The sequence below is a fragment of the Rhinatrema bivittatum genome, chromosome 12, assembly GCF_901001135.1.
Source record: "Rhinatrema bivittatum chromosome 12, aRhiBiv1.1, whole genome shotgun sequence".
In the NCBI taxonomy this organism is placed as follows: Eukaryota; Metazoa; Chordata; class Amphibia; order Gymnophiona; family Rhinatrematidae; genus Rhinatrema; species Rhinatrema bivittatum.
This window is the reverse complement of record NC_042626.1, coordinates 56,346,838-56,407,785: the sequence shown is the minus strand read 5'-3', so window position 1 is coordinate 56,407,785 and position 60,948 is coordinate 56,346,838. Positions and strand designations below refer to the sequence as shown.

At 48.0% G+C, this 60,948-nt stretch overlaps 1 protein-coding gene and 1 long non-coding RNA gene across 5 annotated transcripts; one reads left to right on the top strand and one right to left on the bottom strand.

Annotated features, from left to right (window-relative positions):
- Positions 1–368: 368 nt before the first annotated feature.
- Positions 369–15,140, bottom strand: LOC115074391. Its single transcript, XR_003852234.1, has 2 exons — positions 14,937–15,140; positions 369–751 (listed from the first exon to the last, which is right to left on the bottom strand). It is a non-coding gene; the product is annotated as an uncharacterized LOC115074391 (long non-coding RNA).
- Positions 15,141–16,409: 1,269 nt separating this feature from the next.
- On the top strand, positions 16,410–54,654 carry UBTF (upstream binding transcription factor). 4 transcript variants are annotated; one of them, XM_029572585.1, is made up of 21 exons: positions 16,410–16,915; positions 19,142–19,228; positions 20,201–20,376; positions 20,725–20,808; positions 21,590–21,745; positions 22,514–22,578; positions 30,483–30,603; positions 31,158–31,268; positions 32,528–32,661; positions 32,775–32,916; positions 33,209–33,250; positions 35,586–35,696; positions 36,022–36,177; positions 44,125–44,280; positions 44,811–44,921; positions 45,360–45,448; positions 46,930–47,119; positions 47,342–47,389; positions 47,776–47,844; positions 53,957–54,115; positions 54,251–54,654. In XM_029572585.1, exons 2-21 carry the CDS (start codon positions 19,183–19,185, stop codon positions 54,332–54,334), a joined length of 2,250 nt encoding a protein of 749 aa, XP_029428445.1. In that variant the 5' UTR covers positions 16,410–16,915; positions 19,142–19,182; the 3' UTR covers positions 54,335–54,654. The 4 variants fall into 4 exon arrangements, with proteins under 4 accessions (XP_029428445.1, XP_029428448.1, XP_029428446.1 ...); XM_029572586.1 differs by lacking the exon at positions 16,410–16,915 and adding an exon at positions 17,082–17,243; XM_029572587.1 differs by lacking the exon at positions 16,410–16,915 and adding an exon at positions 18,042–18,062.
- The last annotated feature ends 6,294 nt before the right edge of the window (positions 54,655–60,948 follow it).

Here is a 60,948-nt window from a genome sequence, read left to right as displayed (position 1 = left end):
CTTTGAGGGCCTGCCTCTATTCCAGCTTCTGTGTCACCTACCGGGAGAAACCGCTGTGTGAGCAACTTTACCAATGAGGCTCTATACCAGAACTCCACTGTACTCACTATTTCAGTTTTCTCCACTACAGCACAGCCATAGAGGGAATCGCTGTTCCAGTATCCTGAGGAACCCTAAGCCCAGCCGGGCTTCATCTCTGCTCACTACTGCCACCTCTGGTGGCTTCTCAACTCTGTTTAATAAAAGATATAACTCTGTGTTGTGTGTCCCAAAGCTGAGCCTGACCTGTGGCCCTCACGGGTCTTCCCCCCCGTGGGCATGGTCAGCTGCCACAGTGTCTAAGGGTCCACCCAAAACCTTACAAACAATAACAATAAGAAGGTACTTTAATTAAGTTTGTGTCTTCTTACAGTCTATCTTACTCCAATTGTTTTAGTTCGTTTAATTACTTGATATCTTCTCTCCCACTGGATTCTGGGCAAAGCGACTGGGCTTCCCTCCCATGGTAGTCGAAGTATCAAAGGTGTACTTTAAAGTGTTTAGTCTTATCTTCTACCTCCTCTTGTAGTATCAAAGATGATGCTTTCTCTCCTCATCTCCAAAACCTTCAGTAGATCTTCATGGGCCCAATTGGGGACCATCTCCTCGCCTCCTTTCCCCTTTTTCCTTCCTCCTCCACGGGATTGGAAGTCATCCTAGCCTTGGATCTTGGTGATCTCAGGTTCCTCTTGCTGGAAGGGAATTTCTCTCACTGATAGAAAAGAAAACTTCAGTTTAATTGAGTTCAAAAGGATTTGGCACTCCAAACTCAAATAATGCTGCCCTGAAGCTATACCAGCCAACATGAGCTTTAAGATCTTCTTCACAGCATTTATTGATTTATTTAGAACTTTTCTATACTGACGTTCAAGTGAATATCACATTGGTTTACAATAACTTTAGGAAATAAGAAATTAAATGTAAAGGAAGGGAGCTAAGAAAGGGAGCTAGAACTGAGGAGAGAAAGGGCTGGAGTAGCAAAGTCAGGTGCATGCGAAGTATGGTAACAAAATCGAGTGTTAACACTTGTTTACGCTGAAAATAACCATAATTTACAATATATACAATATGTACAGTCTGCAGGGGAGGAGGTAGCTCAATGTTCCATCATTCAGACATATCAGACTTGACAAATCCTGAGACCATTTATTTTGTGTCCAGGGACCTCTACTTTGGAACTCTGTGCTGTCGTAAATTTTAGGAAATCCAGCTTGAAATTCCTTTGTAGGTGTGGCTGTTATAAGATCTGAGACTGCACTGTAGCATTAGACAAGATGGCAATAACTACTAAAGGCAAAAAAAGAACCAAAGATGATGTATAGCTGGTGCATGCTAGGCAATATAAATAAATAATCATTAGAGGCTAAAAGTATTATCTTATACCTCACTTGACGATCAGGTATTTACTTGGAATCATGAGATTTCCCCTGCTCTAGACTCAGTCACTCCAGTTAAGACAATCAAGTCTAAATCAAATGTTAAATCTTCATGGTATCATCAAGGACTCAAAATCCTTAAATGTCAAATACGTCAACTCGAGAGGAAATGGAAAGAGCACAAAAGAGTAGGATAATGACCTTATACTAAAAAGTAAAATAAAATATTATCTTCATGCCATCAAAATGGCCAAATGAAAACATTACAAAAATCTGTTTCAAAAGGCTAGGAGCAGACCCATAAAACTGTTCAATTTGGTATCTAACATTACTGGCCTCGGGGATAATATCCATCTGCCATCTAATAATTTAACAGCCAATGACTTCGCAAACACATTTGAGACTATTTGATTAGAACTGGTTAAGAATATGCCTTCCTCTTCGGACATTAGGTTAGCCCCTCTAACTACTCCCCATCACTCAGGGATTCTTACTAGCAAACGATCAGCATTCAATAAAGTCACACAAGCAGGTCTGCAGCTAATTTATAAACAAATGCAAACATCATCTGCCGTCTTTGACCCCGTACAACTGTGCAAATTCTTTAGCCCAATTCTCAATCTTCTCCCACCTTTACTTAGCATTATCAACTCTCGCTTGGAATCTGGCTTTCTTCCTCCACAGCTCAAAACTGCCAAAATACATCCCGTGCTCAGAAACAGCCTTTCCAACAGACCCATTTCCAACCTTTCTTAGCCCCTCAGCCCTAAAACCCCCCCCCTGACCTTTATTGAAGAAGTTACGCCTGCCTCTGGGCAGACGTAACTTGCGCGCGCCGGCTCTCCATCCCCGGCCTGCTGGCTGTTCTGGAGGCCTCGGTCCCGCCCCCGGGTCGGCTCCCCGCCCACAACCCCGCCCCCGGAACGTCCATTTTTTCAAGCCCCGGGACTTGCACGTGTCCCGGGGCTTGCGCGCGCCGCCGAGCCTATGCAAGATAGGCTCGGAGCGAGCAGGGGGAGGCAGGGGTGAGTGCTAGTGGTATGGGAGAGCCCTTTTTGCAGGGTTTTCTGGGTGGCACCACAGCAGTGCATCATTCTGGTACCTCAGAATGTCCTTTTTCATGTAAAATCTGTTCTTTTTTTTTTTTTTTTTTTTGAATTTGAAAGTTTTATTGCTTAATATTGCAACATTACAAATGTCAATTCTGCATGTAAATGCATAACTTGTTATGTACTCGCATAAGAGTAATGAACAGCACAATAAAGACTTAACGTATAACAACAAACGCCGTGTCAAATGTCAATGAACTCACGTATGCAAGGTATCCAAACGGAACTTAGTAATACCTCAACAAGTACCTATAGTGCATAGATACAAGATTCAATTCCCTCTTCCCTCCCCCCCTCCCTCTCTGTTTAACATGAGTGTTATAGAGCATGTAAAAATGAAAGCGTGTAATATTAAAGAAAAATGTCCTGTCCCATCCTGTACAATCTCCTGGGCCTGTCTGTCCGTGTAGGACTCTTCCCTCGCTTAGGGCGCCGAGGCACCCGCTGATGAAACCTGGCTTCTCTTCCAAATAGAAAACAATCTCCAGGTACTCCTGAAGGGGATCTCAGTGTGCCGAAGATAAGCTGTGATTTCAGCCAGTCTATAAATTTGCTCCACTTTTCGTTGAATATCCAACAACGAGGGAAGTCGTGGTGATCTCCATTGCCTTGCTATTTCAATCCTGGCTGCTGTAAAAATAAAGTTAACCATGGTATTAGTGTGTTCTTGTCCTTGATGTAAAGGGAAGCCCAGCAATGCTTGTTGCGGAAGTAGTGATATGGGAAAATGATATAATTGGGTTAACCAAGCTTCCAGTTGTACCCATAGAGGGTGAATTTGGTTACACTCCCACCACATGTGAAAGAAACTACCCTTCGTCTGACAACCCCTCCAACAACTACCGGAAAATGAAGGATACATGTGATGTAGCCTCTCCGGCGAATAGTACCAACGAAATACCATTTTCCAACAATTTTCAATAATATGTGAGGCTATAAGGCCCTTTCCCATTCTAGAAAAAAGATCTTCCCAAGCACCCTGGGAAAAGGTTCTATGTAGATCGGTTTCCCATGCCCGTATATAGGTGGGTATTTGGTACTGTTCCTTCCCCAAGAATACATAAACATTGGAAAGTAATTTTGTGGTTTGGTGAGAATTTAAACATAAACGTTCAAAATCAGATGGCCCTTGTGCGAAGTGTATAGGTAAATGGTGGGAATGAGCAAAATGGCGCAGCTGTAAATACAAATACACATCAGACTGTCCTAAGCCAAATTTCTGCTGCAGTTCCGGAAAACCTATCATATGTTGTGCCCCCCAAAGCTGTCCCCAATTACAAATACCCTTCTTTTCCCAAGCCCTGAACGCCGGGTTTTCAAAGCCCGGAGTAAATAAGGAGTTGGCATATAAATAAGTGCTAGAATAATATTCTTGGGTCCCCACCAACCGGGATTTCCTGGTATCCCACAGCTGCAGAGATAACAGCATAGAGGGTGGCAAAACCTTCCAAGGTTGTGCAGTCCAGGTCTTTTTAGGTTGCCATAATAAACTAGATAGTGGAACATGGGCCAACAGCTGTTGGCTAAACACTATCCACGGTTTCTGCAAAGCAGGTCTATGCCACTCTATTAAGGTCTTTAACCTGGCCGCCAGATAATATTGCTCTAAATGAGGGACACTCAGGCCCCCCTGTATTTTGGATCGGTACAAAGTCGTGCAAGCAATTCTGGATCTCCGGCCTCCCCATACATAAGATAACAAGCGTTTCTGCCATTTAACAAGACTGGGTTTTGGAATGGCTAGTGGAAGCGTCTGGAAGAGATACAGAAATTTAGGTAAAATTGACATTTTTACAGCAGCTATTCTTCCAAACCAGGATATTCTATAGCGGTTCCATTCCTCTAAGTCTCTCGTAATCTGAGCCCACAATCTATCGTAGTTAAGATGAACCATATCTTGCGTGACGCTTAGATATACCCCTAAATATTTAATAGATGATTTCGCCCAACGAAATCGGTATTTCTCCCTTAAAGAGTTTTCCAAAGCAGTAGAAATATTGACATTGAGTAGTTCGGATTTTTCCCAATTTATGCGGAAACCCGAGACTTTACCAAAGGCCTCCAAGTCTTGGGAGACCAGTGGCAAAGATCGCTCCGGTTCTGTGACCAGCAGCAAAATATCATCTGCAAAGAGAGATAATTTTGTCTCAAAGGCCCCCACTCTTATTCCCTTAATTTCTGGATTATTCCGGATTTTATTTGCTAGAGGTTCAATAAAAATAGCAAATAACAAGGGCGATAGGGGACAGCCCTGTCTAGTACCCCTTTGTACTGCAAAAGTGGACGAGTAGCCCCCATTTACCTTTATACACGCTAAAGGATGTTGATATAGCTGGTGTAGCCATTGAAGAAAGTTAGCACCAAAATTTAAGCGTTGTAGTAAAGCAAATAAATAAGGCCAATGAACTACATCAAAAGCCTTTTCAGCGTCTACCGAGAGAGCCACCGCTGGCAGCTTATTTTGCTGGACCCACCAAATCATATCCATTATTTTATGCACGTTGTCACTAGCTTGTCTACCTGGTATGAACCCAGCTTGGTCTGGATGAATAATTTGTGCCAAAAACCCATTCAGCCTGTTGGCCAAAATCTTTGCCAAAATCTTCAGATCAATATTAATAAGGGAGATTGGCCTATAAGAGCCACACGCGGTAGGGTCCCTTCCGGGTTTGGCCAAAATCGTAATACCAGCCGTATTAGCTGTAGAAGAGAGCGAATTACCTTCCCTTAAGGATTTAAAGAACTTTGCCAAGACAGGAGCCAACAAAGGAGCAAATTGTTTATAAAATCTCCCTGTATAGCCATCGATGCCTGGAGATTTACCTGGTTTTAATTCTTGAATAACTTTCCGTATTTCTAATTCTGAAATATCTTTATCCAAAATAAGCCTCTGGGAGGGATCTAAAATTTGTAAATTGGAATTATCCAGATAACTATCTATCCCCTCCTGGGAAATCGTTGCATTAGCAGAATATAATTCAGCAAAATATTGCTGAAAGCGCTGTCTAATTTCTTTACCATCCACAAGCATAGACCCATCTGGACTTTTAATTTTTACAATAGACGCTTGATCCTGTTTACGCTTCAATTTGTGTGCCAGCAGCTTCCCTGCTTTGTTGCCCCCTTCAAAGTATTTTTGTTGAATCCGCTCTAACTGATATGCTATGGTTACGTTGTCAATAGCGGATATTTTAGACCGCACCTCCTCAATAGATCGAAGTAAACCCCTCCGAGTGGGACATAATTCATGTAAAATCTGTTCTAAATGCAGAATTTTAAACTGTGTGTGGTGAGGCCGAGGGGGGTGCCAGGCTGTAAGGTTCACATAGGGCGCCTCATACTCTTGCACTGGCCTTGCATGAGGCCATTATGGTGCAAAGCCTAATATTTTACTTTATGGTGTGTTGCAGCGTCTAAATGATTTAATGTTCTATTTTTTTAATATGTTTGTTTTATCATTATTGTTATATGATTCATTTCATAATCGGTCTGTTGCGTAACTACCTATTTTTATGAATGTACTGCTGTGAACCACCCAGAAATTTTGATAGGTGGCCTATACGAGGTTTTAAATAAATAAATAAATGGAACGAGAGGGTGAAAAGCAAATTCTCATCCGAAAGAAAGAACTCCCTGGAGGTTTAAGTCAGAGCTCAGCACCAGATATGCTGACTCCTCAAAAACAAAAGGAGGGTAAAATGGTGATCGGTAAACCCTGGGGCACTTTCATTGCTAGCTTCCACATGGGGGAGCTGCAAACCTAGCTCTCTCCCCGCACCAACTGGTATATTCTCTCACCTAACTCTAGTAGAGGACTAACAGGATCCCTACAGCAATAAGAACATAAGAAATGCCGTACTGGGTCAGACCAAGGGTCCATCAAACCCAACATCCTGTCTCCAATAATGGCCAATCCATGCTACAACTACCTGGCATGTACTCAGACATTAAACAGATCAAGCTACTAGGGCTTATTAATTAATAACAGTTTATGGATTTTTCCTTTAGGAACTTATCCAAACCTTTTTAAACCCAGTTACACTAACTGCTGTAACCACATCCTCTGGCAATTAATTCCAGAGCTTAACTATGCGCTGAGTGAAACAGAATTTTCTTCGATTTGTTTTAAATGAGCTACTTGCTAACTTCATGGAGTGCCCCCCTGGTCCTTCTGTTATCTGAGAGAGAAAATAATTAACTTACATTAACCTATTCAAGTCCTTTCATGATTTTGTAGACCTGAAGTGATGGATGTCACATAAGTTGCGTCTTAAGAAGACCGAAATTGTTTTGCAGAGGTCCATTACCACCTCTGTGCCTTCTTCTTTTTGTTTTGACGGTTTGGAGTTACCAGTAGTAGCTCTTTCCAAAAATATGGGGGTGATCCTTGATATGCATCTTAGCATGTGCCATTATTGGGCCTTTCAGAATTTTGGTGTGCGGTACAAGTCATTGCAACTCTGTTTCCTTCAGTCTTTACAAAACTCTACTGCTTGATGACATCAGGGTGGGAGATAACAGCTCATATTAGCCTTGTTCTGCAAGAGTTGAGCTGGTTTCCAACAGAATGGCGCACTGTCTACAATTGCCATGCTAGTTCAGAAAATGCTGAGCGAGAATTTATTGCCCCAGGTGAACTCAAGGCTGGGCATGTCAAATCCAAGAGGTGCACTCAGCTCCTCGCAGAAGGGGGCCACTGGACATCCCTGTGGTTTGACATGCATATCTGACTGAAGCACATGAAAGGACCTTCTTGGTAGCTGGGCCAACTTTTTGGAACCTCTGTGACTGGCTACATGTTCCGAAACATTTATGAAGATGCTCGACTGGTGTTCATTTCACTAGGCGCTGGCTCAGTGATGGCGGAGTCTACAGGTCAACACTTGCCGGCAGCATTGTTATTGGAAGTCAGGTTTTGATTTGCATGAACGTACGCTGAGTATTATTTACGCTGATTATTATTTTATTATGAATATTTTTTTTTACTCTGTGTCCCGCCCAGAGCTGTGGATTTAGGTGGCACACAAAGCCGACAAATAAATGTTTATACTCTGCCTTTCATGACTGGAGAACCACTTTAAAGCAGATTACTTGCAGGTACTGTAGGTATGTCCCTGTCCCGGAGAGCTTACACTCTAAGAGCCTCATTTACATTTTTTCCCATAGACACAGAATGGGAGAAAAGCCTTAGTAAATCAGGCCCCTCCGTTTGTACCGGAGCCCATGGAGGGTGACGTGACTTGCCCGGGGTCACAAGGAACAGCAGCGGCATCTGAAGCCAGGTTTTCGGTCTGCTGCTCCAGCTACGGGCCTACTCCTGCACTCCATGTTCTAGGCAGGGTCATCAGACGAGGCAGCGTGAGAGGCATCATTCTGCCCAGGGCACCACATTGCCCTGCGAAAGGCCTGACTGCAGGTGAAATAACTGGCACCAGATGGGCAAGAGTGCTTCCCTTAGGTTAACTCTGTGCCCTGCAGTACTTAGTAAATGTATTTTGTAATTTTTTAGCCTGGTGGAAGAGGTTGTGTACATACACTGCAACTTTTGCTTCTCTTCCCCAACTCATCCCTGCCCCCCCCCCCTCCCTGAAATTCACAATCCAAGCTCGGGACCGCTTGTAACAAGGCAGCCACTCCTTAAAGCTCCCCTGGGGCCAAGTCGCTCTGAACCGCTCCCCCTTCCTCCCTGGCGGGGAGAGGGGGTGCCTACCTCCTGCCGTCTTGCCCATCGCTGTCAAAATGGTGCCAGCTCATTGCTGCTTCACGCTATGACCTGTGTGTGGACAAAGTGTGATGTGGCAGGGAGCTGGCATCATTTTGATAGCACTGGGCAAGACAGCAGGAGGTAAGCACCCCTCCTTCTGCCTGCAGAAGGGAATGGGGGAACAGGGAGTCCTTGGGAGGAGGTGTCTTCCAGGAGCTGTGGACGGCCTTGTAGTTGTGTTGGGGGGAACAGCTGGAGTTAGGGACTGTGCAGGCAGGTTGTGTCATGAAGGCAAGGGCGCGATGAGCATCTAGATGGCCTTATATGTGTCAGAGGGGTTGCCAAAAAGGTTAATGGTGTGACCCTGTGATACAGGGTTGGCAAGGTAGCCATTCCCCACCCCCCCATCACTACCTCAATCTCAGTGCAATTAATTTTCTCACAGCCTCATGGCCATGAGAACATTAATGCACATTAGTGCATAGGGTATGAGCTTAGATGCTATTTATCCCTCTTATTGAAATAATTAGCATATGCTTAATTTGTTCTCGAGTCCCATGGCAGCAGCAAATTTTCTGGTGCACATAGGGAAAAATAACCCTAATTTGATATATATGTGATCTTCTTTTGGAACGACGGTACATAAAACGCCTACATAAAATATAAAATGGATTCCGCATTAGGAGTAGCCTTGCAGGAAGAGGATCTCGGAGTCATTGTGGACAGTGCAGTGACATCCTCGGCTCAGCATGCAGCAGAGGTCAAAAAAAGCAAAAAGAAAGCTAGGAATCATTCAGAAAGGAATGGAGAATTAAACAGAGAGCAGCGTAAAGCCTCTGGTCTAGATCAATGGTGCCACCTCGCCTTCAGTACTATGTGCGATTTTTTTTATAGTCCACATTTCAGACACTTCAAAGCAGAATACATTCAGGTACTGTAGGGATTTCCCAGAGGGCTCACAATTTAAATTTGTACTTGAGGCAATGGAGGGCGACGTGACCCTGCCCTAGGCCCCATGGAGTGGCAGTGAGACTTGAATGCTGGCTTCCTTGGTTCACAGGCTGCGGCTCTAACCCCCAGGGCTGCTCCTCCACTCCATATTCTGGTTACCCCATCTCAAAAAATGATACTGGGGAGTTACAAAAGATACAGAGAAGGCCATAAAAAATGATTAAGGGGTTGGAACAGCTTCCTTATGGGGAAAGGCTAAATAGGTTAGGGCTCTTCAGCTTGGAGAAGAGACGACAGAGAGGGGGATATGACTGAGGTCTACAAAATCATGCGTAGAGTAGAACAGGTAAACAGGGAACATCTATTTACCCTTTGAAATAACACTAGGCCTGGGGGACACTCCTTTCAGCAAACAAATTGGAGAAAGTAATTTGTTTCACTGAATGCACAGTCAAGCTGTGGAATTTGTTGCCGGAGGTTGTGGTCAAAGCAGCTAGCAAAGCTGGGTTTAAAAAGGGTTTGGACAAGTTCCTGGTAGAAAAGTCCGTAAATAGCTATTAACCTGGAAACCACTACTTGTCATAGGGAGTGAACAGCAAGAAACAGGACCTACTTTCAGGGATTGGCCACTGTGGAAGACAGGATGCTGGGCTCGTTGGACCTTTGGTCTGACCCAGCATGGCTCTTCTTATAGTAACATAGCAATGTCCTAAGTGACGGCAGATAAAGACCAAATGGTCCATCAAGCCTGCCTAGCCAGTTGGTTCTGATAGTAATTGCCACTTTGTGCATGCTAAGCAGCCACCCTACGCCACTGTGTCTGAAGGCCTTTAGACATAAAAGCACAATAAGGTAACGCAGCACATCCACTAGAAACCATGTGAATGCTAGCAGTATCGGAAAAGCACTGGGAACAGAGAGGGGGGCCGGGAGAGCCTTTCTCCTTGGCAGGGGTGTTGATAGCCTCAGGCACACGGGGTCCGTGCCCCAAGTCTCAGCCTTAGCTCTCGCTAAGAAGGAGGCTACAGTGTGGCTGTGTCAGAGGGGCCCACACAGCCCGAGGAAGAGGGGCTGTAGCTGTGTTGGTAGGGTGGCATGGCCCGAAAAAGAGGCGGTGTCAGCTGGGCCTCATGGTCCAAGGAGGAAGAGCCGCAGCTGTGTCGGTGGGGCCACGTAGCTCAATATGGAAGAAGAAGCTGCATAGCCTCAGGAAGAGGAGCTGCAGCTGTGTTGACCGGGCTGCTTAGCCCGAGGAGGAGGATTCAGCTGCTGTGTCAGCTGGGCCTGCACGGCCCGGGCGGAGACTGCTGTGTCGGCTGCCCTGTGGGCTGAAGAAGGAAGTCTCTCCTGCCTGTTCCCTAAACACTCCTGGGAAAGAGAGCATTTATGGGTGTGTGTGTGAGAGAGATGGAGAGCATGTGTGCCTGTGAGTGAGACAGCATGAGTATGTATGTGTGTGAGGGACAAAGAGCATGAGTGTGCATGTATGCGTGTCAGAGAACGTATGTATGTGTGAGTGTGCATGTTTGTGTGACAGCATGAGTGTGTGTGAGAATGAGTATGTGTATGCGAGAGTAACGCACCCTCAATTTACTCTCAGACATTACCATAACATTGTAAACAATAACATTGTAAATACCATAACATTGTAAATAATTGCTCTTTCTGCTAAATTCCTATCGCCTTTTTTTCTGCTCCCAGTTGTGTACATCCCTGTTTTTATTGTAATTGCAACGTTTCTCTTCGCACCTGTTAAAGTTTTATTGTATCTTCATTTTACACCCCCCTTGTTACATGTAAACCAGCATGATGTGATACCTATCGCGAATGCCGGTATAGAAAAACACTAAATAAATAAATGTGTGTATGTGAGAGACGCTGCTTGAGTCCAAGGAGGAGGCTGCTGTTGCCTGTATGCTCCATAGCATATAGTAGAACGAGAGGATGAGTGTGTGTAAGTGTGTGCGTGTTGGAGAGTGTGTGTATCTGAGAGAGAGAGAAGAAAATGTGTGTGCCCCCCTTCCCCCACTAATCTATGACAATCTCAGGGTGACTTGAAATCAAAAGTTCTCATGTACGGAGAGCAAGGGATTTTTCTTTATCCTTATTTGTTTTCATTATTGGGTGTTATTTGTTGTCTGTTGTTTGAAATATTTTATTGGTGCTTGGGAAATTTTTTTTAATTTTTATACAAAGTTTTAATTTTTCCATATTCTTTTTGCCAGCAGTTTTGAAATGTTTATTCTTTATCTGAGTATGGTTTTATTGTTATGATGTTTCATATTTCTTGGTTTTATTTTTTATGTTGAATTATGATATTTGTGGTTTTCCATTGTTGTACTGCATATAGAGTCTGGCTTGTTGCAGTTTTAAATTGAGTTTGCATGTTTCTATTTATATTTTACGGCTTCTTTAGACTGTGGAACTCTCTCTGAAGAGAGAGCGGTTTTAAGCAGTGTACCACAAGGATCGGTGTTGGGACCGGTCCTGTTCAATATCTTTGTGAGCGACATTGCGGACGGGAAAGAAGGTAAGGTTTGTCTTTTTGCGGATGACACTAAGTGGATACGCCAGAAGGAGTGGAGAGAATGAGACGGGATTTAAGGAAGCTGGAAGAGTGGTCGAAGATATGGCAGCTGAGATTCAATGCCAAGAAGTACAGAGTCATGCATATGGGGAGTGGAAATCCGAATGAATTGTATTCGATGGGGGGAGAAGGGCTGATGTGCACGGAGCAGGAGAGAGACTTTGGAGTGATAGTGTCTAATGATCTGAAGTCGGCGAAACAATGTGACAAGGCGATAGTTAAAGCCAGAAGAATGCTGGGCTGCATAGAGAGAGGAATATCGAGTAAGAAAAGGGAAGTGATTATCCCCTAGTACAGGTCCTTGGTGAGGCCTCACCTGGAATACTGTGTTCAGTTCTGGAGACCGTATCTTCAAAGAGACAGAGACAAGATGGAGGCGGTCCAGAGAAGGGCGACCAGAAAGGTGGAAGGCCTTCATCGAATGACTTATGAGGAGAGATTGAAGAATCTAAATATGTACACCCTGGAGGAAAGGAGGAGCAGAAGTGATATGATACAGACTTTCAGACACTTGAAAGGTTTTAATGATCCAACGAAAACAACAAACCTTTTCTGTCGGAAAAAAATCAGCAGAACCAGGGGTCACGATTTGAAGCTCCAGGGAGGAAGACTCAGAACCAATGTCAGGAAGTAATTCTTCACGGACAGGGTGGTGGATGCCTGGAATGCCCTTCAGAAGGAAGTGGTGAAGACCAGAAGTGTGAAAGACTTCAAAGGGGCGTGGGATAAACACTGTGGATCCATAAAGTCTAGAGGACGTGAATGAATGTGGAAAAAAAGATTTGCATTCACAAAAAAGCGGGGAGTAGCTTGCTTTTTACGGCAGTTACTACCCCAAATCAAATAAACCTGATACTTCACTTTCAATGCATATCCAGCATAGCTCTCTGCTTCAACGGCAGGGGAGAAAGACTGATACTTCACGCATATCCAGCATAGCTGTCTGCTTCAACGGCAGGGGAGAAAGACTGATACTTCATGCATATCCATCATAACTCTCTGCTTCAACAGCAGGGGAGAACGACTGATACGTCACGCATATCCAGCCTAGCTCTCTGCTTCAACGGCAGGGGAGAAAGACTGATACTTCACGCATATCCAGCATAGCTGTCTGCTTCAACGGCAGGGGAGAAAGACTGATACTTCATAAATATCCATCATAACTCTCTGCTTCAACGGCAGGGGAGAACGACTGATACGTCACGCATATCCAGCCTAGCTCTCTGCTTCAACGGCAGGGGAGAAAGACTGATACTTCACGCATATCCAGCATAGCTCTCTGCTTCAACGGCAGGGGAGAAAGTCTGATACTTCACTTTCAATGCATATCCAGCATAACTCTCTGCCTCAACGGCAAGGGGAATGAAGAAAAGTGGATCTATATACAGACAACCAACAAGGACTGAATTACATAGTCTGGGTAAACAAATAAGCATGGGTGTAGCTTGCTTATTGCAGCGGTTACTACCCCTAACTAATTAAGCTAGATATTTCACTTAGATGCAGCTCCAACACTGCTCTCTGCATTAATGGTGGGGGTGGAAGGGAAATAGAACCAAAAGGTTACTAAGAGCCAAGAGTAACAGATAAGTATGAGAAAAAAAAAGTTCAGAACTTGCTGGGCAGACTGGATGGGCCATTTGGTCTTCTTCTGCCGTCATTTCTATGTTTCTATGTGTTTGAGGAAGATTTGTCTCTGTTCTGCATGTATGACTAAGACAAGGTATTTTGCTAACATGTAGTTTCTGTGTAGAGATCTATAGAAGCTTGGCTTGTTTTGTTTTCCTGGTGGGAGGTTTACTGGTGTTGTAGGCCTAGTGTAATATTTTCTGTGTTGCCTTTTCATAGGCAGGGCTGCTACTATTTGAGTGCTAGCAGTTAGTGCTATATTGGTTTACTATATCATAATTTACTTTTTGCAGAGTATTCATTGCCAAATTGTTGTCAACATTCAGTTGAAGACAGCACAATTTTTAAATCTCCACAGTACTGTAACCCAAAGGCTGAATGTAAGTGGCTGCGGGCTGTGCTGTGCTGTATCTGGGTCCCTCAGCCAGCTGTGAGTCCACCTTGAGAAGAGCTCAGTGAAGGGTGTGGGTGACTGATACACTCATATTTCCATAACACTGGGAAAAATGCGCCTTGCGCCCAGAATACATGTGCATACACAATTAATGGAATGCGTGCATCTGTGCAGATTATGTTCCGTCATTCTTATGGTGCTTGCGATAGATTCATGAGTGCATCACGCATCACTGATAGCTCTGTTGGTTCTGTTGATTCATTGGTAGGCTGTCCATCGCCACTGTCCTGGGGATGAGAAAAAGCAGGCAGGTTCAGGGGCAGTGGTGGCACATTTATGCCTGAGGGAAGGGTCAGGGGTCTGTCCTCTCCCCAGTCCTCAAGTGTCCAGTCCTGAGCTGTGTAGATGTTGGCAGCAAGAGTGGGGAGAAGGAAAGGACCTGTGGGCCCGTGCCCTGCATCTTTGAAGTATCTAGCAACGCTCCTGCTCCTTGGCCTCAAGCTCATCATCATTTTTTGTAAATTAGGGGTAGGGGCCCTATAAAGCTGGAAATGGCCCAGGCCTCTGGACCTCCTCTGAGGGCCTGAATGAGATCTGACAGAATTGCAGAGAATGAAGAACGTGCACTGAGAATGTCCCAGGTGATCAGATCAACTGAGAACAAGCTCCGTATCAGAAAAGCGCACATAGTCGCAAATAACACAAAGTAGAAACTACAGCATTCCTGGTTAACCTCTATTCAAATGCCCATGCATTTCTTATAGCAAATCTTCCAAACTACCTCCCCCAAAACGATCACCAACTCTAAAAACCCTCCACACCAAATCTGGTAAACCTATGTCCAGCTGTTTCCGAGTTACAAGGGGAGGGAGGCATACAAACTGCATCACAGACATCCCACGCATACTAATAATCCTGTAACACACAATAACAGCTTTACTGATAGAAGTGTCAGCACCACGCGACTGGTCTGCGATACGGATGGAGACTCCAAGAAATGCAATCGAACACCAAGAAAATGTGGCAGAAAGGTACAGAAATAGTCCTTATTGCAGTGGGTGTCACCAGCCAGATGAAATGGAATTTCCAAGTGTGCCCTGGCATTAAGAAAGGCACTAGCAGTAAATCTGAGAGTCAGAGATCATACCCAGCACCTTGTGGATGGCAGGTCATTCCCGTCATGGAGAAGTTAAAGCAGTGCTCCCTGCTACAGTAATCAGCACCTTCCTCCCCATCTCACTGGCATCACACTCCGAGATCTTAGTTTTGTTTTTCCTTCCAGGAACAGACCCTCCCCACCCCCGGACTGCCTGTGCATTCCAATCCGTAGCCTAACGCTTGCCATCCCGAGCTGCCCTACAAGCCACCCTGTTCACCAGAAAACTATTTCAGCAAAATGGAAACCTGGAAAAAAAAAAAAAAACAACCCACCATCACTATGGGCGAAAACAGACTGAGAAACGTCAGCAGGGGGCCTGCCTGCACCACCAGTTTACCCAAAAGGACACAGTCACTCCTCCTATTACTGAGTTCTGCGTTATGCAAATGAGAGGCTAGTCCCTGCCCCTTCTGACTGAAGAGCTGACGTGTCCCCTTGCTCCTAAAAAAAAAAAAAAAAAACCCAACCCAAAACAGGAAGGCAGCAGTGAAAGGCAGGGCCACCCAGCCCAGGCTGGCGGAGCTAAAGCTGGATGTTTGTGAGCTGCAGAAGTATCTCTCTCCTTCCCTCCCACTCCCTTTCCCACTTAAAAGCTTCCTACTTTATTAGGGCTTTCCATGAATCTGACAGAGAGCTGGCAGCAGGCGGATTGGCTGTTAGGAGAGGACGCCCATAACAACAAAGGTGGAGTTGGAGAAATTATATATATATATATATATATATATATATATATATATATATATATAAATTTTTTTAAATAAACAAGAAGGGGAAAAAAAACACCCCTCTAACTCCTCCCAGGCTTTTAAGAGTCAGTTTCAGTGGAGTCATTAGCCAGCCCTGCACCAGGCAGAGAGAAACCATTAAAAATCTTTTTTTTTTTTTTTTTTTTTTTTTTTAATGTTTTGCTACCTTGAACTGATCTCAGCAAAAGCAGATCCCCGTCGGGTCTCCTGCTGAGGAGCAGCCGCACTTTCCACTAGGGCTTCCACATGTCCCCCCCCCCCCCCCCCCCCAAAAAAAACCAACTACGTTTTTTTGACGATTTGCAAAATAAGGCCGTTTGGGGGGGGGCGGGGGAGAAAAAAGTATACAGGAACTTTAGCAAAACTGCTGGGGCAACCTTCCTTCCCCCCCCCCCCCCAAATGTGGTTACGAATGCGAATGGGGCTTTAAAAAGAATCCGTCTCCTCTCGGCTGATACTTTCTAAGGGGGAGTTGGAATAAAAGAACAACACCAAAAATGGTTGGGAACATCAGAGCTGGGTGGTTTTTGTACAACGCAGGATTAAGGCTGGGGAAACATGGTGAAGCTGCAGTGCTGTTGTTTTTTTTTTCCCCTCCCTTCTTTCTTTAGCCACACTGTTGCAACACCAAGTGCCAAAAAAAATAAGAATTTATATATTTATATTTACACACGTGTAAATCTGTCCCTCCACCCCCACCCTATTTCAAAAAAAAAAAAATCCCTTACAAGCTTCAAGTGCCTGCAAGATGCGGGAGCGAGAAAGGAGGCGAGGGGGGCCTGCCTGACAGCTCCGCTTTAGAGAGAGCAGATGGGCGAGGGGAGGCTGGTGGCGGCTTGTGAGGTTGGCGGAGGATCCGGGAGGCGCAAAGAGCCCGGCTGATTGGAAGAAAGCAGCCAGCGAGGATGGAGGCGGGGGAAGTGCGAGCTCTCTGCGGGGACTGGAGCGAGTCCACGCCCGGGGCCAGCGCCGCAGAGCTGGCCAGCGTTCAACCGGCTGCTTCCCCCCGAGCAGGAAAGCCAGAAGCCGAAAACATAAGAAAATTTTAAAAAAACCCATATAGATTCAAATCAGATCGGAGGAAATAGATTTTAAACCAAAAAAAAAAATATTTTAAGAGGGGGGAGGAAAAAAAAAAGAAAGCGTCTATATAAAGTCGACTGCCCAGATCGAGGGGGGGAACGGGTCTGCAGGATTCCCCCGAAGCTCGGCGGCGGCAAGGTAAGGAGCACAACCCCGATCCGGGACTCCGGGCTCGAGGGGGGCGAAAAAAAAAAAAAAGGGAAGAGGGGAGGCGCCCGAGGGAGGGGAAGAAGGGACGCGGTGAAGCCCCGGAGCCGCTCGCCCGGGCGCTGGAGGAAGGAGGAGGAGGAGGGGGGAAAGAGGCGCATGTGGCGCACGCCATTGCCCGGCCGCCCTGGTTCGCCATCTCGGCAGCGGCTTTTGTTTCCGTCTCGGGACTGGTAGGGGTGGTGGGAAGGAGCGCCCGGTCCAGGAGCTTGATTTAAACAAGCAATCGGAGCCGCCGCCGCCTTATTTTTTCAGCACGGTAAAAGTATTTTTTCGATGCATTTTTATTTCTGATTAGCAAGAGGAAAAATTTTTTTTTTTTGTTGTTGTTGCATCGTGCACGGATCGCAGAGGGTGACCGAAGCTGGGGAGGGAGGCAGCGGGCGGACAGGCGGACGATTTTTTTTTATTTTATTTTATTTTAACCTCCTCTATCCCCGCCGGCCGTTGTCTAGCGTCGCCTCCCCGGCAGGAACCGGAGCATCGGGCCGCCGGAGGGCGCTTCTCAAGGTGATCTGCGGCGGGGAGAAGGGACAGGACGGCTAGCCGCGCACGCTGCGTCCCGGCCCCCGGTGCTCTCGGTCCCTGCAGCCGCTGCTGGACCCGGGGGCATGGAGGGGGGGGGGGGGGACTTTCCGGCCCATGCTTTACTTTTATTTATTTTGCATTCTCTATAATTTTTATTTTGGCAATCGCTTATTCTTTGCGATCGATTCTGTTCTCATCCATATATATATATATATATATATATATATGACTTTTTTTTTTTTTTTTTTTAAATCCTCCTCCCTTCCTCTCCAACCCCGGGCTGCTCCGGCCGCCCCTCCCCGGCTTGAGGCTCCATGGCTGCGTCTCGCCTCCCCGTCCCCCGCCGCGGGCGTCGCTGCTGGAGGATCTCGTGCTCCCGGGCCGGGTGGGATCGGCAGTTCCGCAGTCTTTTGGGGAGGGGGGAGGGGAGGGTGTTTTGTCTCCTCTGCCTTCCGGAACCGAGAAGATCCGCAGGTTCTAGCCGCCTCTACTTCGCTCTTGGCCGGACGCCCCCAAGCGGCCGTCTCGGTCGAGTCTCACTGAGAATCCGGTTCGGTTCTTTTCATGCATTTCTTTTTCTGGGCGGGGGAGGAGGAGGTTGTTGCTGTGGCAATGGAAGATTTTTCTTAATTTTATGATTCTTCGAGCGGGGTCAGGACCCGGCTACCCTTTCCCGGTTCCTCTTCCCAGGAAGGCTCCGGGCATGTGCCCAGCATTGAGCCTGGCCAGCGGCGGCTGCCGCCCCCTCCTGGGCTGCTCCGCTGGGGAAGGGAAGGGACAGGATCCAGTAAGGTCCCCGGGGCTGGGGTGTGAGGCGACCTCTGCCCCTGCAGGGGTGAAATCCATGGTGGGATAGGGGAGGGGGGGGGACACTTTTCGTGCCCCCCCCCCGGGTAATGTCCTGGAAGAAAGACAACCCCCCCCCTTCCCTTCCCCTCCCCGGAAAGGTAAAAATCCTGCAGAGTCCCCCGGGAGGCGACCCCATCCTGGGAGACGCGAGGGTAGGCTACTGCCTGGCCACCGGGGTACAAGCGCTGCCCCCACCCCCCCCGGACGTTTCCCTGCCCGTCCCTGCAACGCCTTATATAGCGGGTGGGCATGACAGGGTTAATGGCGAAACCAGCCCATGGTCACGTGGCTCTGGGTCGCTTTAAAGGGACCGCCGCTCTCAGCATAGTGCGGCCTCTAGTGGTCTTATTCCTACTTCTCCTTCCCATTTGTATTCCCCACTATTATTTTGCAAAAACTAAAGTTGTAGTTTATTCTACATTTTTGCACTTTGGCAGAAAAGCCTTCCCTGCTTTTAATAGTGAGAGGGTTTTGTTTTGTTAGCTGGTTCAGGCTGTAGTCTGGCGTTTTATCTGAGTACAATTTTTAAATGTGGTTTTAAAGTTATCCCTTTAAAAGTAAAAAAATTAAATGGTGAGTTCCAGATCTGCTTTTATTTAACTTCTTTCACCACAATCAAGGCATCTGCAGGTCCAAGATGACCTTCAGCAGATCTTCTAACCTGCCATGCACTCTTTAAGTTCTTGGAGTTAGGGACCTTGGTATCATAAGGGTTGATCAGTAATAGGAGGTTCTCTAGTGCTGATTTGTGCCTTGTTTTCTTGATTTGTGCTTTCACAGTTGAGTTGAGTCGACGTCATCCCGGGCCAGCCAGGTGGAGAATGAACGGAGAAGCAGATTTGGAAATGACAGCTCCTAAAAATCAAGGTGAAAGCAGTCCCCCCCCCCCCCCCCCCCCCATCCCCTATCAAACTAGGACACTTGCCATACTCCTCCACCCACCTCTTCTCCCTTCACCACCACCAGCACTGCCCAGCATGGCATACTTGTGCTGCTCCACTGGAATACATGTACCCCATTCCTGAAATAAAATTCCGATACCCTGCAACATGTCAGATGAACGTGTTGGGATTTTGACTCTTGCATGGTCTCTGTTACATTTCCAACACAGAGCAGACTTGAAGACCACCTTGGTCCTTCGAATGGAGAAGTGTGGGTAGGCTGCTGGGCTCTTGGGTTCTGCTTTGGGCCGTGATCCATATGCCCTTCGCTAGTCTGTTCGGGTAACACTAGCTGTTGGGCGGAGGAGGGGGAGGGGGGGGGCGTGACTGTATCTGCCTTGGCCTACGTGACTGCTTTCCTCTTTGATGGCTTCCTGCTGACGGGGAAGCCGCTGATACTTAATGCCTCCTAGAGCAGCACCGCGGCCTTAACCCTGACAGAGCGCTAAGCAGTGGGAGAAATTTTATTGCGATTGTATGCCAAAACTGAAGAAAAATGAGCGGCCACAAATCTTTTGCCTGTTTTTAAGTGGGCACGTTAGGGCTGCATTAAATATCTGGAACAGATATATTAAAGCAGAAACTGCTTTTGGGTTGCATCCTCTGCTATCTGCAGTTTTATTGTATGTGATTTGTAGACCAGCCCATGTTGTTAATAAAATGTGTTGTTAATTCAGGAAGCGTGGAGATCATTTACCTAATATGCCTGGCGGTGCGCTGTAACCCAGCAGCTGAGCCCTGGCGTGGGTGTATGGGACGAGAGAGCCCCACGTAGCTTTTTAGTTTTTTTTCCCCAGCATAAGTTGAAGATTGGCCTTCCTGCTTCTCACAACCTGCGGATGTCTCTTCCCTCCCCTGCGCCCTTTCTCCCCTTCCTTCTCCTTTTGATGTTCCTTAGGCCGCTGGTCCCAAGAGGATATGCTGGCCCTTCTGGAGTGCATGAAAAACAACCTTCCCGGCAGTGACAACTGCAAATTCAAGACCAGCGAATCTCACATGGACTGGGACAAAGTGGCTTTCAAGGACTATTCCGGGGCCATGTGCCGCCAGAAGTGGGTGGAGATCTCCAATGAGGTAACCAAGGGGTTTTTAATCTAATTATAGCCGCCTGGGGAAGGAAAAGGGCAGGGACGGTCTTGAAGCCCCTCCCCTGCTCTTTCCTCTGCCGTCACATTTTTAGGATGCCCGGTTTAGGAAACTAGAAACTGACGTTGGAGTATCTGAATCTGCTGGTGTCCTGATCCTCTTTTGGAGCATCTGCCCATTTCCAGCCGATCCCGCAGTCCCAACGCACCCCCTGGACCCCCAATAAAAAGAATAGTCATAGCCCTGCATGCATGGTGGGGAGGAGGCTCTGGGCTTTGGTTAGTTTCACTATTGCACCCAGAATGTGTAAATCTGTGGGCTTTGATACTCTTGCAGGTCAGGAAGTTCCGGACTCTGACGGAGCTGATCCTGGATGCCCAGGAGCATGTGAAGAATCCTTACAAGGGAAAGAAGCTGAAGGTAGGCATGAGGGTATGCTGGGCCCTGGGATGCCATGCTTTGCCTGCTGGAATGCTTTGCGAGAACATTTCTTTGGGTAGGGAAGGGCAGGGGCTAGAGATGCCAGTGTGTCTGCAGCGGACGGCTCGCTAGGCCCCTCTCGTGAATTGATTTAAAGTACTTGCTGGTGAGGGGGGGCCGCTTCAGATCTGAGACCGAAATAGAACGGCCGGCCAGTTGGTGTTAGCAGAATTCCCTAGCCCAGCAGCCAGAGGATCTGTAGCAGGGAGAATTGGACCAGGGAATTACCAAGTCAAGAGACAGGGCTGGCAGAAGGGGGAAGAGGGACGAGGGTCCTGGAATCTACCTGCACTCCGCAGCCTCCTCTGGAGATTATTGCCCCCCCCCCCCCCCCCCCCGAGCAATACCTTTTGATGAAAAGTAACACCTTGATTAATCGGCGGTTAATAGTGCGAGGAATCTTCCGGTGCACAGTTTAGGGCTTCACCAGTTCTGCCCATAAGTTTGTGTTTGGCAGTTTCAAATATAAAATAGAATCTGCAGTGGTGAATCTCGTGGACCCTGAAAGGATCTTGAACGCTGATGACGTCCTGGGGCCAGTTCTGGGTTGGATTACAGCGTGGCCCTGTATAACCTGCTTCCCCGGCGTCTCTGTGCTCGGGCCGCGAGCCCTAGTGCTTGCTGGTGGCAGGGGGAGTGAGGGCTGGGAGAAGGGACAGCGTGATTTGAGAGGAGGAGCTTCTTATATTGTGTCTGAGGATTTCCAACCTCTCCCCACCAGAAACATCCCGAATTCCCAAAGAAGCCGCTGACCCCTTATTTCCGCTTCTTCATGGAAAAGCGGGCAAAGTATGCCAAACTGCACCCAGAAATGAGCAACTTGGATCTGACCAAGATCCTGTCCAAGAAGTACAAGGAGCTTCCAGAAAAGAAAAAGGTAAGGGGGATGGGGGAAGAGAGACTATTACCTGCATGGCACCTCCTACAGAGGCGGAGCGCTAGCCGCTGGGCAGATATATATCACAGCAGAGCAGCGCCCTCTAAGGACTGCCGCCTCGGGGGAGAATCCAGGTAAGGATGGCATTGTGGGGGGCCGTGTGAAGGTCACAGCAGGCCCTGCTGCAGTATTGTGGGTGTGGGTCACGCTGAGAGACCACAGCGTCAACACGCAGTCCGTCCCCCCCCCCGGATCTGGAGCTCCCGCAGTATCCTCTAAGGCCAAAGACTGCCAGTTCTGCCCCGTCAGGGGCGCTGGACTCAGCCGGTCCGGCAGAATGCCCGCTGCAGGTTCTCATGAACCAGAGAATGGAACCCAGCACAGAGAAGAAGCGTAAAAAGGATAGTTAGTCGGGAAGAAGCAAGGGGTAAGCTAGGGGTCAACTGGAATCTGCTGCATTGCCCTGGGAATGAATGTGGGCAAATGGGATGGACCATAAGGTCCTTGTGAGCTGCAACTGTGTTTTTAAATAAGTTGGCACAGGCTTCACGTCTCTTGAAAAGACGATTTGCCTGGTCCTCCATGGATAAAGTCAACCATCCCTACTAGGGTGTAGTCTTCTGGATTTTTTTTTTTTCAGATTGTGGCCTTTTCTACTGAGTAGTAGAGAGTAAAGCTGCTGCACAGTAGCTGGTCTGAGTGTGGCTGCAAGCGAGCCTCCCCCCTTTTCTGTCCGATTAATGCCCTGAGGCGTTTCCTGTTTTGCAGATGAAATATATCCAGGATTTTCAGAGGGAGAAACAAGAGTTTGAAAGAAATCTGGCACGATTCAGGTGAGGGAAAGAGGAAGATCGGGAAGTCAGCAATGTGGTGCATGAGATCTTTCACTCCACTGAGGGAGAGGTTCCAACTGGGCCTGCCTCTGGCTGGTGCAGGTCACGTTGAAGGATAATTCCATTGGGTGGCTACATAAGTGCTGATTCACGGGGAAAAGCACTGGTGGTGTCTTGGAGTGAAATGGTCACCCAGCTAATGATGATAAAGCTCTGTTCTTCCGCATCAAACTGATGTCATCGATTTTGTAAGTGATCTTGCCCCCTCTGAGCAGGGGGAACAGATGGGGCTGTTCTTTTTGCAGCATTGAAGATTAAAATACAGTTTCCTAGCGTGTAGCCAGATGGGCAAAGGACCAATGGGTTTATGCTCCCCTGCCAGCAGATGGAGATGGAGTCAGGTTTCAAAGCTGACGTCACCTTAGATATACCCCTGCAGTGACCTCAGCCCTTCAGTATTTCTCCGTCTCCTAGCAGATGTAGACGTGCTTTCCCTATGGGGATCGCTGTACCGTTTAGAAGAAGAAATTCTACTTTTAAATCTGAGAAAGATTGAGCCCCACTTTCCTGCAGTGATACCTAAAGGTCCCTCCCCCAATTGAGAATTCCTGAGGTGATTTCCGAGATCCCTCAGAGGTGTGCCTTGGTCCGGTAACCGGAGTGGACCTTGCTGCTGAAGCAGCTGAAAGGCAGCAGGTGCAGGAAGCCAAGCACGGTGGTGACTGCCAAAGCCCTCTCCTCCCACAGCTAGAGACGGTCTCTGTGCTGAGCCCAGGTAAGTTAAAATAAATAAATAAATAAAGAGAAGAGGATTCCTGATTCAGAGCTGTTGGAAGGGTTTCGGTAAAACTTCCTCTGGTCTCCTTGCTCGGTGTACCGTACCAATGACATTCCCAATCCCATTGGGGAAAGGGGAAGTGGGCTGCCGAGCAGGTTGGGTGGCCCCCCAGGTGGGCTAGACCCCGCTTTAGGCTCAGTAGATCCACCGTATGGTAGGCCGCAGCGGTGCCATCTTGCGTGCATTTTTGTGCGTCTTCTATTGCCCACCATAGAGTGTTGGTACGCACAGTGCGTGCTGGCTCTGTGCATGCGCTGTGCGCGTAGTGTTGCATAGAACATCGCGCGTATCCGTACGAGCACGTCTCTCTAGGCGCAGAAGTTAGGTAAAGCTGGGCGCATGGGCTGTGCATGCGCCTCACCACAGCCCCTGAAGGTGCCCGAAATCTGTGCATACAAAATTTTAAGCACGAGCCGGCTGAATACGCAGTTACCGTCCCTAATGGCTCCAACAGCAAAGAAACACAAGTGCCTTTCTCTATGTGCTGCTTGTCATATTAGGGCTACACATTCTGACCATGATTCTTACTTATGTCAGCACCGTGAGGAGGCCCAGGGAAAGTTGGCCTCCTCAGACTTTACTAAGCCCAGATCCTCCCACTCTGAGGATGGGTCAGCCATAGCCTTAGCTGGAATTACCCCGAATCTGAGTAATCCTGGGACTAGGTCTTCATGGGAGAGGGAAATCCAGCGGCGCCTACTCCAGTACCTCCTGGGCTAGGCATGGACCCAGTGGATGGAATTTGTTTAAGGCCTTCAAGCCTTCATACAGGCACAGTCTGCTTCCCTTGCCCCTGTCCGGATGGAACTCCAGCCAGTAGGTCCTCTCTCTCCCAGCCCTATCAGCAGACCTCGAGGCATGCCTCGCCTCACCAAGGGTATCCCTGGCAGGGACCCGGACAGCCCAGATGAAGAAGGGGATCCAGATTCCTTAGAAGATGGGGAAATCCCACCGGGTTTGGAGCCATATCGGACCATGTTACATTTTTCCATAGAGATGAATTGCTGGCCCTGGTTTCCCAGACACTGGGAGTGCCTGGTACAGACTCTGTGATGGAACCAAAGAAGAATCCCATTCTGGTGTCTCTATGGAAGGCCTCTTGCTATTTTCCGGTGCTGGAAGACATCCAGGAGTTAATTGACCTGGAATGGGTTGCCCCTGAAGCGAGTTTTAAAGGTGGTCGAGCAATAGAAGCTCTATACCCACTAGATTCAGCGATGAGAGTATACCTGCATTCCAAAAAGTGGATGCGCTGGTCTGCACCGTTTCGAAGCGAACAACTATCCCAGTGGATTGAGGAGTGGCCTTAAAGGATGCGCATGATAGGCGGATGGAGTCCATCCTTAAGAAGGCCTTTGATGCGACATCAATGACTTTACAGATTGCTTCCTGTTGTGCCCTGGTAGCTTGCTCGTGCCTGCTTCTCTCTAGAGAGGTGGATGACTCGGGGGCATATTCCAAAGAAGCTATGGAGCCCGCCGCTGCCGTTTTACCTGACGCAGGCTCTGCCCTAGTCCGTACCTCGACCAGAGGAGTGGCCTCAGTGGTAGTAGCCAGAAGACAGCTATGGCTGTGAAACTGGTCAGCAGATGCGACCTCTAAGGCAAACCTCACAAAGATGCCCTTTAAGGGATCACTCCTCTTTGGAAGTGAATTGGAAAAGCTGGCCAGTAAATGGAATGAATCTTCAGTGCCCTGGCTACCAGAAGATAAGAGAAAGCAGTTACAGCATCCCTTACCCATGAGGGCTCGATCCAAGGGCTCCCAATGCTTTTGGCCCTACAGAAACTAGACATTTCAGAGGTATTGGTTCTCAGGGAGGTCTCAGTCCTTTCGTAGTCAACAGCCCAAGAGGGGCAGGTTTGGGTTCAGGTTCGACCGAACTCCCCAATGAAATTTTGCCGACCCACCCACAGAATAAGGAGATAAGGGATCGACTGTCCCTCTTCTAACAATGATGGGTTGAGATCACGTCAGACAAATGGGTACTGGATGTCATACGAGAAGAATACACACTGGAGTTTTGCAGCACTCCTCTGGACATGTTCATGATGTTTCCTTGCCATTCCCAGCACAAGAAGCAGGCAGTGGAGTCTACCTTGATAAGGCTCCTCAGGTTGAGGGCTAAATTCCAGTACCTGCGCCCCAGAAAAATACATAGTGTTGTTCCATCTATTTCATCATATCCATGAAGGAGAGTTCCTTTCACCCCATCCTGGACCTCAAGAGTGTCAACCGACACCTATGAGTTATTAATTTCTACATGAAAACTCTGTGTTCCGTGCTAATGGCCAAACAATCGGGAGAGTTCTTAACCTCACTGGACCTGTCCGAGGCCTATCTTCATATTCCAATCAGCATGAACATCAGCGTTTCCTACGCTTTGTGGTACTGGACCACCATTATCGGTTCCGGGCACAGCCCTTCGGCCTGGCCTTCACCCCCAGATCCTTTTCTAAGATTATGGTGATTGTAGTGGCGGCACTATGGAAAGAGGCAATCCTGGTGCACCCAAACTTGGATGACTTGTTGATCCTGGCGAAGTCCGTGGAAGAGAGTCTCCGGGTGACCAGCAGGGTGACGTTCCTGCTTCAGGAGCTTGGTTGGGTCGTAAACATGGACAAAAGCAGTCTCAAGCCCTCCCAGTCCTTGGAATATCTGGGAGTCTGGTTCAACACCAAGCAGGGCAAGGTCTTCTGCCCGCTCTCGCAGATAAGGAAGTTGATGTCCCAAGTGCGTCAATTGACAAATGCGATATGCTCCAAGGTGTGGAGCTATCTTCAGGTCCTTGGTTTGATGGTGTCGACCCTGGAGGTAGTACTGTGGGCAAGGGCACGGGCACACGTGTGACCACTTCAACACTCCCTGCTGTCACGTTGGAACCCGCTGTCTCATGACAATTCAATTCGCTTCCACTTACTGATGGAAGTATGTTCTCGGCTCCAGTGGTGGCTACAGGAAGCTCACTTGGGCAAAGGTGTAACCCTGTCCCTGCCGAATTGGCTGGTCCTCACGACAGACTCGAACCTCCCAGGACTGGGGAGCTCACTGTCAGGAACTGATGGCCCAGGGGCATTGGACCAAGAATGAGGTGCTCTGGAACATAAACCGCCTGGAAGCCCGAGCAGTCAGGTTTTCGTATCTACAGTTTAGCCACATACTTCAGGGTCAGGCGGTCCACGTAATGTCGGGCAATGCAACAACAGTAGCCTACATCAACCGCCAGGGGGGAACCAAAAGCCATCAAGTGTCACAGAAGATGTATTTCCACCCATTCCATAAGGAGATCTATCTACAGATGATTTCGGCCTCCCACATCACAAGAAAAGACAACGTCAGAGCAGACTTTCTAAGCAGGGAGAGTGAGCTGATGGTAAATTTCTGGGGGCCTCCCGTCCTATCAACCTGCTGGCCACATCTCACAATGCGAAGATTCCCCAATTTTTCAGTCGCAGAAGAGATCCCTGGTCCCTGGGGATCGACGCCCTCAATTAGAACTGGCCAGAAGAGGACTTACTATACACCTTCCCTCTGTGACCCCTGCTGAGCAGGGTCATTTGCAGGATCAAGTGCCACAGGGGATTAGTCCTACTAGTAGCTCCGGATTGGCCCAGGTTCTGGAATTTTTACAGGACAACTTGAATAAAGGGTTGACTCCTTGAAGGGTCCAGGTAGCGGCTCTCTCCTGTTTCAGGGGCGAGGTGAATGGAACCCGCCTATCGGCTCATCCAGACATGGCCCGTTTTTCTGAAAGGGGTAAAGCACCTCCAGTCACCTCTACGGTGGCCAGTTCCCTTGTGGAATCTTAATCTAGTATTGGAGTTTTTGGCAGGGCCCTACTTTCGCTGCTGCACAGTCTTTCCTTGTGCTCGTTAGCTCTGAAAACGGTGTTCCTAGTGGTGATATGCTCGGCTCGCCACATCTCTGAACTACAGGCATTGTCATGTGCAGAACCATTCCTCCGGATGACTACAGGAGCATTACAACTTCATACTATTCCATCTTTCTTGCCCATGGTAGACTCTGAGTTTCATTTGAATCAGTCCATTTCATTGCCATCCTTAGATAGGCACAAGGACACGGAAGAATACCGCCCCCTCTGCCATTTAAACATCAGTAGGCTTTTGATGTCCTCAAGATGGACCACTTGTTTGTTCTTCACAGTGGAAGGAGGCAGGGTGAACTAGCTTTGCGGGCTACCTGGTGGTCACAGGAGTCCATGTAGAGGCAGGAAAGCCATTACCCCTGCTAGCTGTTGGAGACGGAGTCAGGTTTCAAAGCTGACGTCACCCTAGATATATCCCTTACAATGACCTCAGCCTTCAGTATTCTCTTCAAAAGCCATTGTGGACATACTATTCAGAAACATGATTAAAAACAGATAATCGTAACCGTACTCAATCATAAACGCTAAATCCTACCAAGATTATAGATGCCCTGATTTAGGGATTGGGCGATGGTTTTCCCGTAATCTCTTGGAATCGATATTTATTTATTTATTTATTTAATTTTTTACTTTAATGAATTTTCACATTTCAATTACAATTGAAGCTAATAAGAAAAAACAGGAATAGACAAAAGAAATATACATTCCATTTTTTCAGTCTTACAACTTCAAAAAACAAGATATCTTCCATATTATAAGCAAAAAGGGGGGACCCTCGGAAAACATGCGGTAAAATAAGTAATCTATACAATATAATTCTAACACACGGTTATTAGCAGATTTACTCTATTTCTCGCCTACCCTTCTAGGACTAATCGGAGTGAGAATCCAGATATACACGTAGTTGTTCCAATTCAGTAAATATATACTTATTATTATTGTAAACCAGGATACAACGACATGGATATTTCAAATAAAACTTTGCTCGTCTGGTCACAATTTCGTTCTTCAAGGCCAAAAAGGCTTTCCTTTTTTCTTGAATTCTCTTAGTAATGTCTGGAAATACTCTGACTTGATATCCATAAAATAACTCAGCCTGCTTTTTTAAAGGATCTCCTTAATACTTCATCTCTGTCAGACATTTGAAGAAAAGTCACAAAGACAATTGCTCGCTCTTCAATCTTTGCTTCATACGATTTTTCAATGAAATCAGTTAAATTATCAGGAGAAACATCCTTATCCAACAGTTCTTCTTGAGAATCTCTCTCTTTATCTTTCCCTCCTGAATATAATATGCTCTTGTCACTGTTGGTATTTTCTCTTCTGTGAACATCAAGATATTACTGAAGTAACTCTTAATTAGGTCCTTTAAAGACATCCATTTTGTTTTTGGAAAGTTCAGTATTCTTAAATTATTTCTTCGCAACTGATTCTCCAAGAAAACTATCTTTCCATTCACATACGAATCTGACTTTATTAAATTAAGTTGTACTTCTCTCATATCTTTAATATCCTTCTCCACCTTTATTATAGAGAATCAAATTTCTGAACTCTCATTTCCAAACTGTTGGATTTCTCTAAGTTCTGCTTCACAACATTTGTTAAATCCACTATTGCTTTATTCATTATTGTTAAAGCCTTCCATATTTCTTCTGAAGTTATTTTTTCTGGAGCAGTCAATGGGTGTTTCAATACAACGTGTATTTCATTTTCCTCACCTCCTTTGTCCTGAAGGCCTGCCTCCTCTCGCTCATCTCGCTTCGGACCAGTCTCTCCTCCCCCGGAGCCTGAACTCTCCAGGCTCACCGAAGCCTGCACGATATCCATGCCGCTTCTCTGGGGCTCCTCTGGTGTTCTTACAAGCTGGTTCGTCGAGGTTTCCTGCAGTTGTTCTCCCCCCCCCCCCCCCCCCCCCGTACAATGGGGGGTTGCAAGAGAGGGTGGGGGTTGTAAGCTCGCCGGGACTAAGACAAATCTCCTCAGCCAGGGCGTGCGGCGTCCGCTCACCGCCGTCAGCACCAGTGGCTCCCCTCATCGGCTATATCTGCAAACCAGGAAGCACATCTTCAATCCGCGTCTGGTGAAAAGGTAACACCGGAGTTGAGGCCGTAACCTCTCTAATTCTTGCCTTGCGTTTTGTATGAGGCATTGAAAGGCAAAAAAAAATACCTAAGAAAAACCCTTAGCAAGACAAAAAGGAAAAAACGCGGAGCTAGATTGCCTCCGTGTTCACTGTGTGGTGGCCATCTTGGGTTCCTCATCGATATTTATTTCACGGGCGATTCCTTGACACCTTTCTTGGGCAGCCTTGGATGGGATGCCAAAACCATCTGTCTACACCAAGGAAAACGAAATTATCAGGTAAGTAATTTCTCCATTTCCTAGCGTGTAGCCAGATGGACTCAGGACCAAAGGAATGTACAAAAGCTACTACCAACTGGGGTGGGAGGCTGCCCGCAGGCCGGTTAGCACCCCCTCACGAAGACTGCATCCTCTCGGGCCTGTTCATCCAGGTGATAGAACATGGAGAAGGTGTGCCTTTGTAAGGGGGTGCTAACCGGCCTGCGGGCAGCCTCCCACCCCAGTTGGTAGTAGCTTTTGTACATTCCTTTGGTCCTGAGTCCATCTGGCTACACGCTAGGAAATGGAGAAATTACTTACCTGATAATTTCGTTTTCCTTGGTGTAGACAGATGGTTTTGGCATCCCGTCCAAGGCTGCCCAAGAAAGGTGTCAAGGAATTGCCCGTGAAATAAATATCGATTCCAAGAGATTACGGGAAAACCATCGCCCAATCCCTAAATTGGGGCATCTATAATCTTGGTAGGATTTAGCGTTTATGTATGAGTAAGGTTACGATTATCTGTTTTTAATCAAGTTTTAATCAAGTTTCTGAATAGTATGTCCACAATGGCTTTTGAAGAGAATACTGAAGGCTGAGGTCACTGCAAGGGTATATCTAGGGTGATGTCAGCTTTGAAACCTGATTCCGTCTCCAACAGCTAGCAGGGGAGCACATAACCCATTGGTCCTGAGCCCATCTGATACTCTAAGTAAAACGAAATTACCAGGTATGTAATTTCTCCATTTGATCATTCTACTCTTAATTGGTGAGGTCATGTGTTTGCCCTATTTATTCCATGCATCTAACTCTTGGCACTCCCCTCGCTCTACCATCCAGGGAGGAGCACCCAGACCTGATTCCGAGCGAGAAGAAATCTGACATCCCCGAGAAGCCCAAGACCCCCCAGCAGCTGTGGTACAACCATGAGAGGAAGGTGTACCTGAAAGTACGGCCAGATGTAAGTATTTACCAACTGTCCATGGCTCCTGGGATCTACACCCATGTAAGCATGAGGAAGGTCTATACCACCTGTATACCATCCAGGGATCTAGTAGAACCTGTTCTGGACCGGCAAGGGGGCCTATAGTAGAAGACCATTGGTTTTGAGGAAAGCCTTGGTGACAGACTGTTCTTTGTCCAGCTAGCTGCGCTTTTAATCTGGATGATAGATCTACTCCTGGCATTAGCCCATTGAATACATAAGCCTTGTAGTCTTGCTTTCCCTAATCAAAAGCCCAAACTTTTGGGCTGTGTAAGCAGTAGATGAAAACAAGGAGTGTATCTGCCTGTCCTGAAAAGTGTGGAGTTAGGTGGGCAGCCTGGCCATGGCTAAGCCGAATGGAGAAAACTCTACGCAAGCAAAATTCATTTCAGTGCTCTTCATGGACATAGAGAGGAAGGAAGGGCGGGTAACAAATATTTTAAAATAAAATAAATAATAAACAAGTAAGATGACTGATGTGTGCCATTTGCCTTTCCTGAATAAAATATTTTTGACTGGCATTTTTGTAGGCTACTACGAAAGAGGTAAAAGACTCCCTAGGCAAACAGTGGTCCCAGCTTTCTGACAAGAAGCGGCTCAAGTGGATCCACAAGGCCCTAGAGCAGCGGAAGCAATACGAGGTGATTTAAAAGTGTTTATTCTCAACTCCCTTATTCCACTTCTCCTTCTCCAGCCCAGGGAATGTTCGATGGCTTCCAGTGCGTAGCAGATTTTACCAAAGGTATCTTCGCCTGCTCTGTATGGCACAGACCACTCTGTAGCCAATGTCATGAAACATTCTCTGATCATACCTGCTCTTCCAGTGGATATCCATAGAAACCTGGTGGCAGAAAAAGATCATTACGGCCTATCCCGTATGCCAGCCACACCAACTATTCAGCTTTATGATTCCTACCACTCCCTCTGTGATCCCCTGTGCTTGTCCCATGCTTTCTTGAATTCAGGTAATGTCCTTGTCTCCAGCACCTCCATGGGGAGGTCGTTCCATGCATTCACTACCCTCTCTGTAAAGAAATATTTCCTTAGATTTCTCCTGAGTTTACTCTCTTTCAGCCTCATCCCATGACCCTTTGTTCTAGAGCCTCCTTTCCTTTGAAAGAGGCTCGCCTCCTGTGCACCGAAACTTTGGAGGTTAAAAGAAGTCAGTTTTTAAAATTAATCTCCCATTTCCAGTATTTTTATAAAGCCATTCCCTGTACGTACCTGGATCAGTCCAGACTCCTGGGTTTTGCCTCCCCACCAGCAGATGGAGACAGAGAAGTTTTGACTGACTCTGCCCTATACCCTGAGGTGCCTCCTACAGTCCGTCAATATTTCTCTGTCTCCAGTAGATGGTGGAGGTGCAAAATCCAAATTAATCTCCCATTTCCAGTATTTTTATAAAGCCATTAACCAAGCAATCTATTTGGCATGAGAACTATTTCTGACAGTTATTACCAGTGTATGAGATTTCCTTAAGTTCCTCCAATTTTAGTCACTGGCTCTATTGCTGAGGATGTTTCGATGCTGCTGCCTGGTGTGTCATCAGGCAAAAAAAATTAGAGCTTAAACATCTGACTGTGAGGGTTGTTAGGAGCACTCATAATTTTGTTTGGCCTAGGGGAATGTTCAGAACTGATATGTTTGATTTAATTGATTGCATTTGAGGAGGGGGTTTGGAGTCCATTGGATTGTGATGGGAGGCAAGGGGTTGACTTCAGTGACCTCTTGAGGCCCTTTCCAGCCCTGCTTTTGTTAGGATCCCTAAAAGCTCCTGTTGTTGTTTTTGGGTTGGCATACTGCCGACGGTGGTGAGGGGCAAGGACTCAATCTGCCTCACCGCCAGTCATGCCCTCCTGCCCGCCCCTTGCTCACTGTGGGCACCGTTCTTCCCCTGCAGGGCGTCATGCGGGAATACATGCAGAAGCACCCTGAGCTAAATATCAGTGAGGAGGGCATCACCAAGTCTACTCTGACCAAGGCGGAGCGCCAGCTGAAGGACAAGTTTGATGGGCGACCTACCAAGCCGCCCCCGTGAGTGTGGAAAGTAGCTGCAGCCCCAGGGGAGGAGGCACGGGGACCCTGGGTGGGGAGAGATGAGTCTCCCTCTCTGTGTTAACTCCCATTGCTCACCTCTGGTTTTGCAGGAACAGCTACTCTTTGTACTGCGCTGAGCTGATGGCCAACATGAAGGATGTCCCCAGCACTGAGCGTATGGTGCTTTGCAGTCAGCAGTGGAAGCTGCTCTCGCAGAAGGACAAGGAGGCTTACCACAAGAAATGCGAGCACGTGAGTGGCCCCAGAGCACATACATATCACATGTGCCGGGTAGGGGGGATTGTACTCTTGTAGGGCTCAGGGCAGAAGCCAAGGAGCGGTCCTGCTTATGCCAGGCATCCTGAACCTCTCCCGCTGTGACGTCACTCATCTTTGCCTGGGGACGGGGGGGGGGACTATTTTTTCGGGACCTTGAGTAATTGCCTTGCTCGCCTCTCTCCTAAAACTGGCTCTGGGCCCCGTCCGTAGGTTTCATGGGGACTTCTGACCCCTGCCTCTCTCTTCTCCTGTTTCCTCTCTCTAGAAAAAGAAAGAGTATGAGATTGAACTCCTTCGCTTCCTGGAGGTGAGTCCTTTCTTTCCATCAAAGAACCTGCTTTTTCCCTGTCCGTACCCAGATCAGTCCAGACTAAGAAAATGCTTTCTTTTTCCTAGGTCAGAAAGCTCTACAGTAAGGGACAGTGGTATGGGGGACGTGGGAGCAACGGAAGGACATAATTCTTCACAGAAAGTGTGATGGGAACCCGGAAGAGCCGCCTCCCTCCCCGCATGGTTGGGGCAAAGGAGGGCTCGGATGGGCACAGGGTGGGAGGAGGAGAGGAAGGGGGAACAAAGGGTAGGACCTGTAATATTCCAGTAGTAAGGGAGAAGGGCCAGAGAGTGGATGGCCTCTGGCGGGCTTCATCTGTTGTGTTCCATGTTTTTGTGACGGGGACTGGCACATTAAGGCTTTGATGCATTTAGAAAAACTGAGGAGTAGGGACTAAAAAGTTAACCAAACTCTACATCAACACTTTAAAAAAATAAATAAATAAATAAATAAATAAAATATATATATATATAGCTCACTATTTTCATAATTCATTATTATTAAAGGAAAACGGTATCAGAGTATGAGGTGTAGAGGTTTAATCCACTGTGCCTTGCCCGCAACGGGCTTCAAACAGTATCCGAGCAATACTCCTTGGGGCGGATTTTAAGAGCCCTGCTCGCCTAAATCCGGGCGGATTTAGGCGAGCAGGGCCCTGCGCGCTGGTGCGCCTATTTTACATAGGCCTACCGGCGTGCGGAGAGCCCCGGGACTCGCGTAAGTCCCGGGGTTTTCAGAGGGGGGCGTGTCAGAGGACGGGCCCGATCCGCGGAGCGTTTCGGGGGCGGGCCCGGGGGCGTGGTTACGGCCCGGGGCGGACCGGGGGCGTGGCCGCGCCCTCCGGACCCGCCCCCAGGTTGCGTCCCGGCGCACTAGCGGCCCGCTGGCGCGCGGGGATTTACGTCTCCCTCCGTGAGGCATAAATCCCCCGACAAAGGTAAGGGGGGGTTTAGACAGGGCCGGGCGGGTGGGTAAGGGAGGGGAAGGTGAGGGGAGGGCAAAAGAAAGTTCCCTCCGAGGCCGTTCCGATTTCGGAGCGGCCTCGGAGGGAACGGAGGTAGGCTGCGCGGCTCGGCGTGCGCCGGCTATACGGAATCGATAGCCTTGCGCGCGCCGATCCCGGATTTTAGCGGATACGCGCGGCTCTACTAAAATCCAGCGTACTTTTGTTGGCGCCTGATGCGCCAACAAAAGTACGCCAAATCGCGCTATTTGAAAATCTACCCCCTTATGTTCAAATCATGTACCGAATATCCTTCTATTACCTCTAGAAATTTTACTGAACAACAACAAATGATATTAAAACATTTTTTTTTTAATTTTATATTTCTTTCTGATAGCACTCAAAAAGGGAATCCGTGTCTAAGATATCAAACTAATCACTTTACACCCAAAGGTTACTGCAAGAAAGTATACTTGGCTCTAAAGTAGTGTCAGCTATGCCAGTTGTTACTCAAATGAATATCCCCCCTTGGATAACGATGGCCATGTTGCAGCATAGCTCACTGCCTTCCTCAGGAGTTCCTTACGATCGCATGTACAACGAAGAAAAACAACTGTTAAAAATAATACCACGCCCCATCATTTTTATTTTATTTATTTATTTAATGAGTTTTATACACCGTCATTCGAAACGTCAAAGTAACGCCATCATAAGGGCTTTCAAAAATGACCTACTGTTTTAAAACAACACACCCACCGCAAATTGCCAAGGCGCATAGCTCCTATCGGCAAAACGCGCTGAAAACGAACCGTTAACCACTATCGATTTTAAAGGAGAAAAAAAAAGGGGGGGAAGATAATCAATAGGTCTCACGGTATCCGGAACTGATGTCAAACTTAAATCAAACCAATATCTTTTCCCACGTTCCGCACGTGGCAGAACCTTTGGGTGTAAAGTGTTTGACATCTTAGGCACTGATTTCCTTTTCGAGTGCTATCAGAAAGAAAGGTATTTTTATAAATGTTTTAGTACATTTGTTGTTGTTGTTCAGTAAAATTTCTAGAGGTAACAGAAGGATATTCGGTACGTGATTTGAACATAAGGTGTATTGCTCGGATACTGTTTGAAGCCCATTGCGGGCAAGGCACAGTGGATTAAACCTCTACACCTCATACTCTGATACCGTTTTCCTTTAATAAAAGTAAATTATGAAAGTAGTGTTGATGTAGAATCTGGTAGCCTTTTTAGTCCCAGCACCTCTGTTTTTTCTTGTGTATTGGATTTTTGGGAGGTGTTGCTCCTTTTTCTTTATAGTTTGATGCATTTAGATTGCCACCTGGCCTCTAACACCGTCCCTCTGGTTTGCAGAGCCTGCCGGAGGAGGAGCAGCAGAGAGTGCTGGCGGAGGAGAAGATGGTGGGGATCAGTAAGAAGCGGGCTAGCAGCCCTGCCTCCAAAGTTGCAGCAGATGCAGGGAAGGTGAGCACAGTGCTGGGGTGGGGGGGGAGCCCACACTCCAGATTTCAGCCTCATGGTCTCTCTCTCTCTTTCTTTCTCTCGCTCTCTCTCTCTCTCTCGCTCCATTCCGCCGTCTGCGCGCGCACAATACCAACCCCGACCATTTTCCCATCTTGTGCAAAGTATGTTAGGGTCTCTCTTTTTTTTTTTTTTTATTTTAACTCTTTTTTTATTTAAATTTTTATTTTATTTTTTTTTTTACAATTTTTTTTTTTTTTCCTTCTCGTGGCCCATTCTCCTCTTTCATTTGATTCCACTCCACAAAGTCCTTTGTCCTCTTTGACAGGGAGGCCCCGAGAAACCCAAACGGCCCATTTCCGCCATATTTATCTTCTCGGAGGAGAAGCGGAAGCAGTTACAGGAGGAACGGCCGGAGCTGTCTGAGAGCGAGCTGACCCGCATGCTGGCCAGGATGTGGAATGACCTTTCGGACAAGAAAAAGGTTGTCAGTCCCAACTTTTTAAAAAAAAACACTGATGCGCACCCTCCCCCCCCCCCCCCCCCCCCCCCGAAACCCCAAAGTTGCACACAGTTGTTTCTTGCTTAGAAAGCACCCATGGTCAGCTCGGGAGACACTCTGACCTCGCCTGGTTCGTCCTCTGAGAAATGCCGGGCCTGCCTCACGGGGCTGGGGAGGACGAGGGGGTCCACCCTAGTCCCTCCCCATTTCCCCCCAAAGATTCACACCTAACCAGTCCTGTTTCGGCTGGGCCACCCCTTTTTCCTTATCCCCAACCCAGTCCTCACTGTCTCACCCATCCTTCCTCTCCCCCTGGATGGCCTTGTCAGTCCTCCCCCTCTGTATCGCTGAAGAATCCTGTCTGGAGAGGCGACCCAGGACCAGAGCTGCAAAAAATGGTATCATTCTGGAGCTGGTAATGGGAAACGGTCCCTGGTGGATTTTGGCACAGCTGCTGATTGACTCAAGATTTATAGCCAATCTTAAAACCTCAGGAAGCCCATCCTCAACTCCAGTAGCTTCCCAGTCAGACATCCCTCCCCTGATGTAGAGGATTGGCGGATCATGGCTGCTTTTTTAGAAATGATTATGTTCTCTCCGTTGTAGAATTCTTTAAGAAAAAAAAAATGGAAATGCCTTCATTGGTGTGATAACGCGTACATTATCTACTGTGCAGGTTTTCCTCCCAACCTTCTGGGGACGGCCTGGTGGTGGGGGAGGGGAGGTGGTGCTCGGCCACTATGACCATCGCTACAGTAGTCGCTAAAGGGGAGATGTGACCAAGGGTTCTTCCCTGGCCTTAAATCCTTCTCCATCCACCACATCTACAAATAGTTTGAATTTTGGACGCAAGGTCTTAAAAGATATCACTTCATGATTGGTTGAGACTCATACTTGAAGTCTGGTTCATGGATCTGACCTCATCACCTGTCTATGACTTGTTAGGAATTTATACTGTAAAATAACAGCAGCATTTTCTTTTATGGGGTGCTGTTTGGGAGTATATATGTGTGTCTGTGTTTGTTTGTATGTATAGAATAGGAAAATTTGGTTTTTACCTGCTAATTTTCATTCCTGAAGTAACACAGATCAGTCCAGACAAGTGGGTTTTGCATCCCTACCAGCAGATGGAGGCAGAGTATAAAAAGCTTTGAGGCACTGCTACATAACCGAGAGTGCCACCTGCAGTCCCTTAGTAGTGACCTGTACCCAAGCCAAACTAGAGTGAAACCAAACTCAACTATTCCCCCGTCTCCCAGAGCAAACGGGAAAGCATGCCCGACATTGACCCCAAAGAATCAACCAAACCTGGTCATCCTATAGACTCTGAAATTACATACACTGAATATCTCATCGGCTCTTGCTAATCATAATTAGTATAGTCTTTTGCACACACTGGGCTGGGACTCTGGACTGATCTGTGGTACTTCAGGAACGAAAATGAGCAGGTAAGAACCAATTTTCCTTTTCTGTTCATACCCCAGATCAGTCCAGACAAGTGGGATGTATCAAAGCACTCCTACACTGAGCGGGCACCCGAAAGACCCTCCCTCAACATACTCGCCAAAAATCAGCTTCTCCCGATGCGCAAACATCCAGTTGGTAATGCCGAGAGAAAGTGTGCAGTGATGACCATGTTGCCGCCCTGCAGATCTCCTGTGGTGACACCTACTGGCACTCAGCTCCTGAGGCTACCTGCACTCTAATAGAATGCGCTCACAACCCCTCTGAAATTCTGCGATGCTTGCAAATATAAGCCAAAAAGTTAGTTTCCTTCAACCAGTGGGCAGTCATGTCCTTCGAAGCTTTGTTTCCCTTCCTTAGTCCCCCAAAACAATACAGATAGGTGATCCGACTGCCTAAAACTGTTGGTGACCTTCAGGTATCGCAACAGCACCCATCGAACATCCAACAAATGGAGCTTTCTCTCCTCTGGAGATTCAGAAGACCAGTTCGGAAACTCAGGGAGCACCACTGTCTGGTTAAGGTGGAATGAGGAAACGACCTTGGGCAAAAATAAGGGTGCTATAGCAAGGATATTCCATCATCCAAAATTCTCAAAAATTGTTCCCTGCAGCTCTGAAATTCGCCTGGCTGAACAAACCACCAACAGAAACACCGTTTTCAAGGTTAGGTCCTTTAGTGACGCCTGCTGTAATGGTTCAAATGGAGGCCTGCATGGCACCTTGAGCACCAAATTCAAGCTCCATCTGGGACACATTCTGCGAACCAGTGGTCGTAAATGTTTGGCTCACTTCAAAAACTGGACTCCATCCATATGTGACGCCAAAGTCTTCCCTTGCAGCTTACCTCTGAGACACCCTAAAGCCACCACCTGTACACGCAGGGAATTATACGCCATACCCTTAGACAAAGTCTGCTGTAAAAAGGCTAAAACATGAGGTATATATAACCTCAACGGGTCTAAGTCTTCCTCCCTACACCATCCCTCAAACATCTTCCATACTCTGATGTATACCATGGAAATGGATGGTCTTCTAGCCGGTGATTACCGGCTCCGACTACCCTTTTGAGCTTGAATGCCTCCTCTCAAAAGCCAAGCTGTGAGACAAGTGATCCGCCCGATCCAAAAAGATAGGACTTTGTCTCAACAGCCCCAATAAAATAAGATAGCCTGACGGATCTGTCCACAGTGAGCTGAAACAGATCTGCGAACCACAGCCACCTTGGCCACTCTGGCGCCACCAGAATCACCCTTCTCGGATGCCTCTTGATGCACTGCAACATGTAGCCTCTTAATGGCCATAGAGGAAACACGTACAGCAAAGTCCCTGCTGGCCACGGAAGAACTGAGGTGTCTATGCCTTCAGCCCCAACTTCCCGTCTACGAATGAAGAACCAGGCACCTTGACATTGCTTCACGACACCATTAGATCTAGCTGTGGGTTGCACCAGCGAGCATGGATGAGGCCAAAGGCCTCCCTTGACAGTTCCCAGTGTTGCCTGCTGAAATAGTCTGCCTGCACATTTTTCACTCTGGCTACATGTGATGCCGCGATTCCTTGCAGATGCTCTTCCATCCAAAGAAAAAGCTCTTGGGCCTTGAGCTACAACGTGACTCTTTGTTCCGCTCTGGCGATTGATATATGCCACCATTGTCGCATTGTCCAAGAATACTCGTACCACTTGACGTCTGACCTGAGGAAGGAAAATCATCATCGTCCTGTGTACCACTCTTCTTTCCAAGCGATTGACTGACCAGGTTGTTTCTGCCAGCATCCACTGATCCCGAGCCATCTGCCCTTGACAGACTGCCCCCCAACTAGTGAAGCTGGCATCCATGGTCACCACCACCCAGTCCGGAGTCTCCAAGTCCACCCCTTTCTCCAAATTGTGACAAGAAAGCCACCGCAATAGACTGCACCTGTATTCCTCCTGTATCAGTAACAGCTGCTGATACTCCTCTGTCAATGGATTCCACCGGGATAGCAGATCCTGCTGCATAGGCCTCAGGTAGGCAAATGCCCATGGCACCAAATCTAGTGTAACTGCCATAGAACCCAGAACCTGTAAATAAATCCAGGCCTTGGGAACTACAGTATCTGTGACTGAATTGTTTCCACCCTCTCTGGGGTGAGAGAGACTCTGCCAGCCAGGGTTTCGAACTGCCAGGAAGTCCAAAAACTTGAGTCGGCACCAGATGGCTAGGTTTATCACCCAGCTGAGCGACTAACATTTCCATCCCCTGGCATATTGCCTGTGAACACTTCTCTTCACATTTTGCCCGAATGAGCCAATCATCCAAATACGGGTGAACCAGAATTCCCTCCCCTCGCAGGGCTGCTACCACCACTACCATCACCTTCGTGAACATGCCTGGTGCCATAGCCAACCCAAAAGGAAGGGCCCAAAATTGGAAATGCTGTCCCAGCACAATGAAGCACAGAAACTTCTGATGCTCCTGCCGAATGGCTATATGCAGATAGACTTCTGTCAAGTCCAAAGACGCAAGAAACTCTCCTCTTCAGACTGCTGCGATTACATCCGTAGCATCTCCATTTGAAAATAAGGAACCTGCAGCGGCATGTTGACTTTCTGTAGATCTAGAATGGGCTGAAATGTGTCCTCCTTCTTGGGGATCACGAAGTAAATGAAATATCTTCCTCGCCTCCTCTCTGGAATAGGCACCAGCACAATTGCATCCAGCTTCTGTAAGCGGTGGAGAGAATCCCCGTTATCGGATGAGAAAATTATAAGTTGGAACAGTTTCTTATCACTTCCAGAACCCACTGGTCCGACGTGATCTTGGCCCATTCTTTGTAGAAAAGGGCCAACTTCTCTCCTACCGCTTCCATCGGAGTGGACCTGCATTTGGCTTTGCCACCTCCCGTCAACAGACCGGAGCAATCTTTTTTTCCTGCAGGCATCCCGAAAGGCCTTTTGCCTTCCAAGGTCTGCTTCTGCTCTGAGCCCGAGACACTCTTGCCCAAACAAAACTGCCTCATCTCCCAAAAACAGAAGCTCGGGGAAAGGTCTTCTTGGCCACTTTCTTATCCTCCGGCATCTTTTTCCCTTGGACTCGCCAAGAACTTTCATTAATTGCTCCAGGTCCTCGTCGAAGAACAGCTTTCCCTTAACAGGGAGATTACAAAGTTGTAATACAACCGCCGAACAATTTCGTGACCACAGAAGCCTCCTTGCTGCTACCGCAGATACCATATTTTTGGCTGACATCTGGACCAAGTCATAAAGCGCATCCACCACATAGGCCACCCCGGCCTCCAGCCATGCCACCTGATTGGGGTCCACAGAAACAGTCCCCTTCTCCTGTGCCTTCTGCACCCAGTGCAAATAAGTGCTCTGCATCAGGCTAGCACAACTCATCACCTGGAGACTTAACGCTGACATTTCAAACATTCTTTTCAACTGGATCTCCAGTTTGTGGTCCTGCACATTCTTCAAAGCAGCAGACCCTGCCACTGGAATAGTGGTCTTCTTGGTAACCACCGAGACAGGCACATCCACCTTAGAACTCCAAGGTCTCCTCTGTTAGTGGATACAACTTCGCCATCGCTTTGCAGTGCTTCAAGCCAGCCTCCAGAATATCCCATTCCCGGTTTACCAGCTTCTTCACTTTCTTGGGCAAAGGAAGCACTTTTGGTGGCCCTTGTAGGCCATTCAACACCAGATCTACCCCCTCATCTGAATCTTCCTGGGTAGCCTTGATACCAAACTCCCCCCAAAACCTGGGGAATGAGGGGTCTTAATTCCTCTTTCTGGAATAGCCGCACAACCATAGGGTCATCCCCTTCTGTCATCTGTGCTTCATCTGGGTTGACCCCATCCTTAAACACCCATGGGTCGTTAGCTGGGCCGCCCGCTGCAAGGTCATCCCCAGATCATCAGTTGGATCACCTCCAACCACAAATGGGTTATCTGGATCTTGACCAACTGCGTAATTGTCCTCGCCATCCTCTCCCTTCCTGAGGGAGATTTCAATCCAAGACACCAAAGTAAGGACTTCGAATCTCCATCCGGGTCCCCCTTGGACCTTTAAGGGATGCTGTGGCTTCCCCTCCAGGGGCTGCTTCCTCCCAGATCCCCGTTTGCCCAAGTAGGCCCTGTGGAGGACCACATAAAATTTGTAGGGAAATCCTCCACCTCCAGATCCCCCTCGCCCCCATCTTCCTCACTCGGGGGCATTCCCATCAGGGAAAGAGGAGGAACGGAATCTCCGGGCCCTGCAGCAGCCACTGCTTGTCTGCCACGAGCCTCCCTGGCCGGAGATGCATCTCCAGCTCCCACGGGAGGAACTGCTGCCGGTCCCGATGAACGAGTGACCCTCCAGGCACCCGCAGCCTCCGTGGAGGTTTCTTCACCTCTCGAGTCACAATCCCAGCATAGTGCTGCTGAATTGAGCTGTTGCCGCCCCATGCCACACGCCTTGCACACTTTTGCGCCCTGCGATGCCATTGGACTGCTGCGTTTCAAGCACCTCTGAGGAGATCCCTGCAATGGCCCCGACGGGCTTTCCCTACTCACCCCAGAACCACCAGCGACTTCTCTTCTGCCACACAGGAGCCCCGCAGCTACCCTACTCGCAACGGCTCGGCCAGCACCCACTCCCGATCTCTCTTTATTTATTTATTTATTTTTTTAGAGGAGCCACCGACAAAGAAAGGAAAAGTAAAATCAAATACTTTCCTGTTGCTGGCCACCAAAAGAAGAAGCTCATTGAGTGAAAGAGGAAGCCAGGACCTCTGGCTATCAGACCCCCGGAATGATGGGGCAAGAGTAGTCTAGGGATCACCAACTCCTGCTTGCCCGGCTCCACCTGAGAGATGGTCCACAAGGTACCTAACGCCCCAGAGAGCTCCAGAAGATGATTCTGTCTTTAAACTTTTTTTTTTTTTTTAACTACTCTAACCAGACTGCAGGTTTGCCTCTCTGCCATCTGCTGGAGACAGAGAAATACTGAGGGGCTGCAGGTGGCACTCTCAGATATGTAGCTTTGCCTCAAAGCTTTTGTTCTCTGTCTCCATCTGCTGGTAGGAAGGCAAAACCCACTTGTCTGGACTGATCTGGGGTACGAACAGGAAATATTTTTGAAATTCTCTTTTTACAGGACATTTTTGGTTTATGATAGCCATATAACGAAGCCTCAGGGGAATGCATTTGACCTATGGGTTTTTGTTCAACAGGACAGAGCCAAAATAGAATAGACATTGTTATAATCAGTAGCATGTAGCTGTCTCTGTAAGTGCCAGGTGCTTGACCACTCTCTCGAGAGTAAGGTCCTTCTCAAGCAGAGTTACTGAATGCCTTCAGGCTATGGAGGATGGGGCAGGCTTAGGCCTTGAAATATACTTTTCTTTAGCTTCCATCCTGTTGCGCGCAGGGATCCATGTGGCTATGATAGGATGGCAAGTGGACAGACTGAGTAGTAAGGAATCTCATCGGCTACACAGGTCCTGGCTTCCAGGGCTGTCAGCTGTTTCGAAACCGTGAAGGCTTAGCAAGTTCTCTGATGAAAAGCCTGCATACCACAGGTTGCTACAAAAAAAATGTCAATAGTAAAAATTAAACAAAAAAAATAGTTTGGTTAACTTTGCATATAATAGCTTGATGGGAAGGAACAGAACCAAAAAGCAAGGTATGACTTCAAGGCCATGAGATGTCCTTGAGGTATGTGCTACATTTGTTGGAAAGGGTTGAAAAATGGTAATAGGAGGAGTGAAACTGCTGTGGATTTTTTTTTTTTTTTTGCTGGCAGTACTGTTTAGCATGCAGGCTGTCATTTCGACCATCAGCTTGTTGAATGCACTTCCTTCTGCGTCTCCTCCTTGCATGAGATGCAGTGATGATGCCATGACATCAAGGCTTGATGGTTGGCGGCACGATGCAGCCTCCGTAACCATCCTGTGCTCATATACTCTTGAGTGCACTGAGCGGGTAATGGTCCTGGAATGGACACTCCATTTGTCAAGTGGGTGGGTGTGGAAGGCCCAGACCTCTCTGTTGCCCAAGCCTCTTTTGATGGTGCTCAGCATACCCTTACATCTTCGTTTACGTACAGTAGAACCTTTCAGGCAAGTTCTGTGCTGTTTTTGACTTCCATCCCAAAGCATTCTGGGGTTTGTAGTTCTGATTTGGCTATCGATGAATGTAGGACTGCTCATAGGGACCCAGATTGAGTTGTAGTGTTCCAGTCTTCATCAGGGTTGTCTCATCTCCTTTACCAATCATCTCCTCTGCTGTGAATTTGGACAGGTATTATATGCATGTCTATTCCCACAGCTGTTTTAATGGCGACTGGATTATTTTAAATTCTTGGATTGCCAGCCCTCGTGAGTCGCATGAAGAAAAAGGGGGTTAGATGTGTTATCCCGCGAGGAGGGAGGAGAAGAAGAGGGGGTAGTCGGTATTGCACCAGAGAGAGTCTTCACCTCCCTTTCCGTCTCTCTTCAGGCAAAGTACAAAGCCCGGGAAAACGCCCTGAAGGCGCAGTCAGACAAGAAGCGTGGCCCAGAGAAGGAGGAGCGTGGCAAGCTGCCAGAGTCACCCAAGACAGCCGAGGAAATCTGGCAGCAGAGTGTGATCGGGGACTACCTCGCCCGTTTCAAGGTGTGCAGGGGGGAGGTTTTAAGTATGGGGCAGCTGGGGAAAGGGGGGAAGTGACTGAAAATCCTCCCATAAGAGAAAGAGCTGCCTAAGCCTAATAAAGTTATCTCGATGTCTGCTAACACCTGGAAAAGAGCTACATGAGTACCATGGGAGAACTCAGAGCTTCAGGCCCTTAGGCTCTCTGTAAACTGTCTTAGCTTTCCCTTTAGCTTCGTTATGGGCAGTAGTGAAAACACGACTTCCTAGGGCAAAATCCAGAGGCCAATCAAAGATTTGCTTTGATGTATGGGAAAAGAGAATGTTAATCCTCATCCTTGACTTTTGAACGGGAGGTGACCTGCCTTAGGAGGTCGCCCCCCCCCCCCCAAGGCATGTGGTTTATGGCCTGGGACACTGGCGATATTCCACTGTACCCTAGGCCTTGATTACTGAACTTGGGGGTAGGGTCAGGACTCCCTGTGGCTGCTTTTTCCACTCATTTGGCTCTGGTGGGTGGCGGTGTGTGTTTTTTGTGTTTTTTTTCCTGTCAGAACGATCGGGTACGTGCCCTGAGGACCATGGACATGACTTGGAACAACATGGAGAAGAAGGAGAAGCTGATGTGGATTAAGAAAGCAGCAGAAGATCAGAAACGATATGAGGTGTGCGGGCAGTGATTTGAGGATCAGGGGTGGGGGTAGGGCTGCTGGGACAGGATAGGGGTACAAGCTGCCCAACAGGAGACACCACGGGGACCATGAAATGTCTGTTCTGGTTGCAGGGCACTTCTCCCTACTTTCAGGTGGGTCCTCAGTGCCGCCAACCTATTTACACAGTTGCTTTAACTCCATGAAGTCTGTTGGGTGACCCTTACCAGCCTAGACTCTCAGCTATTATTAGAGAGGTCTCTTCAGATGGACCTGGGTGTACAGTGAGGTGCTGTTAGATCTCTGGAATCTGGACGTTCTTGAATTGTAACATTTTGAAGCCAAAAAGCTTGGTGAACTCCAGGGCCCCGGCATACATTTTCATGTTTTATACTGACTGTGTTACCTCCCTTGTCTCCTATCTCTCGCCTCTCTCTTCTCCCCACCCTTCAGAGGGAACTGAGTGAAATGCGATCTCTGCCATCCTCCACCAATGCCTCCAAGAAACAGAAGTTCCAGGGAGAGCCGAAAAAGGCCCCCATGTGAGTATGAGAGCCCTGTCCTTGGCTTCATCCCCTCCCCACCCACCAGATCCCCAGTACATGAGATACAGAAACAGGAGGCAGGCCAGAAACCCAGAGGTAGCGGGAGGAGAACTGCAATACTCACAGCTGGTGTTTCCCCCCACCATCAGCATCAAAGAGAGTTTAGCAGGGGCCAAGCCCCTGTATAAGTTCCATTGACTCCCCAATGAGAGCAGGATAACATTTAAAGTACTTTTGTATTGTATTCAAATGACTCACAGGACAACTATCTCCTGCCCGCATACACTCCGAGGAAGCAACTTCAGTCCTGCCAGCAGGCCCTGTGATCCAACCCTTCACTAGCTATAGCAAAGCTAGCCTGCACGAGGCTTCAGTTCTTTTGCACCCAACTTATGGAACAACTCCCATAAGATTTAGGCAAGGAAACCTGCTGCTCTTCCCTTTGAAAAAAAAAAAAATCAAAACCTGACTATTCAGCCAAACTCCTCCTGCATTTCCGTCCATTTCACTGCCAGGTATCCTCCCTTACCTCTGAAAACAGTATTCTCCTTTTTATGTACAGTTTCTGCTTATCTCCTTGCTAGGTATCCTCCCTGTACTATGAAATCGGTGTGTGCTGTGCATTGCTACCCATAAACTCCTAGCTTTCTGTTCTTCTCTCCCCTCTCGCTCACCTTTCCTAGGAAAAACGTGGAATTTAAAATGAAATTCCTGTTCATACCCCAGATCAGTCCAGAACCAATTTTTCTATAGAAAAACCTGCATCTCTCATCAATCAGACCAAAAATAAGCTTATTAAAATTCTGAAGTACACTGTGTGGCTTTATGCCTGAAGGATGTAAAAACAGGAAGTTCGACTTTCCATGTGCTTCCTCTCTCCCACCCCTTTACTCATTTGCCTGGACTTCAGAGGCTCATCAAGCCTTGGCCAGTGGGGCCGGCTGGGTGGCCTCGCTGTGTCCTGCTTGTGTAGGATGGATTCCTGACTCAGCCTTTGCACCATGGGTGGGGCAGAGGCAGAATTCAAAGCCACTCCCTCACACCCCCCTCCCTACCTCTTCAAGAAGGGGAGCCCTGGCCTTTGCTCAACAGCGACACCTGCGGGGCTGGTTGAAGAGTGCATGTGGGCTACTTGTGAGGGGTTTTGAAAATGTGGTGAGGGGCCTTGGTACTGGAAATTAAAGACGATTAGAATAGATCCAGTAGGGACTGGGGTAGGGTGAGGGGAGTGGCAGCTGAGGTGGGAAGGGGACATGTGGTGCCTTACACAGGGGACACAGGTCCAGAAGGGAACAAGGGGAAAAAAAAAATCAGTTTGAAGCCTTTGACCTGTGTTTCCAGTCCTACTGCTGTGGATTTACAGGAATTGAGATGGGGCCTTAGAGAGCCTTTGCCCCGGTAGTTGGCTGGCAGAGGGTGACACTGATGTTAAATGTCGTCATTCTGGGTTTGGCCTACTTTCTTCGTGGGCTTTGTAGGAACGGGTACCAGAAGTTCTCCCAGGAGCTACTGTCCAACGGAGAGCTGAACCACCTGCCCCTGAAGGAGCGCATGGTGGAGATCGGCAGCCGCTGGCAACGCATCTCCCAGGCCCAAAAAGACCACTACAAGAAGCTGGCGGAGGAGCAGCAGAGGCAGTACAAGGTTCAGCTGGATGTCTGGCTTAAGGTGAGGAGGAAGCTGCGTCCGTGCCACTGGTAGAGAGATGGGGGGGGGGGGGGAGGTGGTGGGCAGGAAAAGGGTACCCCAGAGTGGGACAGTATGGCACGGCCTTGAAAGATCGGGGCAGGGGACTGGTGCTCTGAGAGAGAATGGGGGAAAATGTTGAGGAGGTGGGGAGGTCTGGTGCAGGGTGACAGTCTCTGGTACAAATGTTTCTCCTTTTCTCAGAGCCTGTCTGCCCAGGAACGAGCCGCCTACAAAGAGCAGACGTCCAATGTAAGTATTCAGAGGGCTTCCCCCAAAGAGCTGCTATATTTGATGCTAATATTTGTGGGCTGGAGGGGGGGGGGAGTGAGCAAAGGAAATTTGGACAGAACACATCAGTGAATCGGGGCCCCCCAGAAAATCCCTGTCCTGCCAGGATAGACTCTTGGTGGAAAGGTGATAGAAAAGGGGGGCCACTTTAGTGTGTGCTTGCCACGTTCCTCCCTCCCTCTCCCCCCCTCCCAATCACCACCACTACTCTCTTCGCGTGTCGATATATATATATATATATATATATATATATATATATATATATGAACATGCACAGAATTCCACGCAGCCACCTAACGCTGGCAGTGACCACTAAACTAAACCTGTCCATTCGTCTCTTTCCACAGAAACGCAAGAGCACGGGGAAAGTGCGCGGCCCCAACCCCAAAGGCAAGCCCTCAATGCAGTCCAAGTCGGTAAGTACAGTGTCCTCCCCCCCCCCCCCCCCCCATACACACACACCTCATCCCATTCTCATCTGCTAATACCATGGATTAATCCCAGACTCCTGGGTTTTGCCTCCCTGCCAGCAGATGGAGACAGAGAAAAATGTTTCACTGCCATTGCCACTGTCACCTGCAGTCCCTCAGTATTGACCTGTACCCAAGCCAAGATGAATATATGGAACACACTAATTAAACAGTCCTAAACTCCCTTAACGAGCAGGAAGAAGGTGAAGCCTCAAAATGGAAATCCTATCCAACAATAATAAAAGGAGAACCGCACCGAACCCCTCAATAATTCATTCCTGTTCGTACCCCAGATCAGTCCAGACGAGTGGGTTTATGCATCCCTACCAGCAGATGGAGGCAAAAAACAAAATTTGGAGGCACCGCTACATAACCGAGAGTGCCACCTGCATTCCCTCAGTATTTCTCGGTCTCCAGCAGATGGTAGAGGTGCAAACCTGCAGGCTGGCATTTCCAAAAAAAAAAAAATAGATATATATTTTAGAGAGAAAAAAGTTCGGCTCCCCAAGATGTTGGGTTCCTTCGTGGGCCATGCCTCGGGTAGAGCAGGACGAGCAAGGGGTGGTGATCCCTGGGGAGCTCTGCCCTTATCTTCAGGGGGGAGATAGCCGGTGGTTCCGGTTCCCTCATCCCCTCTGGGTCTCTGTTGCCGGCCTGGGCTCAGCCTTCTTCGCAGAAGCAGGGAAGTATTTCAGTTTTTTCAGTTTTCTTCCCTTCTGTGTGTGTGTCCTTTTAATTGCTTTTGTAAAAAAAATAAAAATAGAGAAGGGGCCGGAGCAGCTTTAGCTTGTGCTCCAGCAGCCTGAGTTCAGTTTTGCTGCCGGGAGGCAGCTCGAGGTGAGCGGGGTCGAATTGCTGTATTTGTCGGGGCTGGGAGAGCTCATTCAGCACCCGGGCAGTGCCGCCTGCAGTGCTCGCAGGCAAGGTTTGTTTTTAGCCGCTTTTATTTTTAGGCCCATATTTTTTTTTTTTTTTTGCCAGCATGGCACCTCCCACCCTGTGTGTGAGAGTTTGTCATGGCGCAAGGCGCTCTTGCCTCGATTCGGCCACGTTTTGCAGGGAATGTGTCTCCGGTGGGGTGGGCACCTTGAGTGGTAGTAAGAGCCTGTTTTCAGTGGGGCAGGTTTTGGAGGCCCTTGGGGGGGGGGGGGGGGAGGGAGGGCTGAGGAACTGGCAGACATTTTGTGCACACGTGCTGGAAGCCAGGCTGCTGTTTCAGGGCCTCAGGACTCCCATCCCAGGCTTTTTCCTGCAGAACAAGACCCTGCTGGTGGCAGGGCAAGAGAACAGACGCAGGGGGACGTGGATCTGGAATCTTTTTCTCCGGATTTTGTCCTTTTGATGCATACAGCCTATTTGGCCAGGAATGGAGCTGGGATCAAGTGGCTTTTGCCTAGGAAGTCCTGGGCGGCAAAGAAGCCTAAGCAGGCAGAATCAAGAGGTTTCCTGAGGCTTTTGGGTCTGAAGAGGTCCGCGGTGGAGGAGGACACAACTGATGAGACAGATGATCTGGACCAGGTACAGAAGGGGTCCGGTGGATCCGGACAGGGACCCTGCTGGTGAGTTGCTGGATCCATTACAGGATCCAGGTCAGGATTCTATTAGTGCTGGAGTGGATCCTATACAGGATCTGGATGAGATTCTGGCAGCAGATGGGCACAATCCTCGGGTGGTCCACTTGTTCCGCAGGGAGGAATTGGGCCTGCTGATCCCCTAGGTTCTGAAGAAGCTGGGAATTAAGGTCGCTCAGGAGGAGTCAGACAATGAGGGAGTGAACCCAGATCTGGAGGGATTGCGGGGTCCCCCTAAGGCTTTCCTGTTACCGAAGATGGCGAAGAAGTTGGTAGATCGGGAGTGGGAGTCTCCTGAGGCGGGCTTGAAGGTAGCAGGGGCTATGGCCAAATTGTATCCCTTGCCGGAGCAGACCCTGGAGTCATAGAAGATCCCCAAGGTGGATGTGGCAGTATCTGCGATTACCAAATAGACTATCATTCCGGTGGTAGGTGCAGCGGCTTTGAAGACTTTCAGGATCGGAAACTGGAAATCCTCCTTAAAAGGCTGTTTGAAGTTTCGGCTCTGAGCCTGCGTGCAGCGGTCTGCGGGAGTCTGATGCAGAGAGCCTGTTTGTGCTGGGTTCAGAAGGAGCACGATAAGAGGTCAAGAACGACTGTGGAGCCACTTGGAAGTGGGAGCCGCCTGGGTGGCAAATGCCCTTGTACGACTTGATTTGGACTTCTGCCAGGAGCATGGTATCAGTGGTGGCTGCGAGGAGGCTCCTGTGGTTGCAAAATTGGTTGGCGGATGTGTGGTCTAATCTGCCCTTTAAGGGAAAGCTGCTGTTTGGAGAGGATCTGGAACAGCTCATGAGGCAATTGGTGGAATCAAAGGGGAAACAAGTTGCCTGAGGAGAAGAAGAACCCTAAGAGGTTTTTTACTCTGTGTTCTCGATTTTGGGAGGCGAGAAGGTTTTGCACTGGCAGGAGTCCAGGGCCGGTGGCCTCAAAGCAGAGTTCTGGCCGACAGCCATCCTTTCGGCCCAGCGCAGGCCCCCGAGGGACAGTGGGTACCAAGGTGGGGGCAGAAGCAAAATTGGGCAATGAAGGTGTGTGGGTCCATGTCTCTCCAGAGGCTATTAGAGGGAGGCTGGCCCTCTTTTACGAGGAGGGGACCAAGTTCACATCAGACCACTGGGTCCTTCAGATGGTGAGAGAAGACTATACTTTAGAATTTTCTCGGCCACTCAGGGACGCCTTTGTAATCTCCCGCTGCATCTCCCGGAGCAAGTGGGAAGCGGGGCGGGAGATGTTGCTACTACAGCTTCTGCGTGCCATTGTTCCAGTGCCTCCCCTGGAAAGGGGGCAGGGTCATTACTCCATGTACTTCGTGGTGCCCAAAAAGGAAGGGACCCTTCAGCCCTTTCTCGATCTGCAGAAGGTCAATACTGCCCTCCGGGTACTACGCTTTTGAATGGAGATGTTGTTCACAGTGGTACCAGCGGTTCACAAAGGGGAGTTTCTGGCATCGTTGGATTTGTCAAGGAAAATCAGCCCAAGGTCTATGGTCACCAGAGGAAGCGACTTGGTCTGTCAACCGTCTGGAGAACAGGGCAAGGCCTTGTTGACATTTCTTCTGCTCATCCGGGACAAGTTGTTGCAAGTGTTCTCAGGCAATGCGACAACAGTGGCATATATCAATCATCAGAGCAGTATGAAGAGTCGTCTGGTGGCACTGGAGGTGTAAGAACTGTTCGTGTGGGTGGAGAAACATCTGGTGAGAATAGTTTCTTCTCATGTGTCCGAAGTGGACAAATGTACAGGTGGACTTCCTCAGTAGACAGCGTCTGGACCCAGGGGAGTGGGAGTTGGCAGAAGCCTTCGCCTTGCTGCAGGCAAGGTGGGGCAGACCATTGGTGGACCTCATGGTGACTCTAGCAAATGCAAAAGCGGATTGGTTTTTCAGTCGCAGAAGGGAGGTCTGATCGGAGGACATCGATGCTCTTGTTCAGCCGTGGCTGTACTTGTTTCCTCCGTGGCCTCTCTTAAATCGAGTGCTGTGGCACATCAAGCTTCATCCGGGCAGGATGATTCTGGTGGCTCTCGAGTGGCCGATGCGGCCGTGAGTATGCGGACCTTCTGCATCTGGCACACTGCTCCCCAGCTGGAGAGACTGGTATTGGTGATCACTGTCACCCAATTCAGAACTTCCATCTCCACTCTGCGACTCAGATTGGCCCGACCAAGCCACCATGAAAGACTGGATGTGGTGGCCCCCTGAGAGGAAGCGGAATGTGAATGGATTCCAACGGGAAAGGAGAACCTTCTGCAGAGGCCGCATATGAGGAAACGTCCAAGGAACCAACTCCAGGGTCGATGCCATATAAGTAGTCCCAGACCTTGGGCACCAAAAGCCCCAGAAGACAACGAACCTGATTCTGCAGTTTGAGCATCCAGTCCCCCATGAGAAACACCTTCCCTCTCTGGTGTCGAAGCAGGCTGCTAAGTATTCCAAGACTTGAGAAAGTGTGAAGATTTACCACCCAGCCTAGGGATCTCAATTTCTGCAAAATCTGTTGCACTGACTGCTGACAGAGATCCTCCAACTTTGCCCAAATGAGCCAGTCGTCCACATATGGGTATAGCAGTTGGCCTCTTTTTGGAGAGTTGCTGCTACCACCACCATCACCCTGGTGAAAGTATGTGGAGCCGTCGCCAACCCCAAAGGAAGGGCGCAAAACTGAAAATGCTTCCCATGAACCATAGGAACTGCTGGTACTCTGGTCAGATTGCTATATGCAGATATACTTCCGTCAGATCTAGGAATGCCAGAAACTCTCATTGCACATCACTGCGATGATTAAGCGCAGTGTTTCCATATGAAAATGGGGAACCATGAGAACCGCATTTACCTTTTTTCAAATCTAAAATTGGATGGAAGGCTCCTTCCTTTTTCTGCACCACAAAATAAATGGAATACCTTCCTGTTCTCTGCTCCCCCTACAGGAACAGGAGCAATGGCCCTCAGGCACTACAAATGGTCCATGGTCTGTTGCACTGTCACCTTTTTGGGAAATGGATCATAAGGGAGACCATGTATGTATCTCTAAGCGAATGAGCAAATTCTAATGTGTAGTCATCTCTTATCACACTTAGGACCCACGGGTTTGTCGTAATTTTGGTCCACTTCTTGTAAATGCAAGCCAGATGGCTCCCGATAGTTAGAAAAAAGAAAAAAGTGGAGGAATCTTCAGAATCCTCCCCCAGGAGGCCATCCTCTCCTTCAGAAGCAGCTTCCTGCTAGTCCTCAGGGCCCTGTATGGCAAGAGACGACAGCGGAGGGGAATCCCTGCGCCCCCCCCCCCCGAAGGCTCTGCTGCTGCTACCGCCGAGGTCAAGATGGCTGCCGATCCTGCGCTGATGGGAAAGACATCCATGGCAATTTCCGATGCTCTTTGCTGCCGCTTTTGCGCCAGAGGTTTCTGCCTCAAACTGCCTTCCCTGCCAGAGATGCAGCGGGTACACAGACTTGCATACATCGCCACACAACTGGTAGCTGCTGCTGCATGCCATTCCCCTCTGCCTGCAGGCTGGATTGCATAGTAGCAGCAGCAGCCGCATGTTGCAGTAAACTCTCGTCCGGACCCCTGGTGTAAGAAAAACACCCGTCCACTGCTCAGACCGCTGCAGCCTTTGTTTTTCCTGTTTCCCCCCCCCCCCCCCCCCCCCCCAATATAACTTTAAGCAAAGAAAAAAACGACTTTCCTGAAACTGAAGCTGTCAAGTTCTGCAGCTGAAGAAACGTAGCGAGATCGAACAGGTCCTCCTGTGGGAGAGGGAACTAGACCACCAGCTTTCAACCCCGGTGGAGAAAAGGACCAAGCCAACTCAAGCGTCACCAGCCCCCTGCTCATTTGTCTTAGACCAGGAGGGATGGTTCCACAATGACCTAGCAACTTCCTGGGAGGAAAGCCTTTTTCTTAAGACTGTAGGTTTTACCCCTCTACCATCTGCTGGAGACAGAGTAATATTAAGGGACTGCAAGTAGCACTTTAAGGTATAGGGCAGTGTCAGTGAAACCTTTTTCTTTGTCTCCATCTGCTGGCAGGGAGGCAAAACCCAGGATTCTGGACTGATCTGGGTAGGAACAGGAAGAAGGTTTACAGCTAGCATGCTAGGTTATTGCCATGCCGTGAACCCTCCGTCAAACATTCCTCTACTTCCTGTTTCCCTATCTTTGCTTTCTGGGACCTCTGCTGGAGTCTCCTGTGAAATGCTAAAGTTAGAGTTTGTGGATAGACTTATTTTTGGAGGGGCATGGATGCTGGCATGAGGGGGTTTGTAATGAGAACAGCGTCTTTGATGTTATACCATGGTTGGCTGGTTAACACCAGCTTTGCTTGGCAACCTGCATTGATCTGTCCTGGGATATGGTGTGGGAGGACATGAGGACACCCCTCCTTCCCGTGTTGCGTTCAGGGAATGCAGTCACGGCTAGTGACCGGCACTCAGTAGTGCAGGACCTGTGACTCTTTTTTAAAGACTAACCAACACTGTCTTTGCAGGACTCTGAGGATGATGACGAGGACGAGGAGGAGGATGATGATGACGAGGATGAGGACGACGATGACGAGGACGACGATGAAGAGAAGGGAGACTCATCCGAAGATGGAGGAGACTCGTCCGACTCCAGCAGCGAGGACGACAGCGAAGACGGGGACGAGGTAAGCGGTGGGGGGTCTCGGCGCTTTGGGTGGGGAGGGAGGGGATGGCAGGGCAGACGCCAGGAGGTGGCCTAAGAGGCGTGCTGTGCTAAAACCTGTGCCCCTCCCTCCCCACCCCACTTTAATTCTCCACAGGACGAAGATGACGACAATGAATCTGGCAGCAGCAGTTCCTCCTCCTCCTCCTCGGGAGATTCCTCCGACTCCGACTCAAACTGAGACCCCCGCCGCCGGCCCCAGGCAGTCCCTGACATGGAGCTGGAGAGGTTACGAAGAAGCCGTTTCTGATCGCTGTCATGCTTGTGCAGGCAGGGGTGCTGTGGAAGGACAATGCTTTGTTTGGTTTTCTCTGTGCACGGGTGACGATTTTATTTCTAACGTCTATTTGGGATCCTTCCCAACTTGTCCCTCCTGCCTCAGAGCTTCAAAACCTTCTTTCAGACACAACCGGCTGCCCGTCCTTCATTTTATTTATATGTATATAAATATATACATATAAATAAAATGTACTTTTTATTTACTTGTGCACACAGTTTGAATGAAATCAAGAAAGAAAGAAGGCCTTTGTCAGATTGCTACGGCCTGTCTCCCCCTCTCCACCTTAATGACTGCCTGGACTTCAGGGCCTTGCATTTTGACGCTTGACTGCAAGCACTGGGCTGTCTCAATGGAAGTTTTGACTTATGAACTTGTGTCTCGGGGGAAGCAGGGATGCCATTCACGGAGACTGCATGCCCAGAAGTGAGAGCCCCGGCACAAAGGCAACAGTTTGTGTGCTGGTAGGTCGGCGGGCAGTCCTCCCGGGCCAAGAACAGGTCCGGTCCTGGCTTTGTAAATATTACCTGCTGTCTCCCCTCCCCCCCACCCACCCTGTACAGTCCTCACAGTGTCAGGACCATGGCAGTTATTTCATGCCTTCTATGGCCCCTTTTCCACTGCATTTTTTTTTTCCTAGTGTTAACAAGCCACTGCGATAAGCTGAGAGACAAAGAAACCCAATGGGGGGAAGGGGTTGGCCAAAGGTTATGGTTTCCTTAAGCTTGTCTCTTCCAAACTGGCGTGCTGGAAAAGCAGCTGAGAACATGCACGCTTGGTGCATGTGTGGTGAGGCGCTGCAAGGTCAATCTTAGATAAGAACATGGCATTTTCTTTTTTTTTTTTGTTTTGGCTGCCGCCTCCTGCTCTCCGGTGTCTCTCTGTGCAGGGGCCAGTTCAGCCTTTTCCAATCTGGTGATGAATAGGCGTAAACGCCAAAAGCTAGGTGAGCGGAGATGGCTGCAACTCTTCAACATGGCATGCCAGCCTGAACCACCCATCCTGCCTCAGACTTCTCCCAACTGTGCTCTGTATTAAACACACACATGCGTGCGCGCACACACGCACGCATATATATCTTAAACATGTTTGTGTATTTTCAGGAGGATGATCAGAAGGTCAGTAGTGCCTGTGATCTGTGTATGAGGTATCTCGGGCTCCTTCCCCCATCCCCTCCAGCTGAGTGGTCTTGTGCTGTTGTATTTTAGTAAAGGTGTTTTAAGTATATTCTTTTTTATTTTTTTTTTTTAATGTTTTCCGTTTTAAAAGGAAAAAAGAGAATCTTACAGTACAGACTTTTTTTTTGTAAGAAAAGGTAAAAATAAAAAAAAAAATTGTAAAAAGTTATGGGGAATAGTTAGTACTGCAAGAGATCAAACTTAAGTGCTTTTTGGCACTTTTTCAATCCACCTTCCTGGCCCTGTGAAAAATTAAATCCCTTTTTTTTTTTTTTTTTTTTCTTTGTTTTTGTTTTGGGTTTTGTTTTTTTTTGCTAATATTTAAAGTGTTTTTGTAGGATTAAAAACAATTTCCATTTGTACTTGCTATCTGGGAATCTCAAAACCAGTCTGGAAAGACTGAACAGTATGTGATGTTTTACCTGTTCTGTGCATTATTATATATATTATCTATTTTTTTTTAAGTCTGGGGGTTTGTTTGTTTTGTTTTTTTTGTTGTTTTTTTTTTGTATAACAGTGAAAATAATAAAAAAAAAAAAAAAAAAGTTTCTGTTGCCAAGTAACTACTTATAAAAAAATAAAATAAAAAGTTTAGTAAAAAACAGTCTGATAATTGATGTTGGTTTTGAAAAATTCCCTTCTATGCATATTTTGGTTTTGTCCAGAATGATTGGTGCAGAGTGGTTCTCTGATCTGGCCAGCCCATAGGCTTTTTGTTGCCAAAATAGCCCCAATGCATATTCATGAGCTCTGGGTCCACATGGTTTTTCTTCTAAGCAGCAGGTTAATTTGTCTGGGCATCTGTCTCTCAACCCACTTCATTAATCCTTCATTACATAGTTGTTGTTTATCATCAGATATGTGGAAATATGCCATGCTCTATATTGGAGAGGGAACTGAGGCACAGTGGGATGCCCACAGTCTGGGAAGCGTGGATATTGGCTTCTTTGGATAATGGATGGGTAAGATGTGTATAGGCTTATGTGACCAACATTTTGTAGAGCTGTTGACCACTAAGTACTGGTTCCTCTTTTGCACCATGGGTTGGCTGGGGGGATACAGCGGAGGCAGTGTTCAGAACCTCCAACCCTTGGAATCCCATCACAGCATCCGGACAGGAGCCCCCTTACCATCCAGGGGGCAGGAGCCCCTCATGACACCTCGGGGCTCTCTCCAGCTTAGGAGCAGGAGCCCCATCGCCGCCTCTTTGGGGCAGGAGCCCCCCTCCCTCCCGGGAGCGTTTTTTCTGGGCAAGAGCCCCTCCTCCCGGGGCAGGAGCCCTTCCGGAGAGAGAACTGAGGCCGCCCAGTCGTCCTGCGACTAGATGCCGGCACACGCGAGCTGACGTCATCCAGCCGCGTCAGGAGAGCCCTTTAAACCTGGGCTCTCCGCTGCGGTGTCCTCTTTCCGCCGACACCTGCAGCTGGCTTAAAGCATCCGGACAGGAGCCCCCTTACCATCCAGGGGGCAGGAGCCCCTCGTGACACCTCTGGGCTCTCTCCAGCTTAGGGGCAGGAGCCCCGCCTCCCTCCTGGGAGCGTTTCTTCGGGGCAGGAGCCCCCCCTCCCTCCTGGGAGCGTTTCTTCGGGGCAGGAGGCCCCCCCTCCCGGGAGCGTATCTTTGGGAGAGAGAGCTGAGGCTGCCCAGTCGTCCTGTGACTAGACGCCAGCACACGTGAGCTGACGTCATCCAGCCGCGTCAGGAGAGCCCTTTAAACCTGGGTTCTCTGCTGCGGCATCGCGCGCATGAAGGAGCACAACCAAAGGAGTATGCTCCTTTGTGCGCCCCTTCATGCGCGTCCTTAAACTTTACATCTCTAAAACATTGCTACATCATCACAAAGAAAGGACGCAATTATAAGTGGCATAACAACAAAAAATGGCGAGCAATCAACCACCAGAAAACCTACAACTTGAGTACCAAAGAAAAAAAATCAAAGCAACAATGACCAACAAGAGGAAACAAGAAAGGAGAATAACACCAAAAAACCACTGAAGGTAACACGAAAGAAGAATGAACCAAATAAATACGTCAATTTACAACAGGAAAACATCACCCGAATCAACACTAAGCACTACAGCAGCTACATAGCAATCTCATTCCTCTTATTCAATGCACAATCCGTAGTAAAGAAAATACCAGTCATATCCGACCTCATCGACGATCATAAACCAGATTTCATAGCCATCACTGAAACATGGATAAAAAACCACTGACACAGTCTTAATAAACCAAATAAATAACCTTAACTACAGAATGTTCTCAATACCCCGACCAAAAAAGAAAGGAGGAGGTCTAATGCTAATCATAAAAAACATAGAAACATAGAAATGACGGCAGAAGAAGACCAACCGGTCCATCCAGTCTGCCCAGCAAGCTTCACACATTTGTTCTCATACTTAACTGTTTCTCTTGGCTCTTAGTAACCTTATGTTCTAATTCCCTTTTCACCCCCACCATTAATGTAGAGAGCAGTGCTGGAGCTGCTTCCAAGTGAAATATTAAGTTTGATTAGTTGGGTAAGCGGCAGCATAGCTCTCTGCCATGGTAAGCGGCAGCATAGCTCTCTGCCATGAAGCAGAGGGCAATGCTGGAAATGTGTGAAGTATCAGTTTTTCTTTTCCCCTGTCATTGAAGCAAGGAGTCATGCCGGACATGCACCGAAAGTGAAGAATGCCTTGAAAGTCACATTAACTATCATCAAATATTGAAAAGCCTAATAATTGGTAATACCTATAAGCCCATGAACCCATCCCTGTTTTTTTTTCTTTTTTTCTTTTCTTTTTTTAATTGGGAGATGGATGCCCTTCATCCTTCTACTCTGTGAAGGTGGACACCTACCACCGGCCACTGGCATCCCGCTCCGTTAATGCCTCTGTGGCTACTGCCGCTCCATGCAGTGGAGAACCTACAGATGAAACTACTCCAAACCAACATCAACCTACTTCTGGAAATCACACTATTCGAATCACCAGACTACAGATATGCCTAGTATACTGTCCCCCCAATTCACTAGATCAGAACTGCTCACCACTAATAGAATTCTTCTTATCCAAGCTTACCATTAAAAAACCCATCATCTTAGGAGATTTTAACATCCACACCGACGCAACTCCGCAATCCCCCACATGCAAAATGATAATAGAAGAACTATCAACACTTGGACTTAAACAAATCATCAAAGGTCCAACGCACAAAGCAGGGCACACACTAGACCTCGTTTTCATCAATACTGACATATGGACGAATTACCATACAAATTCCACTAATATACCATGGTCAGACCACTAGCTAATCTACACCAACCTGTCCTCTAACTATACTCTGACATCTGAAAAAAACCCACTGAAATCCTTCTCCTACAGACCACCCTTCAACATAGAGACTCTTCAAGAGAATCTTCAAACAGAACTAACAAATCTCGAATTATCTAATGCTGAAAACGCCACTTCATCTTGGTTCAACATAACTAAAACAATTGCAGATAAGATAAACCCCATGATAAAGAAAACTATAAGCCCAAAACACCAGAACCAATGGTACAACGAAAACATCAGATCAGCCAAACGCGAACTCAGAAAAAAAGATAAAACATGGATCAACAAAACAGCTACACATTTGAACGCATACCGAGCACAACTACCATACTACAAAAAAATAATCCACAATGCAAAAAAATATTTCTACACAAAAGAAATAAATGAATTCCTACATAACCCAAGAATGTTATTCAATATTGTACATGGCCTAACCAAACCGGCCAATGAACAGAAAACACCAAACTCCAAACTATCAAGCAATGACCTTGCAGACTTCGTTAATGATAAAATAAAAAACCTCATAACCACCTGAACAACAACATGCAAGACACAAAAATACTAATTAATCAAACATCAAGTTGGCTCAACTTCGACCCAACATCATCACTGGAAGTCCAAAACATCATTAAAAAAATGAACCCAGCAAAACACCCCATCGACAACATACCCATACTGACGATCAAAGCAATTGAACCTACGATAACCAAAACACTAACTGACATCGTAAACCTATCTCTCGCAGAAGGAATATACCCTGAATGCCTAAAATCAGCAATTATCAAACCCATCCTGAAAAAGACCAACCTTGATCCTGAAAACCCGCTAAACTACCGACCAATATCAAATCTACCATTCATTGCCAAAATCATTGAAAAAATCGTCCACTCACAACTTAGTGACCACCTAGAAAGGAACATCCTTCATCCCACACAATTCGGCTTCAGGAAAGAACTAAACACCGAAACCTTACTCTTATCATTAAATGACACAGTCCTCAAAGGTTTCAATAACAGACATAGCTACCTTCTAATCCTACTGGACCTATCAGCTGCCTTTGATACAGATCAACCACCTCGCCGAAATCGGATTAAAAGAAAAAACACTGCAATGGTTCTTCATCATATCTGTCACTAAGGTAATACCAGGTATCAATCAATGACACCCTATCAAAGAAAATAAACCTGGACACAGGTGTTCCCCAAAGATCCGCACTTTCTGCGACGCTTTTCAACATCTATCTTCTTCCGATATGCCACCTCCTCACTAACATGAAACTCAATCACTTCATATATGTTGATGACATCCAAATACTTATCCCAATACAAAATTCGCTAGAAGACACCTACAAAAAAAGAGCCAACTACCTCACACAAATAAAGCAACTGCTAAATAACATGAGACTCATACTAAACATTGATAAAACTGAAATAATCATGCAGGATAGAAAAAACAATCCCATAACATGCCACCTCTCAACATCTTCAGACAGATCTGCATTGGCCTGGAGGACCTGGGCCCAGCGTAGCCCTGCCCGCAGGGCAAAGTTACTACAAATAGCCGTGCGGACCCCCAGAGCCGAAACCTCAAAAACCTTTTTAAGCTGCAGCTCCAGCTTCCTATCCTGGTTATCCTTGAGAGCCGTAGCCCCTGTGACCGGGATCGTTGACCTCTTTGTTACTGCCGAAACCGCTGCATCCACTCTGGGAAGATGAAGGAGCTCCAGCGCGTCCTCTGGCAATGGATACAGCTTATCCATAGCCTTACTCACTTTCAGGCCAACTCCGGGGTATCCCATTCCCGGAACAAAATGTCCGACACCGAGAAGTGGAATGGGAAAGCCACTGCTGGACCCGTAAGGCCCAACAGAACCGGATCCATTTTGGCCCCCAGTCGGGACTCCACCGGTGGTGCATCCACACCAAGCTCCTGAAGGATGTCCAGAATAAGCGGTGCTAATTCCTCTTTCCGGAACAATCGAACCACCCTCTGGTCATCCCCATCCACCGCTGGCGTACCCTTG

Bases quoted from the DNA above. Each gene is read 5' to 3' on its own strand.
- UBTF (XM_029572585.1), top strand. From the start codon at position 19,183: ATGAACGGAGAAGCAGATTTGGAAATGACAGCTCCTAAAAATCAAG. The intron at 19,229-20,200 runs GTGAAAGCAGTC...GATGTTCCTTAG, and splicing joins GACAGCTCCTAAAAATCAAG to GCCGCTGGTCCCAAGAGGAT. The intron at 36,178-44,124 runs GTTGTCAGTCCC...GTCTCTCTTCAG, and splicing joins ACCTTTCGGACAAGAAAAAG to GCAAAGTACAAAGCCCGGGA.